Here is a 72,089-nt window from a genome sequence, read left to right on the forward strand (position 1 = left end):
CCCGACCCAGAAAAGATATCGGCCATTCGTGGGCTCGTGCCCCCCGCAACAAAGAGACAGCTACGGAGTCTGCTAGGCTTATGTGGTTACTACCGCGATTACGTTGAAGGATACGCCGAGGTGGCCGCACCACTCACTTCTTTGACGAGGCGATGTGTACCTGACACGATTCCGTGGAGCCAGGAAGCGCAAAACGCGCTCGACAGGCTCAAGTCAGCTCTGTGCGAAGCTGCATCGCTGAACACCCCCGACATTAAAAGGCCATATTGGCTGTTCACCGACGCGTCCGACGTTGCAGCGGGGGTTTGTTTGGCGCAGATGGGAGATGAGGGACGGGAAAGGCCGATAGCGTTTGCCAGCCACCGATTCACGCCAACGCAGACCCGCTGGTCTACGATCGAGCGGGAAGCATCCGCCATTATCTGGGCACTAAAGAAATTTGATCATTGGGTATATGGGGCAGAAATTAACGAGGTGTCTGACCACAACCCCCTCTCCTATCTCACTACTAGTACGCCTCATGGGGCAAAACTCGCGCGATGGGCGCTGGCCCTACAGCGCTACAATGTGACGTGACCCACAGGAAGGGGTCAAGCAATGGTAACGCCGACGCGTTAACCCGTGTCCCCAATGTGACTTGGGGCGTAGAGCAAGCACACGCTTGAGCCATGGCCTTTCGGCTGCGCGTGAATGTTCCCGCGTACCCGGTGCAATGTGTGATGTGAACGGTGGAGTGCGCGTGAACTTGGCGTGAGGACATCCAATTGCTCGCGCGCGGGACTTTCACGAACACTGTCCGGTCCGCCGATGCGAATGTGTGATTTCCTTTGTGTTATACCCAGCTTGCTTCGCGAAATTCATTTGGTGTTCCATTCACGTGCGAAGTGTCTTACATGTTTTGTTTTCTTCGCGGGTTGTTGCGGCCTTTGTTGTATTAGGCTGAAATGACCTGATTCCAAGCTCATTTACCCTCTTAGGAGGGACGTGTAAGGCCGCATTGAAAAGCGACTCGCACGTGGAGTCGAGCTGGCGGTCGAACACCCCACGCGCCGAGGCCAAGGAGCGAGCGCTGTTGTTGTTTTTTCTCCTTTTCTCCCCTTTTCTTGGGCGCGGGCTCGCGGGGCGCGCGGGAGGCCTGGTTTGTTTCGTCCTTTCGCCCTGAGGCGTCGCCAAGACGCGAACGACAGACGCATGCAATTATCAGCCGGGAACAACAGTGGCACGCTTCTGCGAACCACTTTATGGCCAGCTCGTCCAGCAATCTCAGCGATCTCCCGCCGTGGCGCCAAGCATGGGGGCAGGGAGACGCCGTTAATGAAGCCTTTTGCACTGCCACAAGCGCTCACTAAATGTCCTGCAGAAGGCGACAATAGGCGCGGCACTTAGCCCCCACGCAGCGGCTCATCGGGTGCGAGCAACGACGATGCTACACTGCTCTGGGACAGTGTCTCCCCCCCCCCCCTTTTTCCTCGAACGGGACGGCTGGATGGCCTAGTCTCCAGAGCCCCGCGGCGTTTCTTTCACAAAGGCGCTAGCTGCAAGGTCGCGTCGCAAACACGCTGAGGAGGGGAGGCAAAGACAGGCGCCGTGTGAGAGGGTTTGGGGACCAGCGAGTGGAAAGAGTGTGTGTTTTGAATGTTGTATATTTATTTGAAGTAATTAAGGATCTGTGTCCGAGATTATTCCCAACCCACTGGGGTTGTGGCAAGTTTTTAAATAATTTGATTGGCTGCTTCGTTTTCGGGGCGGATCACCTAAGGTGACCGCCCTTGGGTCTTTGTTGATGTCTGGTATCAAAAAGCGGTCCTCGGACCATGTTCGACAGTCAAAATTGAGGCTCCGTGTTTAGCAGGTATTTACACCCCCTAGGCTTTAACCGAAATGCTCGGTAGAAAAGTAAGGGCTTGTAGAGTGACTTTGTGTGAGAGTCTATTTTGTCTTAAGTTGCAGTTGTCTGTGTGTCTCTTGTTACTGTAACTGTTTGCCAATGTATAATATTTTGCTTCTGTAAATATATATCTCCTCCTGACCATCATCAGATCATCGTCTACTGTTTCCTCACTGCTTCTGTACCTGCCGAACACGAACTTAACATCACTCTGCAGATGCCTTGCACGATGGATTTCGACATGACCATCGTGTATAAGTCTGGACGTCAGCACAACGACGCCGACTGGTTGTCCCGTTCACCTGTAAAGTCTGCGCGGGAAGACGAAAAACCAGACTTTCCCCTTATCGCAGCCGTCGACGCGCTCACTGTTTCGCAGCAGCAACGTGACGACCCGGCTCTCGCACCACTTATCGATTTTCTGGAAATGGGTACTAAAGAGGTTCCCCGTCTCTTCGCCAGAGCGTAGTCATCGTTTTGCATGTGAAACAATGTTTTATACAAGATCAACTTCGCTCCGACGGGAGGAGAGTATCTCCTCGTCGTACCAGAGTCTCTTTGCGAAGAAATCTTGCAGGCATGTCATGACGAGCCCACCGCGGGTCACCTGGGGTGTGCTCGAACTCTGGCCGGATTTACGAAGAGCTATTACTGGCCAAACCTTGCGTCTGAAATACCACATTACGTGCGAACATGCCATGATTGCCAGCGATGGAAAACAAACCGGCAGGGTTACTGCATCCTGTTTAAGTGCCAAGATACTCATTTGAACAAGTTGGCATGGATCTTTTTGGTACTTTTCCAAATTTTGATTCTGGCAACAGGTGAGTAATTGTCGCTACAGATTACCTCACGTGTTACGCTGTTAAAAAGGCCCTCCAGCACGACACGGCAATCGAGGCGGCGAAATTTTTAATCGAAAGCATCGTCCTGAGGCACGTCGCACCGACAGTTATAATAACGGACCGAGGAACTGCTTTCACCACCAAGCTACTAGAATCGGTCAAGCAGCTGAGCGGCACTACCCATCGCACGTCAACCGCCTACCATCCACAAATGAACAAAACTCTCGCCGACATGATGCCCATGTACGTGGATGTTGAAACACGGAGCCGCAGAACACAATGCAAATGACGCCGTATTGTATGGCCCCGAAGTTTTGACAGTGCTGGAAGCCATATTGCCCATGACGGCCGTGGCCTCGAAGTTGGCGCCGAGGAGTTTACTCAACGCGGAGAAGAAGCGCGACAGCTGGCGAGGGCACGCATCGGGAACCAGCAAAGTCGAGACGCCCAGCGTTATGATCACCGCCACCGTGTAGCGACTTTCGAGCCGGGACTCAGATTGGAAGTCGTGGACTATCCGAGAAGCTTCTAAAACAGTACTTTGGCCCATGCAAAGTGCTCCTTCAGCTGAATGACGTCTCGTACAAAGTGCTTCCGGATGGCTTTTCTACTACTCGTCGCCAGCAGAAACCCGGACTTGTTCACGTCCTGCGCATGAAGCCGTACTTTTCGTGAGAAAATAAGCGCACAGCTTACCGCATGTTTCTTCCTTTATTTATGTTCCTCTATTTCTTTCGAATTCATCAAGTTGAGGTTTATTTTTTTAGAGGGGTAAAATGGTAGCGTGTACATTAAAAGCCGCTAGGCGACTGCTCATCGCGAGTCTCGTGCGAGGACTTGAAGAAGTGGCCCCGTGCCGTTCGATTAGAAGAGGCTGAAGTTGGCTGCTGTCTCTCGGTGGTCTGGACCTGCTCTCTTGTGCCTGTTAGACCAATCCCCCATTAAAAACCGACCTTTTGGTTACGGGCCTAAACGGCTACGTGACAATATCTTCTTCTTCCTTGTCGTCCGTAACAATATTTAACGCCCTATGAAGAAAGGAAGGAAGGAAAAATGTTTATTTCAAGTATGTGTACATAATTGAGGGGCAAAAAGGGCAGGGCGAAAGGCATGCAAGCCTGACGAGACCCATCCCCCTTGGTGCACCTGGCGCAGCCACACAGCGTAATATGTGCAACAGTAATAGAACATGTGAAATGAACATACACGAATTACAAAGGCAAATTACCATAGGGACATCAAAGATATGTTGACAGAAGTTCAAAAGACACTTTCAACATTTATTAGACACGCTTTTATTAGTATAAGTTTATAAGGGTTCTCCTGAAAGCATGTCTGCTACTTTTTTCCTGCATAAGCGCTCGTTTCTGCATTTATGAATGAGATCTCTTATTTCTTTGCTAGAATTGAGATAAGTTTTTATCTGGTGCAATGTAGCTTGAGAGCCATAATTTGTTCTTATTCTTGGTGGCCTGACAGAATAATTTCCTAGTTCGTAGTTCTGGTGTTCGACAGTGTGCATGATGTGTGCAAGTGTCCCCATGTAAAACAAGTGGTGAGCATGACTGGCCAGCAGCAGTGTGATTAGTTTATAAATATTAATTATCTTTAAGTTACCCCAATGTGGAACTGTGGTCTCTAGATATGGAATATCAGAGATGATTCTAATTGCTCTTTTTTGTAAGAGAGTGATTTCCAATTTGTGTCAGATGTGCTACCCCAAACCAGAAGGCAGTAATGAAGATGAGATTGTACAAGAGCAAAATAAAGTTGTTTCTTTAACCAGATTGGGAGAACAGACCTAAATGTATTGATTATACCAATGGAGCGTGCGACTTTCAACCGCACAGAGTTTACGTGCTAATTCCACAACTTTTCAATAAATACGACTCCGAGGAAACACACAGACTCAGCACGTTGTATGACATTATTTCGGAACATAATACTTTTTTACGTCTGTGACTTTGGTTTTGGTTTTAAAGGTTCCAAACTTTGTTTTGTTTACATTTATTTCTAGTCTATTAACGTTTAACCAAACAGAGAGCTCGTCCAGCCAAAGACTGCATTTGTAAACTATTTTGCTCCAATAATATTTATTGAGCAAAATAATGAGAAACTAAACCAGCTTTGCCTGATCGAGTCCACCGTCTTGTGCAACGTCCTGGTGACGGCCCCTTCATCAATGCTTCTCTTCCTTCGGCAGGGTCTTCTCCTTGGCTGCCTCCTTCTCTCTGGTGCCCTTGTCTCTTGTTGTGCTCTTCTTCTGTGACTTTGTTTCGACATCCTTGGTGGTAACCTCGGATCTCTTACTTCCCGTTGCATTTCCACCACTTTGCTTAGCGATATCGAGGTCTTGTCGCATTCGAGCCGTGTCAGGCGTGGGCGATTTTGGGCTGGGCGCTAGATGCTCACGACCGGCAACGCCTCCTACATTGTTCCGATTGCCCGTGTGCAGTAGTGCCTCGTCCATGGCGCTTGTGATGTGGCTCACATCGGGAGAGCTCACCACCGAGGCCATGGATCCCCTCTCGGCGCGTTCTGCGGCGGCCTTGTCGTACACGTCTTTGATGATCGCCACCATACACTGCAAGTTAGCGGTACGGGGCGAACTGGGTGTCAGTCAACAGCTGTGATTTTAACACTTCAAAATGCATCACGCGGGACAATTGCTATATCGAGCATTTGATATAATACTTAGCTGGCCCGCAATATCATGTGTATAATTTTTGCGTAACATACACACTGTGACAGGTATGCCGATTCACTATTTCTACTGCTCTTTTTGTCCGTTACCGCTGGATAACACTATTGCTGCAAATATAAGGAAGATGTTGCCAATCTGCAAACTCATCTAGTGAATAGTATACTGCCAATATTACTTCATTTCTCAGCAGCGACCGCAAAATCAATGTATGTGGTTAATATTGTCCCGCAAAATCTTTTTTTAACTGAAGACACTAAATCTGCCCGTTACACAACAACTGCCTTTTTGTGAAACGATCTACAACGTCACATAAGTACTGAGGACTAAAACAAAACAATATCCGAAGTCGACTGCAATTCACACGCCCTCTGCCCTCCCTTACCAAATATCAGAGCAGGATTGATGTCAAAATATCCAAGATGAACACATATGAATTATATTTTCATTAACTCTGACAAGGTTACATGAGTAACAAAGGAGAGAGGACGCAATTCAAAAAGCTGCATTGTTGCAGCTTGAGAGCCACCCTGCGCCCTCTACTGGCGTATATAGTCCAGCAGCTGATCACAACAGAAGTGCAAGAGCGCACTCGCACGCACAAAAGAAATACATCCACAGAATATATACACTAAGATTTGCATAAAGTTATGCCTCTATTATCATTCGACATAATTTGACAAACTAAACTACTCAACATTTTTATGTACAAGAAACGCATTTATAATCAACCGAGATACAAATCAAGTAGAATGAAGATATAGAAAGCAGTACATATATGTTTTAATTACGATGTGAAAACTATGCACATTCGAACAAAGGAATAAGTGTTACTAATTAATGCCGTGAAGTCTTTTCAAGTATGATGTTGTTCTTGTGCAGAATGTTGAGGAAATGGGGTCGATTGTATGTCCGTGACTGCTTACCGTATGTAGTGCAGCAGAAAGGTACGGACCATGACATTTTGTTCCGTGTATTGTAAGATGGAATCGAACGAGTCAAGTTGAGACTTGATAGGAAGAACTCATTCTTAGTTGAAACAGTGTTTTTATACATAGAAATTAACTTGAACGGGAATAACTCTGAGATTTTCATGTCAGTGGAAGTGTCTATTTTCATGGAAGTGTCTATTTATGCTTGTTGACTGTTGATCCGTTCTACTAATTCTCAAGTGCAGGGACGTTGAGGCCGACCCCGGTCCGTCGCAAAAGGAGCAACTGGAGACTATTCTGGCTGAGCTCAAAGAGATGAAAGAAACTAATAAGTCTCGTGATTCAACACTCTCCGCGATAAACTCAAAACTATCAAAACTGGACGAGGTTCTGTAATTGTGCAAAGTTAACGAAGAAAGCATAAGGCAACTTGAAGAATCTGTGAAATGTTTGGAAAAGGCCCTGGCTGCGCAAGAGAAAAAAAAAATGACAGAGTACGAGGATCGCGCACGCCGGAACAACGTCATAGTGTTCGGTGTAAAAGAAAGTCCAAACGAATCAAGAGCTGATTTAGAAGAAAAGATAATCCAGGAAATATGCCATGAAAAACTCGGCGTGTCAGTTAGCTCGGTCGAACGTATACATCGAATTGGCAAGCCTCGCAAGAATCGACCTCGGCCAGTCATTATTCGCTTGTTTAATTACAACGAAAAACTTGCAATTTTCCAAAACTGTTCCAAACTGAAGGATTCTGGGGTGTCCGTGTCTCATGATTACTCATACGCCACACTGCAAAAAAGAAAAAAGCTATGGCAATCCGTTGAAGCCGATGGCCAACCTGGCGATAAAGGAAAGTTAGTCCATGACAAACTACTGATAAGCGACGAACTGTATGCCTGAGACGATGCTAAGAACTGCAGAGTGCTGTTGCGCAGGACGAAACAGCAGAAGGAACCATGACGCCGTTACGCAGAAGGGGCCGTCGGCGAAAAAGTTTTTGGATTAATTTGTTTAAATGCGCGAAGTGTGTGCAATAAACAGGAACAGAATGAGCATGTTTTACTTTCCAACCATCTTCACGTGGTGGTACTCTCTGAAACATGGCTACAGCCTGATATACCTGACTTTTGTATCTTTCCCACCTTAATACACTTGCTACCGCAAGGACCGCTTGTCGAAGGGAGGCGGTGTTGCGATTTTAGTTAAAAGCGGATTGTCATCTCACATACTCCCATCAATCGACAGTGATCATGAAAGCGTGTTGTGCCGAATCGACTTTTATGGTAACACTATCGTTATAGTTGGTGTCTGCAGGCCTCCTGGAGTTCCCCATGGCTTTATGTTAAAGCAGTACGATGAGCTAGAAAGATACAGAAGGCATAAAATGATAATAGCTGGCGATTTTAATCTACCAGATATCAATTGGAAATCGCTGACTTCAGGCGGACGTGAAGTACAGAGTGCAGAAACCCTGCTCGACATCTTACAAGCGTATAATCTAAAACAGGTCGTTTTACTCCCCACTCGTGTAACCGAATCAACGGCGTCAGTGTTAGACTTAATCCTTTGTTCAAGTGGCATAACACATTATGCCACTGAAGTTCATCATGGAATATCTGACCATAAACTAGTAGTTTTCAGTTTTTCCCTCCCGCGCAGCGCTGAGAAGATTGCTTCCAAGTTTGTAACAGTAAAAAATTTTGCCTTAGCGGATCATCCAAGTATTGTTTCCTATTTAGGATACTCGCTACAGCCATTTGGCATCAGGGATGTTAACACATTTTGGGCAAAGATTAAGCCTCTATGCCAATGTTGCCTTCACAGCTTCGTTCCAGACAAGAAAAAGAGGGTAGACAGAATGAACCCGTGTATAACAAGAGAAATAATCCACATCAAACGTAAACTTAAACGTTGCAGAAAAAAAATGCAGCCCACCACTTCCACCATTAGCAGCCTAAAAGCTACACCTTCAGCAAAAATACGTGCATCTAGAGAGCGCTACTTTAACCAGACACCCATTTTGTTACCGAACATCCCAGTAAATTTTGGCAGTTTCTCTCGAACAAAGCAGATCGAAAATTTGACAAAATAGTAGTAAACGACACCCCTGTTACAGACAAAAAGCTGATCACAGATGCTTTCAATACGTATTTCCAAAGTGTCTTTACTAAACCTAATGAGGCGTTCGACCACCGATCCCCCACTGACTCTCACACGGCTATAACTATTAGCAGGGAAGGAATCCTAGAACTGCTATTGCGCTTAGACCCGAAGAAATCAGCCGGTCCCGGTAACATTCCCACTGCTTTTCTCAAAACTTACGCTCAAATAATAGCGCAGTTATAATATTTAACAAGTCTTTTGAATCTGGTATTGTGCCAGATGAATGGAAAATATCCCGTGTGGTTCCGATTCTTAAAAGTGGTAGTCGAATGCAAGTCAGTAATTACCACCCAATTCCATTAATTTTTTCTTGCTGCAAATTTCTCGAACACGTACTTACGACCTACCTGAACAATTTCTTAGAGCAATCAGGGATTCTAACTAATGCTCAACATGGCTTCCGACGAGGATTTTTGCCTACAACCCAACTTGTGGTCACTGTAGATGAACTTGCTAAAGTACTTGATAGTGAGGGTCAGGTGGACATGATTTTTTTAGACTATTCGAAGGTTTTCGATAGAGTTCCCCATAATAAGCTGATAACTAAAATGAAAACAATAGGCGTCCCGCCCCAAATATTTAACTGGATTACATCATACTTAGCAAACCGGAAGCAATTTGTTGACATCAATGGGGCCAATTCTCGCTTCTTAGAGGTCTACTCAGGTGTGCGTCAGGGATCGGTCTTGGGCCCAGTACTGTTCAATATTTATATAAATAATCTCGTTAAAGCTCTAGCACCGTCTGTGCGTGTTAAGTTGTTTGCTGATGACTGTATTTTCTTTAAGTCAATCAAAACAGTTGATGATCAGTTCGTTTTGAACTCTAACCTACAGCTGTTAGCAAGAATAGTGCGACAAATGGGAAATGGTTATCAACTTCCATAAAACTGTTGCTATCAATGTGAGTAAAAAAATTAACCAATTAAAGTTTGAATACTATATCAATAATAATGCAATCAAAGAGGTAAATGAGTATAAGTATCTAGGTGTCAAAATATCCTCCTGCATGAAATGGGCAAATAACTTAGACAATATATGTTATTCCGCCCGTAGGAAGCTTTGTTTTCTCAAGTCTCGTATGGCCAGCTGTACTAGTGCACTGAGGTTGAAAGCATACAAATTTATAGTAAGGCCAAGCCTCGAATATGCTTGCATCGCATGGGACCCCTATACAACAGACGACGTCCCAAAACTCGAAAAAATATGCCTTGCGGCTCGCTTTATCTTCAATCGGTATAGGCGCCTCGACTCTCCGTCCGCTATGTTGCAGCTTGCACAATTGGAACTACTGGTAGATAGAAGAAAGAAAGCCCGTCTCAGATTCTTGCAGTCACTATATTTCTCTCGACTAGGTATCCGACCCGAAAACTATATCGCCAAAGATTCCACCCAACCCTCACGCCATAAGCACAGCTTCTGTCTAGCTTCCATTTTTTGCGTGCACCGACACATATACATACTCTTTTTTCCACGAACAGTGTTTGAATGGAATGCTCTACACCCAAGTTCTGAATTCTTTCACCCTCTTTGATTGATGTACTGTAGCTGTTTGGTGCAGTGCATTTTGTTATTTTGTCTCATTGCATCATGTACTTGCTATGTTATTCAAAAATAATGCATAGATTGTATAACTGCTTTCTCTTGCTAGCCTTTTTGCGCTTTCTGATGTCTGAAATACTGTCACTTATGTACCCTCCCTCTCCTGCTTGGACATGCGACATGTCTGCAGTATTTCATAGATAAATAAAATTAATACATAAAATATTGAACCTTGCAAAGTAGGAACCCGTATGAGTACGCCACGGCACGTTAGCTATACATCTAATTGCTCGTGTTTGCGCCGTTAGAATTGTCGTTTGGTTTTGCTTGGTGGTTGTCCCCCAGACCACGAGACAATAAATTATATGTGGAAATATAATTGCATTGTAAAGTAATATTTTCACTCTAGGCGGAAGTATGTGCCTCAGGCGGCATAGGATGCCATTAATTCTGTTCATTTTAGCGCAGATATTCTCAGTATATTTATCCCAATTAATTCCGTTCAAACACCACCAAGACATTTTACATCTGGCACGACCTCAATTTTTTTGTTTGCTAACCAAAATACAAAATTTGCACCTGCCATTTTGTTCTTGGATCGACGTATTAGTGCTTTGGTCTTCGTGATGTTTACCCTTAGGTAGTTCGTAAAGGATCATTGACGCAGGAATTCTAAAAACTGATTACCGTGTTCTAGTAGGTCTGTTTCGGTGTTACCTGAGGAAAGCACTGCAAGGTGGTCTGCATACGCTATTATGTTTACTGGAAGGGGAGCAGAAAATATATCAATAATGTAAATATTAAATAATAGGGGGCCCAGAATGCTGCCTTGTGGTACACCAGAGAGGATAGCTTGCGGGGTTGATATAGTGTGATTAAGGGAGACCATTTGTTTACGATATTTTAGGTATGATTCAATTAAAGATAAGCTGTTACCTCTAATTCCATAGTTATTGAGTTTATGTACTATTAAATCATTATTAAGCAGGTCAAATGCCTTTGAAAATTAAACATATATTCCTAGTACAAGGAGTTTTTTCTCAAACGCATTTATTATTATTTCTTTTTGCTTAATTAGTGCCATTTCTGTGGATCTTTGTTTTCTGCAACCAAACTCACTATCTGACAGAACTGAATGTTTCTCTAGAAAATTATTGATTTTCACATAAATAATATTTTCGAGACCTTTGGATAATATCGGAAGAATGAAAATAGGCCCGCAGTTAGCCATATCTGAGGTAGCACCACCTTTGTGAATGACAGCCACTTTTGCTACCTGCATTCCTTTTGGAAACACGCCAGATTCAATAGATAGATTATAAATATGCATTAGTATTGGAGCTAGTATGTCTACAAACTTGAAGGGATTGACCTGAAAGCCATCTTTATCTTCGGCTCTCCTGTTTCTTAGATTTCTAAACACTGTCACAATTTCACCTTCATCAGTGGGATACATGATCAGGGATTCCGGAAGGCATGGTGTATTATACACGTAACCCACAGGTGTGTCAGTAGGACAGCATAATGTTTTGTTTATGTTCACAAAGTAATTATTAAATTCATTACACAGTTCCTCCCCACTTATTGGTATACCATCTTTCATTATTGACGTAATAGTAGTTTTTGAGGTGCGATTTAGTAATTTGTTTAATTGGTCCCAGTAGTTGTGAACACTTCTATTGGACCCCTCTGAAAACGCATTACTAAAATAGCTTAGCTTAGCAGTTCGCAATTCTCTATTCAGTTGGTTTCGGTATTTCTTATATTTCTCAAGCTTGCAAGGCTCCCGTGATTTCATGAATTACGCAAACATATGACCTTCAATACCTCAAAAATAATCTGTAGCTACGGCATATTTGTGCGCATGTTGGTGGATCTAGAGTCGCTTTCTATGTAAATTTTTCTACACATACACAGCCAGGGTACTTAATGGTGAATGTTTTTCTGCTAAAGCATATAGTTGGGCTATTTCTGCAGGTTTTTGTCATTTCAAATGCTTGGTATCTACGGTAGAGCGGCGCCTCGAGCAGACGCAGTGTCTTTTTTTCTTCATCCTGTATGGCAAGTTATGCATCTGGCGTGATTTTCTAAACGTATAAATACAAGGGCGTACATTTTAAAATAAGTGCACTAGCGGTAGGCAGTTCCTTTCTTCTGCGCAGCGTCCGGCAGGACCATGCATTGAACCGAGTGGCCGGCCATGTCATGCACGATGGTCCCTCTCGGCGTGTGCCACGTTGGCTCGATGTGCGACCGGACGCGTCGACACTTGCTCGAGAGTGGCTTTCAGCCCGCGTGTTTGCCCAAGGGTGAGCGATTGTTTTTAATGCCGTCTGACTGACTCTAGCGTCAGCCCTGTTCATATGCGTTCATTCTTCTTGTGTGTTAAAGAAGCGCTAGCAAATATGATTTCAGATGCTTTCCAACAGGCCCAAGTTTAAACCCTATATGTGACGAGAGCCCGACACCAGTCATCATATTTATTCATATTATTTATTTATTAATAATATTTTTATATTATTATTATTATTATTGTTTATTAGTCATCATCATTTCACTCAGACCTCGTAAATGGCACTGCGTCACAGCCGAGACCACTGAGTAGAGCATTCTTAGGATTTTCAGATATTTCAGTCAGTGAGATTATCTACAGATATTTGCAGAGAGGAAGATAGGCTCAGAATAAGCAGGTTCCAAAAGTTTCCTCTACTATTGAAAGAACATGATCTGAAATCTGTAGGAGATTTCGAAACGTTGTACAAAACGAGATTCACGCTAAATGAAACACATGCATCGGCAATAGTTGCTAACTTGTGCTCGAATAGTGGTAATAACTGGAGGTGCCTGCAGCGACGCGTACGACCTAGAGTGGGCAATGAATGAAGCTTAAATTTGCGCACCTTTATAAGGTATGCACTCCCATTTCGGAAGCGGCCGAAGAATGGGAAAAGATTTACTAAAGATGCATGGGGAACAGGCAATTCTGGCGCTGACGCTGCGACAAAAACGTGAACTCGGAATGTTTACGTATTCATCATTGTCATTATCAAACTGACCTGACCCACACTCTGCGACAAAAAAAGACTCTGGTTTCGCTGATGTAACCCAACCGTATGCCAGCTATAGCGATGTTATGCACGCAGACGGCCTCCTCATTTTCAGCCGCCTCCCGTTTCACATGCCTCCTCTTGAGTTAGTCGTTTGCCCTGCATCGCCGACACATATGTTGCCTGCCCTAAACCATTTAACATAACTAAACAGGTCATACAGATAGGCCATATAGAAAATTGCGGGCGACATCGGCGAGCGTGGCGTGGAACGTCTGAGAATTCGCAATGCTTTCGTAGTTCTGCAAGTAAAAAGCAAATGAACCGCGTATTTTAAAAATATTAGATCTTATGATAACTTTGGTAGGACGTTGTGGTGAAATGTTTAGTATTTCGGTTTTAATAATAGAGACAATACACCTATCAACAAAGCTCTATCGTTCTGAGTCATGTCAACCACGATGCGGCATGGGCACAGTTGTGCGCAGCGTTGCATATACGGACGCCTGTATAACACTCGCAAAAAACTTGCAGCGGTTTTTGAGCTCTTGCAGCGTCGGCCCCTGTCTGGTTCCATTATCAAAAAAGGCAAGCTGATCCATGGAGTGAAGAGCTGTGCACACGGCGAAATCACGTACGAGACTTCCCTAGTACTGGCGATTAAGAAACCGCTAAACTTCGCATCACCTTCAGCTAACACAAAGAAAAAAAAAAACAAACTAAAACGTATGCTTAAAATCCGAGCACTACGAAATTTCACAGGGCAGAGCTGTTGAGGCTGAACTGTACGGTGTGAAATTCTATAGTCGCCTAGATGCCAATGCACGATTTCACCTAAATCCGCAAGGTGACGCCACTTCAAAGATATTATTTATTGCGCGTGGCTACCGGAAATGGACGGAATGGCGAGAGCGGGGACTTCCGAAAGCGTGAAATAGATTAGTTCTTTCATTTATTAACTTTATTTCGTTTTCAGCTAGTTAGGTTAAGTGCAGCCTAAAGAATAGATTTTAGCTCTTTGTCCTAGCTACCTCATTTTTTGTGCGGGCAGCTAGGTTTTCTCGGCGTTCATTCTGTAACTATTTTGTTTAGATAAATATTCTTTTTTCTAGGCTATTGGCAGTCGCAGAATTTATTTTAAAGCGTGTTTGCTACTCGTTTTTGTGTCTGCCTTTTGCTGTTTGTATACTCTGAGAATTCGTAGTAGAAATAGTTCAGTTAATACGTGCTTAAGATGTGCAATCAAAAGAAGGTAAAGTGTACTCAGTGTGAGGCGCAGGTGAATCTCAAGGAAACGCGTTTTGACTATGTAGAGGAAGCGGAAGGCAATGACTTTTTGTGTCGGTGTTGCGTGATGAGTGCACGCCTAGATAGATCTGAACGAGAAAAGCGCAGTTTAGTGTCTCGTGTGGATAATTTAGAAAATCAAGTAGGTTTGTTAAGGGCAGAAAATCACAAACTGCTAGGAAAGCTTACTTAAACGGAAAAAAATGGCTGACTTCGTTTTTGGAATCAACGAGGATGGACATTCCGGTGCAGGCCACATGGCTGAGACCAGCACTGGCAGGGAAGGCATCAGCAAAGTAGGCCAGGAGGATCCGAACCAACATAGCTATTTAGAAGCAGCTACTAAGAAGTCGGAAAAAAAAAGAAAAATGAAAAATGAAAATCCCAGAGAGAAGGACACAGATAACCGAAACCAGGAGCCAACAGTTGGGAGAGGGAGTGAGAATGCACAGGTGCTTATCTCCGGATAACATGAGCAGGTGCAAGCGAGTTACCTTGGAATGTGTAAAGGGTGATAAGCGAGTGTCAGTTGGAACCTTCCCAGGAATTACAATGAGGGCAGTGCTGACAGAGAGTAAAACTAGGCTGTTGAAAAATTCCGCAGAGCGCAATATGGTGATAGAAGCCGGGCCGCGGGGCAAACCATGTCCTAAATGGTGACGATGCAGGAGTGGGGGAACGTTGTGCTAAGGGAGTTGACGATATAGTTGTATGCACTGTACCGGAGGCGCTAGGATCAAACGGAAAGCTGGAAAAGGACGTGGTGACAGTTAACCAGGACATAAAAAAGTTAAGCCTGGAGAAGCGTTTCGAAGTGGTTGAGGCAAACAGGGAGGTGGATAAAGCAGGTTTTGGTAGGGCTTTTCAGCGAGATGGCATTCATTTTAACAGAAGGGTGGGAGCAGAGATCGGCTGGCGCCTGGCAGGTAGGGCTGTAGCTCTTTTAGGGGGTCCTCGAGGACTCCGTGCTCAGAGAAGTGAAGCAGAAGAAAGTGTAATAACGGAGGCTGAGCCCCAAAAAATGGCAAGGAGGAGGTCGAGGAAGAGCAAAATGGTTAGAGATAGAACAGCAGTTGAAGGATGACAGAATAGGTGTGTACGCTCTATGCGAGACTCATCTCAGGGATCTAGAAGATCCGCCGTTTATAGAAGGCTACGTCTAGGAAGGCTACAACGGAACGAGAACGGAAAAAAAAGGGTTGATGGGTAGTTATGTTGATACAGTTCAGTTCAGTTCAGTCGTGTCCGACTCTTCGTGACCCTATGGACCATGTCACGCCACGCTTTCCGGTCTCTCACTATCTTCCTAACATCATATAACTTCATCTGCAGTGCCTCGAGGATGCCATCTAATCAACGCGTTCGCTGCCTACCCCTTCTCCGGCGACCCTCAACCTTTCCCAACATCAAATCTTTCTCCAGCGACTCCTCTCTTCTCATCAGATGACCAAAGTATCTGAGCTTTAACTTTAGCTTTAACTTTAGAATTTGACCCTCCAATGAGCAGTCAGGGTTTATGGTCGACAATATCGACTGATTTGATCTTCTGGCAGTCCAAGGAACTCTTAAGATATGTTGATACACCAGGGAACAAATTGACAAAAAATAGAATTATCTTGTAAAGAACATATATGAGTATCAGGAACAATTTCCGGCATAAGGACATGGCTAGGGGTAGTTAGAAACAGGCCACCAATGCAGGCAAGACAACAAGGATCTTGTTGCATGTCTCAGTGACGATATAAGCCAGTATGGAGACGGGGCCGATATTATTCTACTGGGGGACATGAACGGCCACATCGACGATCTGGATTGATACACGGATTGTAACGGGAAGCTAATGCTAGATTTCTGTTAGCGACACGACCTAGTTCTAGTAAATAGAGAAACAAAATGCGAAGGACAAATCACGTGGGAATTCCGCAACAGCCAGACGAACATTGACTACTGTCTAATGTAGCAGGGACTTTATAGCAAGGTCACAAAAATGTAAATAGACGAAGAATAGAATTGTAGTCTGGGAAGTGATCATAAACGTATTAGTCTGCAGATGGGGCCCTTGATGAAAAGAGAACTGGAACTTAGACAAAACGTAAACGCAAAATTAAACGACGATCAAATAGCACAGATAGCAGCAGAAATAGAGGAAGCAATAGAGAAAAGCGCCATGGAAGGCTGGCATTATGAAAAGGTAGACCTACTCATAAGGAGGAAATTGCAGGACGTTAATGTAGCAAACCGCTGGAATGGAAATAGGAAGCCACGGAGCTCGTGGAATAAGGACATCAGAAAAGCAGTTGAAAAACGACGGGCTGCTTCAAGGGTACACCGAGAGGTGAAGAAAGCACAAGTATCTCCGGAGGAAATCGACCAAAGATAGAAATCATATTGACAAACGAAACTTGATGTACAGGCCTTCGTCCTAAACAAAATAAAGCAGTCCACCGATCTATGGGTGGCAGACATACACGATGCCACTAGAGGCGGAGCACGAAAATTCTGGAACCATATAAGCTGGCTACGTAAAAAGAATGAAAGCAAGCAGGACCGGATTCAAGATAACGAGAGAAATTGTTTAGAGGGAGACAACGCAGTGAACTACATTACATCAATTATAGACTAGTCATTTATGAGCGACGATAGGGTAATCTTCGCAAATCAGGAGGCAACACAAGATAGCAGAAACAAAGCAGCTTAAAACTGGCCAATCTAAACTGGAAAAAAAGGCAGAAATAATATTCCTAAAAACGCATCTACAGGAATAGATGGAATTCCGATCAAGCTGATTAATGAACTCTGTCCAAAAAGTAAGAAAACGTTGTTAAAAGCTCTGGAAACAGTCATAACGAATAAGCAAATTCCGGATAGCTGGCGGCAGAGTAAAATAATTTGATTTATAAAGGGAAAGGAGAAAGGATGCACATAAAATCCTAAGGCTGATTACCATAAAATATGTTATGTACAGGCTGGCCATGCAGGCGGTGAAATTAAAGTGCAAGCATGGGTATAAAGTAACAAGATACTCGGAGAACTTCAGAACGGCTTTAGAAATGGTAGGCGCTTAGATGATAGCATATTTGTGCTTACCCATTGTCACGAAATCGGCGCACGTTTTTATTGAGCCGGCGCGGTGCGAGGCCCGAGCGGCGCCGCATCGAAATTTCCACAAAGTTCTAGAAAAGGCCTCCTTACCCGCACGAGAGCGCGCGTAGCTTTGTAGGTGTGGTCGTCCCCCTCTTATCTACCGGCGATTACGGTGATTCATCAGTTCGGAAGAGGCCAGATGTCTTCAGAACCTTCTATGGGTCCTAGCCAATGACGACGCGGGGCTCGATGGGAGGAAAAGAGCGCTCCAACCAGCGAAGCTAAGTGTGTCTGCGCGCTAGCCTTGGCGCGGCGTAACAGACAGACGCGGCGCGCCCTATTTATTGAGGCCGCGCCGCTTGTGTAGTCAGTCAATCAATCAGTTAGTGGTTGCTGCGTGTTCGCAAGTGCGACAACTGGACTCCCGGGATCACCCGCTGCTGGCAAGCCCACGGACCTGCGAGGGAGCGGCGCTAGTCTTGCATGGCGGCCACGTTTTGACTCTCGAGGCGTCGGACTGCAACAGTGCCCGGTAAACAATTTGGTGTTTGTTTATGTGACTCGTGTTTTATCTGTGTTGTAAAGCCTATGTGTTATTGAATACCTCTGTAGCTGCATGCTGAGCGTTTGTTTTTCTCTGAACCTCTCTTTTGTGCAGTTTTAGTGTTTGTGCATTCTTCTGTATCGTCTCTTGCTGTGTATAAAGTTCGTTTTGTTTGTTACGTCTGACTTCGACAATTACTCTGAATTCAGCAGGACTTCTTGACGGGTTAGTTGGTGCATGATCTTGATTTTTTGGACGCTGAAGAAACACCACAGGAAGAAAGACACAAAAGGACAGAAGAGCAACTTCCAAATTTAATGAGCAGAAAAGGAACCCAGGCACTCTTTTATAATATCTGGTCTGCATGAATGTGCGATAACCACCACATTAAATCAGAAAAAAAAAAACTAGACGGGATTGAACCAGCTCAATCATGGCAAACGACATGGGTTAACGACAGGTCGCATGGATAAAGACAAGAAAATGATAAGGGCGAGCAACCACAAGAGCTTAAAAAACCAAAGAAGACATGAGAGAGAAGTCAAAGATAAAAGCATAAAATTCAAAAGGTGGACGGCAGCGTGTAAAAGGCGCCTAAAATCATTGAAAGAAAAAAAACACGTATGAAAAAACGGTGAAAAGAACTACACATATCCTTTCAAAAAGGAGAGTTCGTCTTTTGAAAGGAGTATAGAAGGCGTGCTAACGCACTTATCTTTTCTTTGATGAATGTAAAAAGCCTGAATGTCTTCTCTTTCTGTCTTGTCCTGTGCCTTGGCTAGAAACTTGGTTTCCTGAAACTTGGGAGGGCAATTTTCACAGCAGGTACAGTGTATAGCAAGGTTACCTCCTGTCGTGTTCTTTATAGTCTCATTGTGCTTTCGAGCCCGCTCATTAAAACATTTCCCCGTCTGTCCCACATAAACCTTGCCACAGGTCAACGGAATCTCGTACACCACTTTGGCGGTGCACTGGCTGAACATGTTTTGATGCTTTACAGCACAGGCCTCTTTGACACGCTTTCCTGACACCATCGGGCAAATATTGCCAGCTTGCAGGGAGCTGAAAAGGTTAGCTGGACACCGTGGCTGGGTGCCACTTTTATCAAATAGTGCGAGAGATTGTGCAGATAGGGAATACCCTGCACAGGTTTCTTTTCGGCCTCTCATTTGTTGCCTGGCTTCTTGATTCTGTCCGAAAGCCTTCTTCAAGGAATCAAGAAGAATCAAGGCCTTCCTGGACATAAACGGGGCGTACGACAACGTAAACAGGGAACTCCTGTGAAACATATTAAAATAGAAGGTATCGGTTATGAGATAACACAGTTCTTACAGGAAATATACCGGGATAACAAAATAAAAATTACATGGGAAGGGATAAGAAGTACGGAAGCTGTCAAGGTATGAAAATGATTAAGACAAGGTTGTCCTCTATCACCGCTGCTGTTCATTCTTTATATGATAAACCTGGAACGGAGGATTTTCACCTGCCGTATAGATTAGGGGGAAAGGTGGTAGGGTAGCGCCTCCCCAGTTTGATGTATCCAGACGATATTATGCTGCTAGCTGAGAGTCTGGAAGAATTGCACACTCTAGTTAACTATTGCGAAGACGAAAGGGACGCTCTAGGCTGCAGTTTTAGCGCAGATAAGTCGGGTCTGATTATTTTTCACGGCTCACCAGATCAGGGTCTTAAAATACAAGGCCATGAAGTACTCAGAGTAGCAGAATATAAATATCTCGGGGTATGGGTAAACAAAGGATTGGCATACATTGGAAAGCATGAGCAATCACTTAAGGCCAAAGGGCGAAGAAATGCCGAGATAATGAAGCATATGGCGTTATGGGGATACAACTTGTGTGAGGTTTTGAGGGGTATTTGGAAAGGAATTATGGTGTCCGGGCTTACTTTAGGAAATGCGGTTTTGTGCCTAAAATTAGAGGTACATTCGACATTAGAAATAAATCAGAAAGCCGTTGGACGATTAGCAGTAGGAGCCGACGGCAAAACCACAAATGAGGCGGTACGGTGAGATATGGGCAGGGCATCTTTCGAAGTACCGGAAGCTCAGAGTAAAATATTATATGAGCAACGCCTGAGGAAATTGGACAGTAACAGATGGGCAGCTAAAGTATTTAAGGACCTATACCTAAAAAGCGTTGACTCAAAATGGAGGAAAGGAACTAGGTAACTAACCAGTTGGTATACTGGTCACAAGGACGATGAAATAAAGAGCGTTAAGCAACAGGTGAAAAACACAGGAGGTAAATATAGAATACATTCGATGGAAAAGAAACAGAGTGCGGAATTATACCGAACGTGGAAAAGGCAGACCAGGAAGGAAGCTTTCTTTGATAACTCAAGAGGCAGTGCCCTACTTTTTGAAGCTAGATCAGGGTGCCTTAGAAGACGCATCTACAAAGCGAAATTTAACAATGAAGATACTCATGTGATGTATGTGGCACTCCAGTGAAACAATTGACCGTATTATACTCAAATATTATGGTATCCATCCGGAAGCCGATGCAGGCGCTGTCACTGTTCCTGAAGCTCTGGGGTTTAGAGATACCAGTGGCCGGGTGAATAAACCGGCGGTGGAAGCTAGCAAAAAACTACGGGAAGATTGGTGGCTTGAAAGCAGAAAAGTGTATACTGTTAGTAATGTGGAAACCGAAATTCAATAAATCGAATGATGGTATAGTTAACCAATCTAAAACAATAATTAATATATAGGGAGAAAAATGACTATGATAGCTACTGCCACCATCCCGTTTCAAAGGGGACGCTCCTATATTCCATCCATTCACCCATCCATATTAGATGGCAAGACCCTCCACAGTACGTCACAGCACAGCACACAGCGCAGACCGCTGCTAACCATTCGGGCACTGAGCAACGCGCCATACGCATACACACTTCCTCAGCCTCATCTTCAATGACACGACCCGAACGTAGCATGCATGGCCTCCGGACACAGAAGTGCTGTCGCGGTGCTGCTTAGCGAGTGTCAGAATAACGATAAGTTAGTTTGTAGGGCTTAAGGCAGAAGACGTGGACAATATTGGAGTGTATGGTATGGGAAGTGCACTCAGGGAAATCAGGTTCAGTCACGTAGGGGACGGCTGTGACTTGGCGCAGCACACGATGCGTGTCAACACAGCGAGAAAGTAGCTCTTCCGAGAACCCCATACGGCGAGAAAGCACTGTTGTAGTGCTGTTGCGGTGAAGCTTGGGAAGCTTGCAAGCAGGAATGGTCAACTTTCGGGGATAGTCGGCATGGGCAATGACTTAACAGACGTAATCACAATATGGGGGACATGATGTTCGAAACTATGCGCCAAGCAGCAATATAGGCTCACGAGCGTAGAGGAAGTAAAACGAAGAGTATCCGGCAGTGCCATGACGGGAGGAATTATATGCCAATGTAACGAATGGGAGAGAGACGCTCCAGTCAGGGTGATCAAAGAAGACATACATGGCATGGCGGAAACTTCTTTTGCTTGCTACATTATTCCAATACGTGCCTGCCTGTCGTAGGGGCAATGAGAAAGCAAACGGTTCTGGCAAGCTGATTCTGATATCCCCCCCCCATATGACAGCTCCTGCCCGTGGCATAGGGTAACGTGAAGTCAAACGCCATGAGTGACCATGGACACGTACACGTACACGGACACGGCACACAGCAATGAGTAGTTAGACATGGCATAGTATTGCTTTCGCAATATTAGCGTGATTCAGCCGCTCAATGAGGCCGTTCGTTTGTGGGTGGTAAGTTGTGGTCAACTTGTGCTTAGTGGAGCGCGCGTGAAGAAAGTCGTCCACAACTTCTGAAAGGAAGGTGCGGCCACAGTCATTGAGCAGTTTGGGGTGAGGGGGGGGGGATGAAGAATGAGGTCATGAAGAAGAAAGTCGGCGTCATCAGCAACAGTAATCGTGGAGAGCGTGCGCGTTATCGCGTACCGGGCGGCATAATCTGTGGCTACTGCAACCCATCAATGCCACAAGTGGACTCGGGAAAGGTTACGAGGAGGTCCAAGCCGACATGTTAGAACGGCTACGGAGGGATGTCGATGGGCTGAAGAAAGCCGGCGGGAGGAGACACAGGTCCCTTTCGACGCTGACACTCATCGTAAGCACCAACGTAACGGCGCTGTGAGCGGTAGAGGCCAGGCTTGAAGAAATGACGGATACGGTCGCATTTGTGAGTAACGCCTATCTGGCCAGCAGTCAGGTAATCGCGAAGTTCGTGAGAACGACTGTTCGTATGTGCTTGGGGACGACCAGGAAATGTTCAGTACCACTAGGCTGAAGATTGGGATGGTATAAAATACCGTCAATGAGAGCAGAGAGATTCAAAAAATGTTCGGCTTGGGTGGACGTTCGGTGATCAATGATGGAGAGGAGCTCCACATCCCGACGCTGTTCTTCGCTAAAATTTCAAACGGTAATACAGCACAGCTCAATGACGCATGCGCTCATGAGTGTATCAGTCTGGGCAACAACGTAATAAGAGGCATTCGGCATCTGCGCAGTAATACCTTGGAGTCGCAATACAACCGTCCGAGACGATGAATTCGATCCTTTAGAGGAGCCAGAATAGTGTATGGTGATCTGTGACTAGTATTAATGGCCTGCCTTACAGGTAGGGCTGAAATTTTGCAACAGCCCTGACGAGGGCCAAGCACTCTGTTTCGGTATTGTAGTAGGTTTGCTCTGAAGGCGATAGGAGGCGGCTGGCATATGCTGCCACTCTGACACGATTAGTGCCAGATTGGCAGTTGGAAAGGTTGACTACGATGCCATGCCCACTGTAGAAGCTGTAGGAGCTGACATGCCAAAGTGTGCCAAGACCGGTGCGTTGGTGAGGTTTCTTATAAGCAGCGCAAAATCTTCATCTTGGGAGGAACTCTTAAAAAACACATTGTTTTTAAGATCTGTCAGCGGATGAGAAATGTGGCCAAAATCCTAAATGAGCGTACGCAACTACGAACAAAGACATCATTGCTCGAACAGAGCAAGGAAGTGCTTCACTGTTCGGATCATGTCTGGATGGGGACGAACCCCTGTAGTATCGACGACATGGACTAGTATATTGAGCTGATGACGGGCGAAAAGGCATTTTGAAGAGTGGGGCTGTAGCTCGGCATGAGGGAAGAGTAAATGAACTTTAGAGAGGTCTGCCATGTGGGATGCAAACTTGGGTGAAAACCTAATTACACTGTCTAAATAGCATTACCTAGTGGCACGGGCAGGGGCACAATATTTTGTTTTTTGGGGGTAGCCTCACCATAATATATGTCTAAATAGCATAGCCAAGAGGACCATTTAAATCCTTGCGGCATGGAGTCCATCATATTTTCGAATGTGGGTGGGGCGTTGCATAAGCCGGAAGGCATAACCAAACCATCCGAGCAGTCTTCTGATAGATAGAAAAAATTCTAGATTGCACATTGGACCACTAAAATGCTATAAGACTAAAGCCATTATAGCGCGGTAGACCGTAGCCCTTAACTACGGCACCTCTATTTCCCTCTATTCTTTCACTCCCACCTTCATCCCTTCCTTGACGGCGTCGTACATGTGTCCGCAGAGAATTGTGAGAGATACTGCACCTTTTCTATTCTGAAAATCAATTTCAAACGCCACTGGTGCCTACTGTTTTAACGCCTTGTAGACACCTGGGTCTGTTTCGGCTTGATATGTGGTGCGGCGTTCGAGGTAGCACCAAATGAAAGGCGCCGCAAGGATCCTTCATCGGACGCTCGGCTGGGTCAGTATCGCATATGCATGATTGATTGATTGAATAAAAGTTCATTTTCTACCGATTTAGGAGGCCCCCTACTCCCCGTTCCTTGCACGCAGGCCTGAGGAACAGAGGCTGAACCTTCCAGGACCAAGGACTGGCGAATATATATTGGTGTTTTGCAGGCCTCAGCCACCAGGCGGACGGCTTTTTGCTGGTCAGCGTGGAAGTCGCTTCACAGGAGGGTCTACTCAGGCTTCTCTACTTTTAATGTTGTCCCTAATGCTCGGAGACTTAGGGAATTCCCAAAATATATGGTCGAGGGTCCCTCTCGCTTCGCAGGATCTACATTTATCATTTTATTGCGAAAGCAATGCTACGCCAGGTCTAACCGCTCGTCGCGGTGTGCCGTGTCTGTTTTCGTGCACGTGTCCGTGTCCATGATCCCCTGGCAAGAGCTGCCAACTTGGGTCTCTAGTTTCACATGGGACGGTTACGTCGAAATCAGCCTGCCATGACCTGGCATTTACGTTACCCCCATAGACCGCTAAGGCATGTTCACACGGCTTGGTTAAAGCTTGGCGTTATATTTGGGCTGGGGAAAAAGAGCAAGGAGAAGAAGAACAACAACAACGTTCGGCCTCACGCAGCTAATGCTTTTGCCACATATTCGGTTCAGCAGTGTTTAACCCTTCTATTTTTTTCTCTCAATTATCTGCGTGTGAAAAACCCAGAGAGAGTTTAGAAGTTTCCGGCTTGTAATCGCCGCCATGCTATGACCTTTATTTATTAAGCTTGGATCCGATGCCGGCATCAGACGTCATCCTAATCTATAGATTTCGACGATTTCTTTATAGGTTTGCAAACGTTCGCCTATCTCCTGGCATTTAGGCGGCTCCGCGTTTGCCCGGAAGAAGAAATCTCGGGGCCAAATCATGGGCCGCCTCGCAGCCGGAGACGAATATGTGTGCTGGGACCCAAATTAGGGTGATTTTGCGCTAGAGTTTAGTTGCACCTGATAGAATGCAGGCTGTTTTTTGCAATATCCTACCTTTTAAAAAAATCCAGACAACAGGTTTACTGTCGCTAAAGATCAAGCTAGCCTTTGTTCCGGCAAAAGCGAGCGCTATTGAGACCTCTTAAGCCTTGTCTATGTTTCTGCTCCGGATGGCGGTGGAGACGACTGATGGGCCGTTACCATCGCTAACCGCGGCGACTGCCACCCCCGATCGGCCGCTTGCAGCGTCTACGTAGGCGACTTCTTTTACTCTGCATTCTTGTGCTATTTTAACCAATGCAATTCTACTCTCTTTTCTCTTTTCTCCTTGTGGTATTCTGGGTACATGCTGTGGGGAGAGGAGGGACGATGATATTCTCGCTACTGTGTGGCGGCAGGGCGCTTGTTGGCTCTGCCCCCATCTGTTTTTCGACCCACCCATTTTAGGATGATTCGACCCGTGCTTGTCCTACTTAATCTCTCATGTTGGGTGATTCTCACCGCTTCATGAAGTTATGCACTCCCATTTCTAGCAAGTGGTACGTGGAGAAGGAGATCTGTAGGCCCAGCACCGTCTTTACGCAATGCCTGATGAGCGCGTCTATCTTATCTTTTTATTGGTCGTGATGTTGAGCAACAGTGTGGCACAGCATATTCGGCTTATGTACGCCTGCGTCAGTCTTAAGATGCTCGTCTCTTCGAGGCCCCTGCCTATAAGTGCAATCCTCCTAAATATTCCTTCTTGTGCGTCACGTATGTAGTGAGATTTTTATAGTTCCTTCTTCTTGAGCAAAAAGTCCGAGGTTTCTGATTTGCTTAACTTTTGGTACGGTTTTGCCGTCGACTTTAATTTCGAAGTTAAAGTCGTGCTTGCACCTCATTCATTTTCGGTTATTTTTTAAATGTTCGAATTTTTGCGGGGAGCACGCGAGACCCCTGTCGGCCCCGTAGGACCGAGGGTGTCCGCCACTGTAGGCGTTCCTGTATGCTACCGTTGCTTCCAGAGATTAACGTCGTCTGCATACAAACTGAACTTCAAATTTTTTTAACCTTAAGAGCGGCGAGAAGGCTTCTCATCACCCCTCTAAAGAGGAAGGGGGAGAGCATCGAGCCTTGCGGCGTGTCTTTACTTCCCAGGTGGAGAGTGGGGGATTCTAGGTCCTGAAACTAGTTTCAATGTTGTTTGTCAGGAAATTCTTTACGCAATTATATTCCTGCAGTCCCTCGAAATTGCCTGGTGTTTTGCGTTGTCAAATGCTTGTGTTAGATCCAGTGCTAAAGTTACCTTCGCGAATCTGGTTTTCGAGTCAATGATGTTTTGTTGTAAACGAAGCATCACGTCCTGCGTAGACAGGCCCGGCCGGAACACGACCATCACGTGCGACCAAAGGTCGTTTTGCTCAATAAATTTTGTTAGCCTTATTTGGATTACGCGCTCCATGAGATTTCCAATGCATGATGTTAGAGAAATGGGTCTGAGGTTTTCCAATTTCGGTGGTTTGCCGGGTTTTGGAATTACCACAACGTTTGTAGATTTGGACTGCTGAGCGAGACGAGCGCTACTTCATACTTCTTGCATGTAGTTGGTTAGTGCGGTTATGAAGGCGTAGTTTTCGTTTCTTAGCATTTTGTTTGTTTTCCCATCGGGGCCGGGGGCTGATAGCGTCTTTAAGATCATAATGGCGGCTCTAACTTCCGCATCTGTGATGGGCGCGTTAGTATATGCATGAATCGTCTGGTGACGTGATGACCTGTTGGGACGGTACATCGTGCGCCTCTTGTCGAACACAACCAGCATTTCTACTGACCGCATCGAAGTTCCTCGGCATTCAATAATTGGTCCTTGTTTTAGCGCTATCTTCAAAATGTTCTACAATTCGTTTACAGGAACGAAAGGCGCGGTATCTGTCACTCGCGGAATCCCGCTATCATCCTCACGGTAGGCAAGCGGAATTATGGAGAGCGTTCTCACAATCCGAGGCGTGGCACCCCAAAACGGACTGCAAAATTTCGTGAGCAGCACAGTCAAATCCTTTTTCGAAGTCTATTTGGAGCATGGGTATACGCGACCCATGCTCCAATAGCGCATTTGGCAAGCACTCGCAGATTAAGACTAGCAGCTTACCGGTATCGCTCAAGAGGAAAGTATACAACAGTTGCATCTTCAATACAGCGAAGCGCTCAAAATCACAAGGACGAGGAGGGAACAGGACAATAGCGCACTTTCAACAAATGTTTATTGCGGTTGCGGAGCATATATATATACACTTCAGAATCACAAAGAAAGAAGGAAAAACATCTGCACGTGCCGCCTAAGCTAAGAAATCCAGCTCAGTTTTTGATAGAGCCACCGACGGTTTGCTGACGCAATCATCCCCTGAACGTGCTATCTGCGATGCTTCCACAATCTCCCTAGTTAGGCTGGTACGGTGGCGATACAAAGCAATAGTTTTGTCGAACAAAGGCTGGCAAGGTGTCTCGCTGTCACACTTTTTGCAATGGGCAGCTAGCTGTCTGTCTATGGCAATATTTCGGACCTTTTTACAGTGCTCTTGGAGCCGAACGTTCAGACATCTTCCAGTTTGGCCGATGTAGTGTCTACCACACGAAAGCGGGATCTTATACACAACATCCTTCTGGCAAGATACCAAGGGATCCCTATGTTTGACATTGCATGCTGTTTTTTGCGTTCGTGTGGGACAACTTAACCTACAAAGGCTCATCAGCTTCTTTGGTGCCGAAAACAAAACTCTTACTCCGGATCGCTGCCCAACTTTCTTCAGATTGTGCGAAAAACCATGCACGTACGGAATGACAGCTACCTTCTCTTTATCCTGTCTTTCTTTTCTATTTCCTGCTGTCTGCACGTTACGCAGGCTCGCCTCTGATTTCCGATTGCGATTCAGGTCCTCCGCTACAGAAACTATCACGTGCCTGGGGTAACCTGCCGCCTCCAATCGAGCCACCTGTGAGCTAAGACCCTCATCAACGGTGTGATGGCATGACTTTCTAATAGCACTCGACAAGAAGGAGAGCACGATATTCCTCTTGACCAGCTTGGAATGCGACGAACTATACGGTAGGGGAGGCTTGTTGGCCCTTGGCTCATACACCCAACACGCGTGATCGTTAAAAACAATCATAAATCCAAAAACCTAATGCTGTTCTGCTCAGGCAATTCGGTGGTGAATGTGAGTGGTTTAAAACATGCATGAAAAGATGCTAAAATCCGCGAGACAATAGGGTCTCCGAAAGCAATAAACTCTTCCGAATAACTGCTGTCAAACGGGTCAATAAAAACAGAAGTATCCAACAAAATTAAAAAATCATCAACATAACGAAACACTTTTAAAATCTTAAGATCATCAAGCCGCTCAAAAAGAGCCTTGTCACAACGAGCCAAAAATAAATCACTTAAAATCGGTGCGATACAAGAACCAATGCAAACACCCTGCTTTTGCAGGTAAATGCTTTTGTCAAAGGTAACAAAAGTAGACGTCAGGTAACAAGATAAAAGCTCTAAAAAACCACTCACACTTACACCACAGTCGTTCTGAAAGTCTACCGCGCCGTACTCGTCAATTACTGCCTCGACGCAAGACAACAGACCATCGTGTGGCAATGAATAAAACAAATCTTTTATATCTACTGAAAAAGCTGTTAGAGAGTTGTGGTCGCATGACCTAAGGTAATCTATTAATACAGCAGAGTCCCTCGCCGCAAACAGGTCGTCCACGTCTTAAAAGGCTGGACGTGGACGACCCGTTTGCGGCGAGGGACTCTGCTGTATTAATAGATTACCTTAGGTCATGCGACCACAACTCTCTAACAGCTTTTTCAGTAGATATAAAAGATTTGTTTTATTCATTGCCACACGATGGTCTGTTGTCCTGCGTCGAGGCAGTAATTGACGAGTACGGCGCGGTAGACTTTCAGAACGACTGTGGTGTAAGTGTGAGTGGTTTTTTAGAGCTTTTATCTTGTTACCTGACGTCTACTTTTGTTACCTTTGACAAAAGCATTTACCTGCAAAAGCAGGGTGTTTGCATCGGTTCTTGTATCGCACCGATATTAAGTGATTTATTTTTGGCTCGTTGTGACAAGGCTCTTTTTGAGCGGCTTGATGATCTTAAGATTTTAAAAGTGTTTCATTATGTTGATGATTTTTTATTTTGTTGGATACTTCTGTTTTTATTGACCCGTTTGACAGCAGTTATTCGGAAGAGTTTATTGCTCTCGGAGACCCTATTGTCTCGCGGATTTTAGCATCTTTTCATGCATGTTTTAAACCACTCACATTCACCACCGAATTGCCTGAGCAGAACAGCATTAGGTTTTTGGATTTACGATTGTTTTTTAACGATCACGCGTGTTGGGTGTATGAGCCAAGGGCCAACAAGCCTCCCCTACCGTATAGTTCGTCGCATTCCAAGCTGGTCAAGAGGAATATCGTGCTCTCCTTCTTGTCCAGTGCTATTAGAAAGTCATGCCATCACACCGTTGATGAGGGTCTTAGCTCACAGGTGGCTCGATTGGAGGCGGCAGGTTACCCCAGGCACGTGATAGGTTCTGTAGCGGAGGCCCTGAATCGCAAACGGAAATCAGAGGCGAGCCTGCGTAACGTGCAGACAGCAGGAAATAGAAAAGAAAGACAGGATAAAGAGAAGGTAGCTGTCATTCCGTGCGTGCATGGTTTTTCGCACAATCTGAAGAAAGTTGGGCAGCGATCCGGAGTAAGAGTTTTGTTTTCGGCACCAAAGAAGCTGATGAGCCTTTGTAGGTTAAGTTGTCCCACACGAACGCAAAAACCAGCATGCAATGTCAAACATAGGGATCCCTTGGTATCTTGCCAGAAGGATGTTGTGTATAAGATCCCGCTTTCGTGTGGTAGACACTACATCGGCCAAACTGGAAGATGTCTGAACGTTCGGCTGCAAGAGCACTGTAAAAAGGTCCGAAATATTGCCATAGACGGACAGCTAGCTGCCCATTGCAAAAAGTGTGACAGCGAGACACCTTGCCAGCCTTTGTTCGACAAAACTATTGCTTTGTATCGCCACCGTACCAGCCTAACTAGGGAGATTGTGGAAGCATCGCAGATAGCACGTTCAGGAGATGATTGCGTCAGCAAACCGTCGGAGGCTCTATCAAAAACTGAGCTGGATTTCTTAGCTTAGGCGGCACGTGCAGATGTTTTTCCTTCTTTCTTTGTGATTCTGAAGTGTATATATATATGCTCCGCAACCGCAATAAACATTTGTTGAAAGTGCGCTATTGTCCTGTTCCCTCCTCGTCCTTGTGATTTTGAGCGCTTCGCTGTATTGACGATGAACCAACACGCCCAAACATTTTCCCTTCTGAGTTGCATCTTGCCTGTACTCACCTATAGGGCTGAAACGTGGAGGCTAACCAAGAGAGTTCTACTTAAGTTGAGGACAACCCAAAGGGCTATGGAACGAAAAATGGTAGGGGTAACATTAAGAGATAGGAAGTGTGCGAAGTGGGTCAGAGAAATAACTCAGGTCACCGACATTCTAGTGGAAATTAAGAAGAAGAAATGGGCATGGGCAGGACATGTAGTGCGAAGAGAGGATAAACGATGGTCGCTTAGGGTAAGAAACTGGATTCCAAGGGAAGGAAAGCGTAGCAGGGGGTGGCAGAAAGTTAGTTGGGCGGATGAGGTTAAGAAGGTCGTAGGGTTCAAGTGGATGCAGCTAGCACACAACTGGGTTAAGTGGAGAAATTTGGGAGAGGCCTTCACCCTGCAGTGGGTATAATCAGGCTGATGATGATGATGATGATACACGACCACTTCATCCCCCCCCCCCCATCGCAACACTCAAGAACACTTCGCGCGTTGGAAAGAATCATCCATTTTGGATCATCACTTAAGCGCGGTGAACTTTCACTGGAGACGATTCACTAACACAAGACAAGACTGGTTAAAGTTCAGCGCACCTAGGTGATAATAGAAAACCTACTAGCCGCCATTACAGCATTGCTTGTATTTTGGATCGTGTGAACGTTGGTTCTGTTATCTGTAAGGGCGTGGCCCTGGCTTACCAAAACTGCATGACAAGATTGATCTTAAATAAACGTCTGGGGGCCTCCATGGCCCCCATAAGCATGCAGCGTTCGGTACGACAGGGCTGTCCCCTCACCCCCTTTTCGTTTTGCATTTACATTGAGACCTTTTGTATGAAAATAATGAAAAGCGGCACCATTAATGGAGTTTAGTTACAAGCAGCCGAGGTGAAGTTGGCGTACGCGGATGATGTTGCTGTTTTCACGGTTCACAGGAAAGAGTACTTGAGGTTGTCAAATGCGTCCGTGAGTTTTCCTTTGTTACCAGTAGTGGGGTGAACTGGGCCAAGTACCTTGAGTTATGGCGTGGACAGTGACCGTCGAAGCCTGAACACTTTGCCAATGTCACGTGAGCAAAGACCCCGACCAAGTACTTAGGTATCGAGCTGGGTATTGAATAATTCTGTGATTTGGTAGCAGAGGTTATTGCTGCTGCCGGACGGCGCCCTACAAGCCCAATTGCGGCTTTGGCGCGTCCGCGTCCTGTATTGTTTCATTGAAGTGAATAAAGTATTATTATTATTATTATTGTTATGTTACCGCCAAAGCGAGCAACATCGGAAAGGGAAGACACAAGAACTACGGGAGAAAGCAGAGAGCTACAGTATGTGATATTTTTTTTCATCAGCAAGCTACGGCACGGGTTGCAAGTGTCGCATTGTGTGCAGGTAAACTTACAAAAGTTTCACAGCAATTTTGCCGTTTTCATTTGGGCGGCGGAATTGGAACGCTGTAGCAGGACCACTCTTTTAAGGCGGGTTAAATATTAGGGTTTGGGGCTCGCGCATCTCTTCTCACGCCAGGTGATCAATCGATTTTTGTATTTTCGCGACGTTTCCGACTTATTCTTGCGCACCGTCTGTCAGGTTAGGCTGGGGCGCCTGTTGCCTGAGTTTGTTGTCTCCACTAAAGAAGTAACGTGGGGGATTTATGGATATTACAGAGAGGTCATCGAGAGTATTAGATTTCTATTAACGCGTTTCTCTCTGGAATACTTGTTTGGTGTAAAGGCGAAAAAATTGTACCGCGATCTGTGTGATATTGTCTTCCCAGAACCCTTCTACAGAGCCATATGCAGTGGAGGCCCTGATACAGATGTATTAGTGAAAATGTAGGTTTCGCCAGGAGCTAAGACTCTATTTTTTAATTACATACTGGAACAGCACCAATAAAGACGTTTTTAGACAAAAAGGTTTTTTTCGTGAAAGGCCCATTGTTTAATCTGTAAGCAGCCGGCAACAATACATCACGTTTTTTTACATTGCTGGGAAGGGGCATATTTTTGGGATGTTTTAGAACGCACCGTAAAGACGGATGTTCCACTAGACTCGCAAGGCATTCGATATTTAAGCATAGAGAATGAGAATGGGGTTCCCTTTGACGTAATTATGCTTATGGGCCTCCACTGTACATCTATGGCGCTCCAGAATGGGAGGCTATCACTGTGATAGGGATGCCAGACCTGCTGGAATTTATTTTCGAGAGAGTATGGGGCGGTTTATTGCCATTCATAAAGTGGCTGCAGAACCTCCCAAATGGCTCTCAATGGTAGAGCCTTCGTTGTCGCAGCGAGAGTTTTAAAGCGACGAGGCCAGTCTAACACTGGCTGATCATGACATTCATTGATGTACGTTGCCTTGTGTGTCCTTTTTCATGATTTGATAAATTTTCATTTTGTATTATGTCGTGTGTTAAAGCCAGGCAATAAAGAGAAAACAAAATCTGGGGCGCAGTGGTAAAGCGCTCGGGTGGGGATTCAATGAATGGAGGTTCGATGGAGTTTGTTAATTTATTTTTAACTCTCGCTCTCGAAAGCTTGACAACTCTGCTGCCAACCTTCTGTCCACAACTATGAGGTATTAGAGACTTTCGCCTAAAAATCGGGGCAGAGGATGAAGTCATGGGAACAAGGGTTCAAAACAGTGAACTGCACTGGGAGGTCACGGCCAGCAACATTAACGCGCATGGTGCGAAGTTCAGCACCAACCATTCCGCCGTCTGCGACACGCACCCGAGACTGAGCCGGCGTGAGAACGTAAACGACTACGAAGGCTTGCACTCATGACGGAGGCATCCGCTCCAGTGCCTACAAGAGCACTCACGGGAACACCATCAACACAAATGTCTAGTTGCTTCAAGCGGAAGGTCTATAGAGGATTTGTGGGCCTGGTCGTGGATGCAGCACCAGCTCCGGGAGCTATATCAGCTAGTTTTACAAATTCGAACCGCTGTATGAATCAGCAGCCTAGGATCGTGGGAGCTGCGGGGATCGATAATCACAAGTTCGTGGAGATGGGGAGCGGGAATTGTTGGCCCAATCTCACTGATCAGGCGGGGGTCGGGGCGGAAAACGACATAGCGTGTCTGGATAATAATGATAGAAAAACCCGGTGCAATGGGCCGGAGGCCATGTATTGCGGCAGGGCTGGAAAATGTGGCCGATACAGTAACAGTTGAAGCATGTAGGGCGATCGCCTTGTCCGCCAATCTGCCGCACTTCGGTAGTGACGAAAATACGGGGCCCCGAGATAAAAAAGGTTCGTGCTGGGTGGCCGAACGCTGGGGTTTGAGATAGAGCAGACAGCAGGCGAGATGTCCAAGTTGACATTTTATTCACGCATGACGACCTGAATGAGCGATACATCAAAAACGTTGTGGTCAAGAGGGATGTGTTGTGGTGAAGCAGGTGTGTAAGCCTCCAGTTCGTGGCGAACGATACGCTTTCTACATCGTTTGTGACGCAGCTTTTAGTGTAAGACTGCCCACGCGACTGAAGCTGCTTTTGGCCTCGAATTTCAAAGGATCTTGGGGTCCGAACACAGCTTGAAATTTTTATTTAAAAATGTTCCAACTCGCTAATTGGTCCTCATGGGTGGCGTACCATTGCGTCGCGGTGCCGGACAAATACATTATGAGTTGCAAGCATTATTTATTTATTTGATACCTCAAAGGCCCCTGGTATGGGGCATTACATGAGGGATGGGCATGAGAGTTAAACAACAATGGTCTTGATAGCGTTCTTAAAATGGATGGCGTTGATATGACGCACGGCGTCCTGTGGTAGATCATTCCAGTCCTGGGACGAAGTGACGAAAAAAAAAACGAGAAGGAGCGATAGTTCTTGCGGAGGGGGCGTAGACGGTCTTATGGTGATTAAGACGGCTTGAGAGGCGACAAGCAGGTGATATGACTGATTCTCCTTAAGATGAATGATAAAACATATGAAAAAGGCCCAATCGAAAAATATTCCGTCGGGTTTCAAGGCTAGGTAAATTGGCCCTAGATTTTAAAGCAGACACCCTAGTGTAGTATGAATAACCAGAATAAATCAAACGGATAGCACGATTTTGTAATTTTTCTAAGGTTAAAGAGAGCTTAGACTGGTGGGGATCCCATATTGACGAAGCATATTCTAGTTTAGCACGGACAAAAGTCAGGTATGCTTATAACTTGATGGATGGGGTGGCAAAACGTAGATTGCGCCGTATGAAACCAAGGGTACGATTAGCCTCGTTAGCGATGTTCATGACATGAGATGACCATGCTAGGCTTTGCGTAACAGTAATACCCAAGTACTTACAGGAAGAGACGGACTACACTTCAGAACCAAAAAGAGCGTATTTAGAAGGAGTATGCGTCTGCCGACGATGGAACGAAATCAAACATGTTTCGGAAATATTAAGAGACATTAGCCAACGTTTGCACCAAGCTTCGATTTGGTTAAGATCTTGTTGAAGAATGCCAACGTCCGTACTGTTAGTGATTGGGCGGTTAATTACACAACAATCAGCAAATAAGCGGATAGTAGAAGAAATCATAGAAGGAAGATTGTTAATATATATCAGGAAAAGCAAAGGAGTCCCACCTGTTGTGGGTGCTCACACATTCGTGCATGGAGATGCATATTTCTACGTTATTGTCCGAGGTGCCAGAAAACATGTCGAGGTCACAGCGACGGGTGATGACCAGGAATGAAGGGGTTGGGGGTTCGCGAGGTGCCGGGTTGGGTCATGATAGCCGTTGCGGTATGGCGACAGCTGAGAAGCACAGTGGTTCAATGCATCAGGATCGCTCAGTAGCCCTGGGAAATGTGAAGATTGGCAGTGGCGCGAGAGGAGCCATCAGACTATAGTCAGCAATGTTTCACCCTGTCCCCATGTTGTGCCATCTGCTCGTTTGCCGCTACATAACAATAAGCACCTTTGCAGAGCGTTTTGTCGCTACAACATTATAATTTTGGAATTGCATCAGTGCCGGAAGTCGCGAAAAACACTTAGCGGCATTGTCGCTGTTATACATCCTCAGCCTGACTATATCCACTGCAGTGCGAATGCCCCTCCCATATGTTTCCAATTAGCCCGTTTTTGTTCTAGCTGCATCCACGTGACCCCTGCGAACTTCTTAACCTCATCCACCCACCTAACTATCTGCCGCCGCTTGCTACGCATTCCTTCCCTTGGAATCCTGTTTGTTACCCTAAGCGACCATCGGTTATCCTCTCTTCGCACTACATGTCCTGCCCATGTCCATTTCTTCTTCTTAATTTCCACTAGAATGTCGGTAACTTGAGTTATTTCTCTCAACCACTCTGCACGCTTCCTATCTCTTAATGTTACCCCTACCATTTTTCGTTCCATAGCTCTCTGCGTTGTCCCCAACTTAAGTAGAACCCCCCTGGTTAGCCTCCACGTTTCAGCCCCATAGGTGAGTAGGTAAGATGCAACTGTTGTATACTTTCCTCTTGAGCGATACCTGTAAGCTGCTAGTCATATACTGCGAATGCTTGCCAAATGCGCTCCATCCCATTCTTATTCGCCTTATTTCCCTCTCTAGGTCGGGATCTGCGGTTACTACCTTTCCTAAGTAGACATATGCGCCTACTACTTCCAGTGCGTCGCTGCCTAACGTAAACTGCTGTTCCTTCCCGAGGCTGTTGAACATTAATTTTCAAGCCTACCTTTCTACGTTTCTTGTCTAGGTAATCAATCATTATTTGCAGTTCATCCACCGAGGTGCTTAGCAAGGCAATGGCATCAGCAAATCGCAAATTACCGATGCCGATTCTCCATCTACCCTTATCCCTAAATGCTCACATTCCAAGTCTCTGCATACTGCCTCTAAGCAAGCTGTGAATAGTACTGGGGAGATCGTGCCTCCTTGCCTAACAAATTTTGTTATGGGAATTTTGTTACTTTCTTTATGCAGAACTATGGTTGCTGTGCAGCCACTATATATATCTTCCAGCACTTTCACGTACGGTTCGTCTACCCCCTGATTTCTCAATGCCTGCATCACCGCCGAGGTTTCTACTGAGTCAAAGGATTTTTCGTAATCAATGAATGCTAGGTACAAGGATTGGTTATATTCAGAGCATTTTTCTATCACCTGGTTGATGGTATGGATATGATCGATAGTAGAGTACCGTTTCCCAAACCAGCTTGATCCTTTGTTTGTTTGCAGTCTAAGGTTGTCCTGATTCTATTAGCGATTACCTAAGTACATACCTTATGCGTGGCAGACAGTAAGTTAATTGGTCTGTAATTTTTAAGGTCCTTAACGTTCCCTTTCTTATGAATGAGGATAATTAGTCTGAGTTCTTCCAAGGTTCCGGTGCCGTCGATGACATCAGGCACTCCGTACACAGGGTGGCCAGTTTTTCTATAACGATATCCCCCCCCCCCCCCCCAAGTCTGTAGTTATTTGATCGTCTCCAGGTGCTTTCCCTCTTTTTATAGTTACTATTCCTTACTTGAACTCGCCCTTCGTCACTGGTGGAACGTCTGACTATTTTGCCCTACCGCCAATCTCATTACGGTCCTGACTACTTTGCCTACTTAGAGATCAGTATAGAACTCCTCGGCTACTTTGACTATCTTGTCCACATTCGCGTTGACGTTGCCCGCCTTGTCCTTTAGTGCATACATATCTGATTTTTGCCTATGCCCAATATCTTCTTCCCCGCTTTAAGGCTTCCTCCGTTCTTTACAGCATGATTGATTTTCTCCATGTTATACTTCCTTATATGGGCCACTTTGCGCTTATTGATTATCTTTGAGATCTCGGCCAATTCTATCCTGTCTGTTGGATTGGAAGCTTGCATACCCTGGCATTTCTTAATCAAATCTTTTGTATTTTTAGACAGCCTACCGGTATCCTCTCTAGCGATCCTACCGCCTACGTCTACAGCGCAATCAGTAATAACATCTCTGAAATTTTTGTTCATTGCCTAGGGTAATGTCGCCATCCTCGGTTATAGCTGAATATCTATTCTGTAGCGAGATCCTTAACTCTTCTGCCCTCCCCCTCACCGCTTATTCGTTCATGCATTTCTTTCGTACTAATCTGTTACGTTCCTTATTTAGGCTACTTCTGGACCTCACTATCCTGCAGTCACTGTATCTCCCTTTCCCGATTACCTCTACATCTTGCATAATGGCGGGTGTTGAACACAGTGTGAAGTCAATTTCATTTTTTTTTGTCTTCCCGTTAGGACTTTTCCATGTCCATTTCCGGTTCTTCCGTTTGCTGAGGAAGGTATTCATGATTCTTAAGCTATTGCGCTCTGCAAGCTCAATTAGAAACTCCCTCCTGCTATTCTTAGAACCAATTCCATAGTCACATACTGCCAGGTCTCCTGCCTACTTTTTCTCTACCTTAGCATTGAAGTCTCGCATTAGTACAGTATACTGCGCCTTTACTTTTCGCATTGCCGATTCTACATATTTGTAGAAGCTTTCAACTGCCTGGGCATCATAACTACGTGTAGGTACAACCTGTACAACCTTTATTTTACACCGTTTATTAGGCCTAATACAGTGGAGAGCTGGGCCAGTTGGCATAAATGCATAAATGCAGGCCGCTGCTTAATGGGGCAGTCATTCTGGGGCGGGGAAAAACAAAGAGCCAATGCGAAATTCTGAAGGCTTTTCATATTAAAAATGATAAGACTTGTGTCAGCGAAACTTCTGTTACCTTGTAGGATAAAGAATTTTAGTTTCTGAGCTCTTTACAGCGCACATGCGTGCTATGAAGGTAATTTTCCCCGTGATTGTCTTCTGATTATTTCTCTTGCCACGGGCGCATGTGTGGCTTCTTCGCTAAAGGGTATATATGAATGTCTGTCTTCTTAGCAATAAACTCAGTTGTTAGTCCAGCGTTGTGTTGTGTGCTTCTCTCTTTGTCTGGGTCTTTCCGCTGGTTTCAATCCTTACCATTATTAGGCCTAATTGCGATGCCTGCCATCCTCTCAATAATACTGTAGAATTCGCCTGTATTAGCTGCAGTATATTTATTGACGAGAAAACCTACTCCTAATTCTCACCTCTCCGGTAATCTCGATAACAAGTACATGCTCATACCTCAGTACAGTATATGCCTGATTCGGCCTCATAACTTCACTAAGCCCTATGACATCCCTTTTCATACACTCTAATTCCTCTAACAGCACTGCTAAGCTAGCTTCACTAGCTAGGGTTCTAGCAATAAAAGTTGCCAGGGTCAGTCTCCAATGGCTGTCTGTCCAGCGAAGCCAGGCTTTCTGAGCACCCCCTGCTGCGTCACAGGTCTGACCGCCGCCGTGGTCAGTTGTTCCGCAGCCGCTGGTGACTGAGGGCCGGGGTTTTATGGAGCTTATTATAGGAGGTTGGGGCCAATTACTGCACCAGGGTGGCCAACTCCTGTTTTGGTGAGGGAGTGCGTTGCCGGAGGTGTTCACCGGCATCAGGGCGCAGCCCAAACCTGTTTATGCAATTCCATCGAAACGCGGATTTCTTTTTTCGGTGGAGAACTGCGCGGCACCGGGATTTGAGCCCCGGTTCTCTTGCATGCTAGGCGGATGTTCTACCGCTACGCCACCGCTGCACCTCGATGTTATACAAAGAGCAACATAGATAACATTCTCGCGACGAGGTCTTCCAAGCAGGAGGAGGGTGAATGCCTAAAGGCCTTCCGTATGCAACGCGTTGAGGAGGGCTAGCTGGCGTAGTGGGCTAGTGATGTAGAGAGCACACACAGCAAGAATCAAAGTACCAGGACACAGCGCTGATAACTCGGTTGTTATTGACCCATCAGTCGTTTATATCCAGCAGCTGCTGATATAAAGAAAAAGGAATGACAGGAAGGAATGAAAACATGAGATAACCCAGCGTAGTACGACGTGAGGTGGTGAAGGCGTAAAACCAGTTCTATTAAACCGCGAGGTACGTCAGCTTTTTTTCGACAACAAAACTGAGCGGTTGCTGACACACAACTACTACACATTTCAATCTCAACAGCTTCGATAAATGTTCTGCCTAACTGCGTCACGCATGTACGCACCGCTACTGGATTAATAAGCCTCAGAACCCAATTACGGCATTTTTAATTTAGTCAGTGATTGCCCTGGCCTTATTATTTCTAACATCATTTTGTGCTCCCCTAACCTTTCGGTAAGTCCCCTCCCAATCAGGAGAGTATACCGCTTACCACAGGTCAGTGGTAATGGAATGTACGACGTTGTTCGAACGTCTTACGAAAAGCTTTTAGTGGCGCTTTAACCAGACGACGTGCAAGTCTGCCGCATTTACTCTGCTGCAAATTCTGGAGTCTTTAAAACCGGCCGTGGCCCTAATCTTAGGATTGTGCGAACTTCCGTGAAGGTTCCTTTTGTAGGGCCGCCTGCTAGTTGGTTCATTCGGCAGGTCTGCGGCTGCTGACGTGAGCAATTATGTCTGGTATCCAGCGCTGAAAGACGCCATCTTAAATGGGACTCTCACGACAACTTTGCTGCGTCATCAGTTCTAAAACGACTTTTTTCAGAGAAGTCTTTCACAGAAACAATCAAACGTTAGATTGATTTCTTTCAATACTTTCGCCAGACCTATATTTGAATATGCAGATGTAGCCTGGCTTTTATTTTCCGATACGCTAGTAAAGGAACTCGAGGTAGTCCAAAGAAATGGTGCGAGATTTATACACAACGATAACAGACAATCCCCCTAATTACAACTATATAAAAGAGCACACAATGCTCACAAACCCAAGAATACTCACGTTACAATGCTTAATCGTCATAATCGGCAGAAACTGCTTTAGAACTGATTTCTAACGTGATTATATAGATACTTCAAGGCATATCTCAAGATAGATCCAGAGTGACGAGACAAACATCTACCGTTACTAAAGCAATATCGATTCGATACAGATTGTTTAAAAGATTCTTTTTTATTATAAAAGGAACATTGCTAACACTATGAAACCTTTCAAATAATCCTATAATTATAGGAAACGAAACTACTGGATTAGCAGTATGAAGTCCTACACTATGGTATGGTAATTGTTCACTATCCTTTCTCGTAAAACTCATTGTCCTGAAATGTGTCATGCATGTTTTGATATTAAGGTTTTGTCCTAGCATTTTGAAGCTATTCGCTAACCTATTATTAAAAACCCTAATAACTAAACCACCGGTACCACATTCCTTTGCACCGATGTATGCTTTTTACTTTAGTTTGGAACGTGAAAAAGAGGATGGTTACACAACATGAAAGAGGCGCTAGACAAGGGTAGAGGGGGAGCCTCCGTAGTGCAGCCAGCATTTCGACAAGTGGACTTTTTTTTTTTTGGTAAGCGCGATCATCACTGGCAGGGATTCAAATGCGCTTTTGCTTCAGAAGAAGAAAGGATAGGGATGGGGAAGGAGGAAGCAGGTCAAAGATTGAAAACATAATTGTAGAAGCAGTGATATTGTGGCCTGAAACGAAAAATAAACACCACCGCAACAGGAAAAACTACAATGCGGTTGTAATTCAGTCGTATGTCAGGGTAGAACTGAACAATCTTTATCGATGCACAGCCGTTTTTAAAGCATGAAAAACAAGTGTTACGGCCACGATAACTTATGGCACAGGAAATGCAGTGGCATTTCCTGTGCCATACTACATTCCTGCACTACACTACATTCCTTTCCCTAAGATTATTAACACAATCAAGATGTTGGCTAATCATCGATGCCGTAAAGTACAACAGGTTGTCGAACAGCTGTTGATCTTCTCCGTTTGATTGATTACTGCGCAGCGACCTCAACGTGCTTCCGGTGTTGCTTCCACGGTGGCAGGTAATTTCTCTGGCCACCTGGCAGTAGGAGGGAGCCTGACGTGGTAGTCCTTCTGGCCTCATCCAGGCGCTCCTCAACACATTCCGGTGCCTGTGATGGTGCTCATCGATGTCCAGCAGAACCGTGTAAGACACAGGGCATCTCACAGCCACAACCTTGGAAGCTATCAACCTTGGACAAAAGCTTTTAACATAAACTGCGTCACCGACACGAAACCTGGGCGTGGCAGCTCAGGCACGTGTTGCCTATCGAGATGAAGCCTATCCAACGCTGTCCTCAGCCTACGCCCAAACATCAACTCTGCCGGAGAGTTACCCGTGATCGCATGCGGCGTCGTGTGCTGTTTAAACAGGAACCTCGAAACCTTGCACTGCGTCGATCCCTTCTGCTGCTTCTTTAAAGCTTCTTTAACTTCTCTTACCATCTCCTCTCCGCCCTTCCGTTGCTGGCTGGATGATAAGGTGCAGTGAAAATGGCACGCACACCATTGCACCTAAAAATGTTTGCATCCCCGAGCTTGAGAAGGCTGTGTCATTATTTGAAACGATAACATCTAAGACGCCATGAGTCGCGAACATCTTCCTTAAAATGGTGATGACATCCGTAGCCTTCATAGAAGGCATGATTGCGACCTCTGCTCAGTTGCTATATGCGTTCACTATTACTAAAAATACTTCTCCCTTGACGGGGCTCGCGAAGTCAATGTGCAGTCGACTCCAAGGTTGATCTGGCTTTATCCAAAAATGCACTGGAGCCTTCGGATCGCTTTGCCGCTTTGCCCAGTAAGTCACTGCACGATGATGCTGGTCGCAGTGTTCTTCTGCGTGGCTTTGAAAAGCCAATGTGCATTAGTTGGCTACATGACGGGCTTTTTCGGCACGGCATAGTATCTGGGCAACGGACGTGTTGGCGCTGGAGGAAATGGGCAGATGGGCCCAATTAAGTGGGAACGATGTTTGAAAGTTGTACTGGCTGATCATAGGTGAACTATTGGCATATATGATGGGGCAATTGTTGGAAAAAGTCTCGGATTGCCCAAATGCCACCGAAGGGCCTATATTCATGCCAGCTTTTGACACCGAAACGCCACCGAAGGATAATTGATTTTGTGCTACTTTGGAAGACATGTTCTTCCTTACTTGACGCCCAGCCGCCTGAAGCGGCTAGCCGCCTGCATTCTGGCGTCTTTGATCCGCTTCCTTCCACGTTTCTCTCAATGTGGCCGAGGTGCCCACAAACATTCGACGTTACAGCCACAACTGCGCATAAACCGAGAGCCTTCGCTCCTTGAGCAACCGCATATATGGCTGGCCTGAATTCACGTCTAATATTTGACAGTAGTGTATTGAAAAATAAAAGTGCCTTAAACGATGCGCTGAAAATTGGCTATCAGGTGCAATGCGTTCTCTTACAAAATCGTACTACTTGCACAGGAAGAGCCCAGACTAAGTAGGGGACCTCTGAATGTAGGAGACGTGGCAGGTATAGACGTAATTTTACATATTCAAGGCAGACCTCTGGCAAAGGCTTAGGGCCCTTGTATTTAACAATCGCTATGCAGCTCACTGCTTCATCTACAGCATCATAGGATGAAATTATATTGCGTCTACCTTTCACTATCCTCTACATTCTGATCATTTTAGCAGGGCAATATTTTCTTCTAGAAAAAAGGCTGTGATTTTTTTATCTTAACCGTGTTCTATTGCCTCTTTTTTCCTTTCCCGTCACGGACTTTGGCATAATTTTATTGCGATAGCAATACTGCGTCTTTTTTCGGTCCGTCGTGTCGTCCTGGGAAGCGCCAAGTTTGACTTTGAACAGCCGCGAAAAAGAAGACGAAGACGAAGAAGAAGAGAAACGCTCGGTCACCGGCAGCTAATGCTTTCGCTCCACATTCGGTTCAGTAGCATTGAACTCTACTCATTTTTATGTGGGCTGGTAGCATACGCTCTCGCGTCATACTTTTAAAGGGTGAGCTTAAATGTGCCCAATAATGTATCGCCTTACACTGATAGGGCGTGATAGGGGATAATAAAACAGGCAAAAGAAGCTTCCGTCGTTGCTATCGAAATTCAACTAGGGTTAACCGGAGTTAAACCACAACTAATTTTTTTATAAGAATAAATCGTCATTTTCTAAAAACTTGGGACTGGCAAGTGCCACGCAGAACATTAAGATACTCTCGAAGCATTGACGCGTGTGTCTCATTAGGTCTTCTTTTAAGCGCACAGGATGTTCTTGCCCTACAACGCGCAAGTAGCAAGCCACGAGAGCTGAAAATGATTCGGCAAGACGCGAAACTGAGCGCGATGTTTCGGTTCACCTGAATAAACTTTTGAAGCAAGAGCTTATAGCATATCTGTGTATAGAAAATGTTTTCCGACTCACCGTGAGAAACTTTCCCCAGGCCTCGATGGCAGCGGGTGTCATGTGGCGCTCGTCCTTCGCCTGCAGCACATCCACTAGACATTGGCCCATCACCTCGAAGTGGTGCGGCTTGACACCCCTTCGGCGCAGGTGTTCGGCGGCGTTGCGTCGTACCAGTACCTCGAAGGTTGGAGGGTCTGGCAGGCTCTCCACCATCGAGGTCAGGTGGTATCCTATGGAGCATCCATGCGCTCTGAATACCGGGTCGTCCTTGAGCGTCATGATGGCCTTGCCGCGGAAGTTCTTGAAGAGCTTCAGGTACTCAGGATGCTTGACAAACATGGAGATGAAAAGGAGGACGCCATACTCGCGGTTCTCCTTGCAGAAATTGCGCCATGTCTGCTGGACGAGCTTCACCTCGTTCTCTGTCATGCCCGTCTGCTGGTCCGGCAGCTCGCCAGCCTTGCGATTGGCATTGCCCATCGGTCCAGAAAGTGGTTTCCCCTCGAGGTAGTCGACCGCCGCTGCAGAAGTCAAATGAGGAGCAAGGATCAAACGCTTCAGTAGCAGCGGTCGCACTTCTTCTTCTTCCTCCCCTTCTTCTTCTGCCTTGATTTATGGCACATACCCACGAAGGTGGATTGGCCAGGGTTCAGTGTGAACTGCCAAATGGCCTACACAAACTGAATTATTGGATTAAACTAATTATCAACTAAACAAAAACATAAGATTTAAGATCACTAAATTGATTGAAAGAAAAAATACGAAGCAAAAATTTGGAAGTTTGTAAATTTGGATTACAATTAGCAAGGGAATCTGTCCGTAGCTGTGATGTGGTTATGTAAGTACTGAGAAATTTAAGGCAACGTAATTCTTTTCGCACTCGCACCGAAGGAGAGTAGAAGCGGGACCGACAACTTAAATCCCAAGCGTGTAATCGGAGTTTCTAAATGCACCCTCCTCTGATGTGAAAACCTTCGGCAAGCGAGAAGAAAGTGGTCAATATTTTAAATCTCACCGCAAGCCTCACAAAAGTTTGTGGGGCTAATCCCGCATCTAAATAAATAATGATTTAGGCGAGGAATCCTGCATCTCATGAGAGTCATCGTTACCTCACACTGCCGTGATATAGATGAACGAACTTTCCATGAGTATATCAGATGCTTGTATTTGGTTGTAGATAGCAAGGGATCATTGCATTCTTCTTCGTCTTGTTTGCACTGCGTACTACTTTTGAGTTTTGTTCTGACGAAAAAATGTCTGCTTATTTTGGAATCCGTTCGAGCTTTAAGCGCTATTGTGGAAGGTATTTGCTATTTTATTGGATGTAAGCAGTCAAAGCGGCTTTTTAATTGTGCGGATATCCGCGCAAGGAGGAGGCAATGAAGAATGGTTTGCTTATTTTGCGTATCTATCGGATTTTCCCAAAACATTCATCACAAATCCTCACTGAGGAGAACTCCTCGATGGGATAAAAAGCCGCGGGCTTTAACATTTTCCTTTGTATTATTAAACTCAAAATATTTATTGCAAGATTTCTTAATGTGCATTTAAACCCTTGTAAGCAAAGACTTCTATTGTTACCTTACCACAACTACTTTCTTTTAAAAATTACCTCTTCCAATTCGTCGTCTAACTGTACCAGGTGCGAGCCCTGCAATAAATATGCACATATTGATACTGAAGTCGGCGTTTTAGCACGGCTAGGCAAAGGCTAAGAAGCAATAACCGTGCAAGTTTCAGTTTATAGACACAAATATATAATATTGTAGCAATCCTGAAGAAGATAAAAACACATATAAAAAGAAAGGGAAAAGGACGTTGAGAAAGGCGGATCCCTAATTGCTTCGATCGCACGATCGAAGGCTAAAGCAGAAAACGTGAATTGGCTAAGTATTGGGCAGCCGGTTCTCTTTTTCTGTTTTCCCCTGCGCATTTGCGCCTTTCACCGTGTTGATAAGACTCGCGGAGAGATTGTAGCTGTAAAGTGATGTCTACGCAGTCTCCCGGCCGGGCGAGCTTCCCGTGGTTGGCTTTCATAGTGTCTCATGATCTACTTCTGGAAACGTTCCAACGATCCGGCGTTGCAAACATTCCTCTGGCGCTGGTGCCCAAGGATGGCGGATTTATCAAAATGACTAACCCTGGAACTGTTGAAGCTGCTCTCCAGGCAGCCTCTTCCCTGTATGACTCGATTACAAAAGTGAGGCAGTTTGGACGTGGCGTGATACTGTGCCGATCTCCAGACCTCACTTGCGTTAAAGACCTGCTTAAATGCAATTTATTTGGATCGCTTCAGGTGATCAGCTTTATTCTTCCTCATCTTGCATGCACAAAAGTATTGGTCCGAGGAGTAGACTCTTCTTTAACTCCAGCTGAGGCTCTGGACCTTCTTTCGGCGGCTGGTGTGGTAGCGGTGTATCGTTGCAGCCGGGAGGTTAATAATACGCGGGTACCAACAAAGTCCTCCGTGCGGTGTTGCAAACGTGGCGATGGTCATCATTCGTCCTCATGTATACCACAAAACGACAAATGCTGCCTTTGCGGTGGAGCCTACGCTGCAAACTCCTTGGAGTGTTCATCTAGAAAACAGGAGCCTAAAATTCTAGACGTAATAGACAGAAAACGCTGTTCGCGTCGTGATGCTGCAACAGAAGTTATAGAGCGATAGCACGGTTATGCAGGTGTGTCAGCCCGATCAGGTGTGCCTCTGGATGCATCAATCTCAAAGCTGATAATGACTTCAGTTCAAGCCTCAATGACTGCAATTCTCGGCCGAATAGTTACTACTGTCACAGAGTGTTTTTCTAACGTTCTGGCAGTTCAGCTAACGCAAGCCCTGCAATCAGGAACAGCCCCTGTCATAGCAAATATGCCTTCGGAAAGGTCTCATCTCCTTGAAAGCACTAGGGTTGTTTTAGCTCACAGGACTACTTCTCCAGATGAGGATGGAGTCATTAATGACGCAGAGATGGTGAATCAGATGTAAGAATTCTAAAACGGTGTGGGTCTCCCATGTTCAACCATTCTTCTCCGCGGCCCCAGCCAAAATCAAAGAAACATCAGCATGGAAAAGGGAGAATATTTTGGGGCAGCTAGTTGCGGCTCCCCAGATTTCGCAATCATATAGTCACTAAAAGTTATCCACCGGAACTGTCGTTCAATTCTAACAGCTTCAACATATTTAGTTTACATTCCTTCTCAGTATAATTCGCAAACAATTATTTTGCAAGAAACATGGCTAACAGCCGAGAAGCATTTCTATTTACAAAACTATTATTCATTCCGACAAGATCGCCAATCAAAAGGAGGAAGTTAAATTATATTTGTCTCTACAAACTTCTGTGACAGGGCTAAGATGTCTTTCCAGCTATCTTCTATAGATTGTGAGTTATTGGCCATAGACTATGAAATTCCAGGGCACTGTTCGTTTTCCTTAGTGAATGCTTATTTGCCTAGCGGTGTACAAGATACAAAACCTCTAGATCTGCTATTAGTTAATTGTCGAAACTCAGTTCTTCTGGCTGGCGATTTTAATTCGCATCATGTGTCAAGGGGCTACAAGACAGATAGTTGCGGCAAGCGTTTTTGTGATTATATAACACATATTAACTTTTCCTGTAGAAATTCAGGTTCGGCCACTTTCATAAGAAAACACACTCAATATGTGTTAGATTTAACTTTTACCACTCTCAGCCTTTTTGGTACTAATTGGTCGACACTTGATTGTGGCACCTCTAGTGACCACATATTGATTGCGTTTGATGTTAATCGCCCTGTAACTAAGCGACGTTTCAGTTGAAGTCATTTATAAACTATAATAATTTTCAGTTAACGTTACGCTCAAATCTTGAGTCAGTGACTAACACGGATGAAGAACAAAAAAGCAAAACGCTTATGCTCGGTGATTGAGGATTACCATAAGAAGTCTGAGATCTTGGTACGGAGCTTCACCTGTAGGTGCAATGCTGATTGTTCCCGAGATTACAGACGTAGAAAGGCTGCATAAAAAGCTTCTTCACAACCAGTGCCCGAAAAACTGGCATGATTATAAGTTCATTGCAGCTACTTTTAAACGCACAGTTGCAAAAGCGAAGGACGAGAATGATGTTAAGAATTTTGATTTCCTGTCTGAATCTGGCAACCGAACTACTCTTGTCGGTTTTTTTACGCTCGCGGAAAACGATTCCGCTATCACAAAATCTACATTCCCTCATTTTGACTCCCCATGAAACAATAGACACAATTGAAACAGTTGGCAAAGGACAGGAGAAGCGTTTCTCGTCTACACTTCCTTCATGCTCGATATCTGTAATGCCAATGGATCCAGGTAATTATGATTTTCAAATTTCCGTTTCTGAACTTTCTCCTACAGTTGTAAGATTACCAGCCGCTGCGCCCGGTCCTGATAACGTAACTTCAAAAATGTTAAGAATTCTTTGTGAGGAGTCACCTGAGACGTTATTAGAGCGAGTAAATTATGCCATCAAACATGCTTGGATACACCCAGAATGGAAACTTGCCAAAATAATTTATTTAAGAACACTTGGAAAAAAAGGCGGCGTCTTTTCTATGGATACTATTCGACCAACCGGATTAACGTGAAACATTGTAAAATATTGAAAAAGCGTCATACTTATACGTATTTCGGACTTCTTGAATCAAGAAAATATCCTCAGCCCTTGTCAAATTGGTTTCCGTCAAAAGTGCTCCATCTGGAATGCGCATGCTGACCTCGAGAGTCGAGTTCTTTTACCGCGGCGCCAACAAATGCACGCTGCCTTGATAACGCTAGATATAGCCATAACCTAGGATAGTTTGAACATTGCATTCTATTGTAAAAATTAAAAGCTCTTCTCTTTCCACATTATTTAGTAAAATGGATATCTGAATTCCTCCAAAACCGAGAGTTTTACTGTGTATTAAATGGCGTTTATTCTGCCAGATATAAGCAAGCCAGGGGTGTGCCGCAAGGAGCAGTCCTCTCACCAGTCCTTTTCAACATACTACTCAGCTCAATTCCAGTTAATCCTGACGTTCGTACTTACGTATATGCAGATGATATTGCGGTTTTTGCACTGCATCAGATATTCAATCCCTTTATCTCCGCTTGCAAACATACCTAAACTCTATTGAGAATTGGTTGTGTGGATTGCCTCTCACATGAAATGTGAACAAAAGCGCGGTCCTTCTATTCAATGTAAAAGATCTTGTAAATGTGTCTGTAATGTATCAGTGGCAAATAATACCACAGGTTAAATCATTAAAGTATTTAGAGGTAACTTATGATGGTAATCTTTCATGGAAGCCCCACATTAACAATATATTGCTACGAAAGAGGCTCGGGCCGTGAGCATGTTTTCATTTCATTTCATTTCATTTATTTTTTCCCTTAAAGGCCCGAGGGCATTACATAAGGGGGGAGCAAACTCAATATACAATGCGAACAAGAACAGGAAAACATAAAAATAACAAGAAAAGAAAACAGAAACAAGAGAAATAATGCAAGGGTTAGACGAAATAATTTTTTAAAAAAGAAAAAGAACAAAATACCGTAAGTAAATGGCGCCGAATATGTTATACAAGAGAAAAACGCTTTCACGAAACTGGTGAAACTTGAGCCGGTTGGTACGTCATCGATGGCAACGTCAGCACAACTACACACACACGTAAAAAAAGTAAAGACAAGGTAAGCGCTGCCTCCCCCGCGCGCCCACAATTCAGCCGACGTCATCAGCGATTTCTTTACGAAAGATGGTCGTTTAATTTTATCCTGAATGATTTGCGATCAGTGCATGATACGATGTTGTTTGGCAGGGCGTTCCACAGTACTATTGCGTCCGGAAAAAATGAAGAATTTAATGCTAAGGTGCGACAGTTGATACGTGCAATGCTATGATTATGGTTTAGGCGGCTAGATGTCCTGTGGGGGGGCTGTAGCTTTGCATGTATCGTACGGGGATGATAATAGAAGTGATGTAGAAGACATAGGCGAGATATGATACGGCGTGACATGAGCGATGGAATGGCGATGGATTGTCTCAGTGCTGTGATACTGGTTTTCTTTGAATAGCAAGATGTTATAAATCGGATGGTGCGATTCTGTACGGCTTCAAGGTCGGTGGCGAGATACGCTTGTGATGGATGCCAAATGGAGGACGCATATTCTAGTTTGGGGCGAATGAAAGTTATATAGGCTAGTTGCTTTATTTCTGGGGATGCGGCCTTCAAGTTACGTCGCAGATAACCGAGTGTGCGTGAGGCTTCTGCGCAAATGTTTTGAATGTGGGTTACCCATGATAGTGATGGTGTTAGGTGGAGGCCACGATATCTGTAGGATAATGCGGGGGTAATTAAAAGCGAGCCAATACTATATTGATGCTGATTCACAGTGTGTTTCCTCGTGAAAGTCATGGATTTACACTTGCTAATGTTTAAAGGAAGGAGGAATTTATTAGACCAAGAGGCGAGTGTATTGAGATCAGATTGAAGCAAACATGAGTCGTTGGTCGTCCTAATCTCTCTGTATATGACGCAGTCATCCGCAAAAAGACGTAATTTTGATTTTATATTACAAGGGAGATCGTTAATATAAATTAGGAATAGTAGCGGTGACAGTCCGGCGCCTTGTGGGACTCCCGATGTTACATTGGTGAGAGGTGAGTGGCTATCATTTGCGGAAGTGAACTGCTTGCGTCCTGAAAGAAAATTTTTAATCCAGCGGATTAGGTTGGCGGGAATTCCTAGGGATGAGAGTTTCCGAAGTAAATGACTGTGGGGAACGCGATCAAATGCTTTGGAGTAATCGAGGAATATAGCATCTATTTGAAGGTTGTTGTCCATGGATTCTAGTAAGTCATGTATGAACTCAGCAAGCTGTGTTTCACATGAGAGATGTTTTCTAAAACCATGCTGTTGAGGATAAAAGAAGCCGTTAGATTCGAGGTGTGCCATTAGGTTCGTGGATATAATGTGTTCGAGAAGTTTGGATGGGACACTGGTTAGAGAGATAGGACGGTAGTTGGATGCTGATTTGCGGTCACCTGTTTTGAAGACTGGAATGATTTGAGCGATTTTCCAATCGTCCGGTATTTCCTCCGATTGGAAAGACTGGATGAAGAATAAGTCGTCCCCGGTCTGGAATGCGGAGAGATGTGCTTTTAATGGTTTATGTTATGTATGTGCGTCCAATTTTAGAGTTCGGTTCAGTCTTATTTTCTGATTCAGCAGCATATAAAATTCAACCGCTTGTTCTCTTGGAGCGAGAAGCGCTTCGGTTGTGTCTCGGACTTCCAAAATTTGTTGCTAACAATGTGCTCTACCTTGAAGCCCGGATTCCTCCTTTCAGACGTATCTAAGGATATATGAATCAAAGTTTCACCGATCAATGTCTATTTTTTGCTGTCAACCGACCTCCTTTTTCCATGTCCATTGGCCTACATTTCACACCCCGCAGGTAGTTATGGTCAAACATTTGCTGGGCGCTTTGAATGTTTTCCTTCCTAGAATTCTACCCATATAAACCAGCGGATCGTCTGTTGAAATTGTCTTTGACGACATATTCCCGAATAATGCTAAATACTTATACTCCGTTATTCCAAACGGATTATTACAAGATTATTTAAGAAGCCTTTCTGCTAGTTTAGTAGTAGCTACTGACGCATCTGAATGTAATGAAAAGGTTGGTATGGGTATATATTGTCCGCATAAGGACTGGTCTGGTCTTTTTCTGTGCGGCTTCCGGACTTCACCCCAATTTTTGAAGCGGAGTTTCTTGCGGTGGTACTCGCTTTACGGAAATTAGACTCCTCTTTTTCTAAAGTGGGTGTAATTTCTGACTCTCTATCCTTGTGCTCATCCCTCTCTTCGTCAGTGGAGTCTTCAATAGCAAAAACCTTTCTCTCCCTGATCTCTAGACATTTGAGACTTGTACATATGGTATGGGTACCAGGCCACAGCAATGTGACTTGAATTTGCTGATAGTTTGGCAAAACAGTCCCTCAATGGCCCCGGATTATCCTTTCTTCCGGCGACAGCGTACATCACCGCAGCGAGGTTCCAGAGAAACGTTCTATTAAATATTAAAAATTGACATTTTTTAAGATCTGATGACTACCTGCATCTAAATTATTCTTGGAATAGAAAATTATGTCATTCACGGCAACTTGCGATTTCTCTAACAATGCCGCGATGCCGTATCCGACCTATAAATTTCTAACTTTACAGGTCTGGTATGGCACTTTCTCCAGTCTGCGCATTTTGCGGTGAACAGGAATCATTAAATCACTTTTTATTCTTTTGCCGCCGCTACACTACGTTGAGAAGACAATTGATGGAAAGGCTATTGCAACAGCTTGGCCTCAGTTTAAGTAGCCCGATATTGTTATCATTTGGTGCCACCATCTTTGGACACAATCGCAGGACCTCTTTTCACCGCCATGAAATTTTTTTACTGGAATCAAATCGTTTGCCTTGCTAAATATTTAAACATCACTTGTTCTACAATAGCAGTGTCAACCCCCAGTGTGCGTTCCCACTTTTCATTTTATATTTCACTTATTTTCCGTTTTGTCTCCTTTCCTCTACCCCTTCAATCACTTTTTTTTTTTTTCATGCAAGTATACTTTAAAAATGGTCTTTGCTACCCAATTCTTGGCCGATTCCCCTCTGTGGGTATGCCATAAGGTATTTGGTCAACAACAACAACAACGACTCTCGTGCCCCTGCCGGACTCGCAGCCGTTCACCAGCTGAGTTCTCTGCCTCCTCGACCTGTGCAGCGCTCCGACGCCAAACCCCCGTCGAAACAACTTGGTGGCAGGCGCTGGGTACGAATACCCTCGCGACGCATCGTCAACCGCTGGAGCCTCGCCGGAGCCGTCGCCTTGCTGGTCTTGTTCCCATTTCTCTGAGAATGCAGCAGACAACAGAGCAGTCTCGAACATCAGCGCGAAGCATTCTGTCCCCGTCTGGTGATGTACCACCCACTGCCTCAGACCCGGCGCTACCGCTTCGAGAGCCTTGTTCTTTTGCAGGTAAAGCAGGTGAAGATGTTGATAGGTGGCTCACTCATTTTGAACGTGTGAGCCGCTTTAACCGCTGGGATTAGGTAGCGAAACTAGCAAATTTGGTATTCTTCTTGACGCAGACCGCCTTGGTGTGGTTTGAAAATAACGAAGACTCTGATCCCTTGGGAGGGCTTTGTTGAAGGTATCAAAAAATTTTTTCGCGATCTGACTGCAAGGAGGAGGCTGGCTGAGCAGAAACTTGCTCAGAGAGCTCAGACAGCAGGTGAGACTTGCACCACATACGTCGAGGCAGTACTGAAATTACGCAAGACCGTCGACAGTCGGAAGACCGAGGAAGACAAGGTAGGCCATCTGCTCAGGGGGGCATTGCGGAAGACGTCTACCACTTCCTCATTGGCCAAAGACAACTTGGGTTCGGTCACCGACGTTATTCGACACTGCTGGACATTCGAGGCCCTTAAGACAACGCCGCATTACACAGAAGTTTGGGCGACTGGCACATGTCACTACCGTTACCAGTGTCGAAGAATCTCCATCCCCAAGTCTCCTGTGCGCCATTCGTGAAATCGTTAGGGATGAAATTTCATGACGTGAGCTGCTTTCCCGGCCGCCCTCTGGCTTCGTGGAAGGAGCATACGCGTGAAGCACGAAGCAAGAGTGCCTCGCTGTAGTTTTCACTGTTGAGCAGTTTCGTTGCTACCTATATGGACGCCATTTCACAGTGGTGACGAACCATCATGCACTGTGTTGGCTCGTCAACCTTCGTGATTCATCTGGTCGTCTGGTACGCTGGGCCCTTCGTTTTCAGGAATACGACTTCACTGTCTCGTACAAGAGTGGCCGCAAATTTGCCGATGGAGACTGTCTATCATGTCTCCCCCTTCTCACGACCGAATGTGGCTCGGCTGACTTCGATCACTACATCTCCTCTGTTGTAACCCAGTTTCCTGATGTCTTGCCACTGCGGACTGCGCAAGAGACCGACATGGGCATCGAGCCACTGCTAGCGGCGGCGCGGGATTCCACAGCTCCTTGCGCATTCTGTCTCCGTGACAGCCTTCTGTACAAAAAGGCTTATTCCAGCACCCGCACGAATTTTCTGCTTGTGGTTCCCGAGGGTTACCGCTCGTGCATATGCGTGCCATGCAAGACGACCCCACTTCCGGTCACCTGGGCTATGCACGAACCCTCCACCGTGCCCGCGCCAGGTTTTATTGGTTGAAGATGCGCCAGGCGACTGAGCGATATGTGGCGAGCGGCAGTGAGTGCCAACGGCACAAACGTCCTACGTCCACGCCACAGGGCCTGCTGCATCCTATAACTTCACCACATGGTGCATTTGAGAAAGTTGGAATCGACCTTACGGGTCCCTTCGCGAAATCGTCCGATGAAAATCGCTGGATAGTGGTTTGTGCCGACTATCTCATCCGCTGCTGCGAATCGGCCGCTCTTCTCTCAGCCACCGCTCACCACGTGTCCATGTTCTTGCTCCGTTCTGTCCTGTGCCATGGACCTCCGCGAGTGATAATCAGTGATACAGAGCTGTTGTGGAATTGCCTCTCCGTTTGTGCTCGTCACATTGTCGACACTTCACACCACACAACCCTCAAACCGTTGGTTTGACGGAGCGCACCAACCGTACACTCGTCAACATGCTCTCTATGCATGTACATTGCATCAGACCACAAGACCTGGGATACAATACGGCCGCTTATAACGTTTGCCTTCAATACTGCAACACATGAGACGACCGGCTACAGCCCGTTGTTTCGTCTCTATGCTCGTGATCTTTCGTATTCCCTCGACACCATTCTTCCCTATTCTGTCCATGACGGGACTTTGCATCGCCGAAACTCTTTGTTGGGCCGAAGAAGCTCGCCATCTCGCCCGTTTGCGGATTCTGGCTTCGCAAGAGCGCTCCAAAGCTCGCAACGACCGACAGCATTGCCATGTGTCTTACGCACTTGGAGACTTATTGTGGCTTTGGCGACCTCTACGGAAACGTGGTTAGCCCAGAAAATGCTGGCGCATTACGCTGACCCTTACGTTGTTTTCGACCGCGTCAGTGACCTGAATTACGAAATCGCACGCATGACCGCAACTGGTCGTCGCTCAGCTACAACGGAACTCACTCATGTCACCCGGATGAAGCCGTGCCATATAAGAAAGGAAAAAGGACGTTGAGAAATACGAGGAGACATCTCGTGCCCGTGCCGGACTCGCAGCCGTTCACAAGCTGAGTTATCTGCCTCCTCGACCTGTGCAACGCTTCGACGTCAAACCCCCGTCGTAAAAATTGTATATATTGCTACGAAGATGACGAAGCGGGAAGTGGTGCGGGGCGGAGCACTCGCGCAAGGCCCGCTGGCCATTAAAGAATATTTCATCGTCATGTCATCACGTCGTTCTGTTTCTGTTGTGTCGCCGTGTTACATCGCTTGTCATGTCGCCACGTAACATTTGATTGGAGGTGCGGTTGATCCCCATCCTCGCCTTGCACCGTCGAAGCCAACCGTACGCCGGGTCCATCTGCCGAAAGCCCGTGGAGATTGCCGCCCAGCTCTGCCCCAGCCCTTTTTGCTCAGACCCGACCAGTCGCTGTCCCCAGCCCTCACCACAACACACGACGACCAGGAAGAGCCCAAAGCCGACCCTACGAAGCGACCTCACGACCACTCGAGCGAAGACAGCACCCCCGCCCAAGCCGTTCGGCGTGTCCATGAGCCTTGGCCTTCGGCAAACGGTGAAGATTGGACTTGATGCTCCGGTGCAAGCATTCTTCCCATCTTCGCATTCATTGTGGTGTCCAGCATTTCATGTCCCAATTCTGTGTCTGTGTTCATCGTCACGTCATGCATTGGATTTCTAGCAATCGATCGGGACGATCGCTCGGTGGCCCCGAGTAATGCTACGAAGATGGCGAGGCGGGCAGTGGCGCGGGGCGGAGCGCTCGCGCCAAGCCCGCTGGCCATTAAAGCATATTTCATCGTCATGCCATCACGTCATTCTGTTTCTTTTGTGTCGCCGTGTTACATCGCTTGTCATGTCGCCTCGTAACAATTTATATACCTATATATATATATATATATATATATATATATATATATATATATATAGTCTACCTGTCTAAGGCAAACGTTGGGAATGATTTTTTTTATTGTTGATATCTGACAAGAATTAGTCTTATGGTGATTATCGGGATAAAGAATATTACGCGACAAGCGGAAAGAAAAACAACATATCTATGTAGGGAGTCAGTCATCCATGACCTCCGAATGTCGCGTCCAGTGCTCTTCCAACTGAGATATCATATATATATATATATATATATATATATATATATATATATATATATATATATAAGAAGGTTTAATTTACACGTCGAGCACAGTGTCGAGGTCGGCGAGGAAGCGGGGCGATGAAGACCAGCACGATCCGCGCGATAGTAATACCACACGCTGCTTTTTCTTCGTGAGCGTCCAGCGAAGCATTTCATAATCTACTTCACAATGCCCCCCTCCTCCCAGAGCTGTGACTGCCTTCTAGAAGCATACTACCATTATGCAACCAAGGAGTTGTTTGGGTTGTGCTCAAACTTTGGACGTTTTACACGAAACATTGTTTCCATTGTCGGCCCGATGACGCAGCTCTTGGGCAATACTGAGATTTCTCGATATGGTCCCCAGCATGTGAGGACGCCTAAAACACATGCCGCCGCCTCCTCAAAACCCACCCATCCCGCGCATGTGGACCCTCAGGCGCCCGCCGAAGTGCACACAGACGCCAGTGGTGTCGGCCTCGGCGCTGTACTTGCTCAGCGCCCCTCTGGCTTCAGTGAATACGTAATCGCTTACGCTAGCCGTACTCACGAAATTTAAGCTAGCTACTCCGTAACGGAAAAGGAGTGCTCGGCCATTATCTGGGCACTAACAAATTGTCGCCCTTACCTTTACGACCGTTCCTTTGATGTAGACACTGCCCATAAAGCCCTCTGCTGGCTTTCACTGCTCAAGGACCCCTACGGCCGCTTGACGAAATGAGATCTTCGTCTTCACGAATACGATATCTGTGTTATTTACCGGCCTAGTCGCAAACATAGACACGGCGACGCATTGTTTCGCTGCCATACTCTCCATCTTGGACTCCATGGCGTCTTCTCTCGACGTCAGCGACATGCTCGCCGAACAACGAAAAGTTCCACGGATCGCATTTCTTACTGACTACCTTTCCATCAATTCGGCGAATACACCTTCATGCGCCCTTCGCCGCCAAGCTTCCCACTACGTGATTAGGGACAACTACAAATCAGTGGACGGAAATGGCTCCTCGTGATTTCGCGCCATCTACGGGATCCGCAGTGCAATCACGCCAGAGGTTTCAAGGTGTACACTGGAATCTGCCTTCACTACTAATGGCGCGGTATGTACAACTCGGTTCTTAGGTACGTTCGATCGTGTATGGCCGCAGACCTGCCTCTAACCATTCGGCTGGTGAGTTACATCCTCTCATATGTCCGCTCAGACCATTCGACCAGACTGCATTGACCTCTATGGCCCTCTTCCGTACACAGCTGATGGCAGTCGCTGGGTCGTTGTAGCTGTAGACCATCTTGACGGGATATGCCGGAACCGCCGAGCTCCCAGCTGCAACAGCCTGAGATGCGGCCGGTTTCCTACTGAAGAACTTTATTCTTTCTCACGGTGCTCCTCGTGAATTGTTCAGCGACAGGGGCCGTGCTTTCTTATCTGACGTCGTTCTAGCCAAGCTCGCTCAGTGCAAAATTATTCACCAGGCATGCACCGCCTACCAACCGCAAACAAACGGTCTTACTGAAAGATTTAGTCGCACCCTCGGTGACATATGCTTTCGAAGTACGTGGTATCCAACAACACCAACTAGGAGATTGTCCTTACATATATCACCTACGCCTACAACGCTGCTACGCAATCCAGCACGGGTTTCTCTCCGTTCTTTTTACTTTATGGTCGGCATCCATTTGCTCCCATTGATACTGTCCTCCCCTACAAACCTGACGCATCTCAATGTACAACCGTGACCAAAGCTGCACAGCACGCCGAAGAATGCCGCCAGATTGCCAGGTCGTTCACACCCCCCTCCCAGTGACGTCAAAAACATCGCTATGACACCGATTAGAAGAATGCACTACTCTTCAAGCCCGGCTCACTCTTGTGGCTATGGGTTCCATCCGGCAGCCCCGGCCTCTGAACAAAACTTATCTCCAAGTATAATGGACCCTACGTGTCGTCGAGTGCACTTCACCAATGAACTACATTGTTGAGCCGCTGACGCCATTTTCGATTTCTGCCGCCGTGGTCGCGAAACTTACCTGTGCAGCGCCTTAGGCCGTTCTATGATCCCATTGTATCTTCGTCCAATTAAGTTACCAGGATGACTCCTTTTTCTCTTGGGGGAGGGGAGGGGTGGAGGGGCATTTTTCAATTATTTATTTATTCAAAATACCTTACAGAGCCCTGAGGTGCATTAAGCAAGGGGGGCAAAATAACGAAGTGCAACATAAACAATTAGTTATATACAAGGCGCAATATCAGGCAAAGAGTAAAACGAATTATGATTATACAGGGCAAATATAATGACAAGGCATACATAGACGCGAGCAACAGTTTAGGAAAGGTTATATAAAAAGTGGCAAGTTTGCATCACATGTGCTCAATACACGTCTAAAGAAAGAGCAGTAGCTATAAAAAAGTGCAATTTTTTGAAACTGCACAAGAAACCAAACCATATTATATTAGTAACGAGAAGAAAAGGGACAAAAAACCTATAAAACGTGGAATGGTTGGTGATTTCTGATGGATGCGATACTGTCGGGAAGATCAATAAAACATTCTGTGGGGCGAGTTGGCTCATGTGTGAAAAGGGATACATTTAGCGCGAAACAAGTAGGAAACAGACAAGGACAGAGCACAAGACATAAAAGAGTGCTACTCTATACTCATTTTATTAGCAGAAAAAACAGTTTTTATACATTGATCCCATGTGCAAAAACCTGCGTACAATACAAGAAATCGTACATGCACACATGTCAAATAGGCAGTTGATCACACATGCTCTCCAGATAGTCCATCTAAAAACTTGTACTCGTTAGAGTACAGTTTCACCGAAGGGCTATTAAAACAATCAGACCCCTTCTTTCTGATTTGGAGCGCCTCAGTCAATAGCCGCGATAGCTCATCCTTGCTTTTTCCAATAACCGGTATCTGCTTTAGCAACGATGTCCCCAGTCGATCACAAGACTTACAATGAACATCCAAGTTTGCCCCAGTCCCCTTTACCTGTCCACTGAATAATTTAAAATCATCTGCGAAGATCAAGATTCTCCAGTTGTTGATATATAACGGCAAATTATTGAGAAACATAAAAAACAACAGCCACCCTAAGTTGGAACCATGGTAGAAAGAGTATGTGGTAGCGTAACTCCCATAGAAGCCTGCGTGTAGACTCTGAGCGAGGCTTTAGTTTCTCGCCTCCCCCTGTGAACTATGCGGCAACGCAAACACGTGACGTTGTGAAGTCAGAAAAGCTTGTGACGTCACAGTGACGTACCACTGGCGGTGAATATCGTTGTCTTTTTTACTTTTGGAAGAAAAACAAGGCCAACGACGACGGAGGCAGAACGACGCTCGGATAAGGCAGAAAAATGGACACCGTAACTGTTCAGCCAACTGTACTTGACATGGGTTTCTACTGTCAAGTTTTACGTGAACTGAAATGTAACGGCATCTTCGACTACCTCATCATAGCATCGTTCTGCCTCAGTCGTCGTTAGCCTAGTCTTTCGCCGCGCGTCATGTAAACGCAATCTGGGGCTTATTTCTTCGGGCACGTTTGTGAACATTAAGGGCTTTCAAGTGAATTCGGCAAGCACTTGGACAGAATCACATGGCTTGAGGCACTACACTAAGGGCATAAATGAGTGAAGCTGTGCTGCATCGAAAGCCAGGCTTTATTAATTCACGATTACTTACATAGACGCTTAACGACAATGCAAATCTTGAAGTGAAAGCGAATGCCGCTTATTCGTCATGGTCTTCATGAAATCCTCGTGATAACAAAATGACCTGAGCGTAGGCCTTCAAACGAGACGCGGTGAGATTATAAAAGGGTAAAAGATTTTGCCAGCAAGCAGAGTACATATAAGTGTCAAAGAACCAAGAAAAACGAACGGAATAACTAACGCTAGCGTTAGACCGCCCAGCTGTAAGAGCATAGGTAAGAAATTAAAATTGGATTTGCTAGTAGTTAGAAGTTAATGCGTCTGAGAAATGAAAATATCTGCGATATAGCATTGCTCTAATAAATCTCGCCCTGTTCACGTTTCCATTATTGTACTCTCGCTTTATTTGTCACTGCGAGGAGTCAATTGTGAGGCTACAAATTTACAAATTCAGCATTTGACATGTTCGTGAGAACGATCCCATTAAAAATAGGAACATGCCTGCGATACCAGCTAAAACACATTAAGCGAATATTGGTGCGGCAATGCGACGCAGTACGCAAAACATGCAGCAAAGGGAGCGGAACGGAAGGCTTTGCGCAATCCGACACGCATCATGGGGGCAATAAAATCTCACCTTCACCGTTCAATTAAAGCAGATGCAGCGATGCGCCGCTCATGCAGATGTGTATCCTTAAAACAAGCCACCACTTTTGAGACGTGCATGGCAGGCCGAGCCGCCGAGCTGTGACGCAGCCCGACGCATCATTCTCCCATCGTCCGGAAATGCGCACATGCAGCGGCAATCAGTTTCTCATCGAGCAAGCACAGAGCACAGTTTTCACCTTCCTGTAAAGCTGTACAACAACCAGCAAAACGAAATACCGACTATTTGACGCAGATAACCCACTCTGTACGCAGCACTCAACGTTGAACCGGAGCCTATGACGCACCCGTTACGCGGATGAGCCATATCGGAGCCTCTGAGCTTTGGGCAACTACGCCATTGAGAAAGGGATTGGTAAAGAGCGGACACTTCCTAGGGCCCAGCGGCCCAATTGACTGTAGCGTACCAAGCGGCGCGCAGTTTGAATGCTAGCAAGCGCTTGCCATACTGCCGCGCCATGTTGGCACATTATTTCTATTTTGTACGGTGTATTATTATATTTATATTTATTTTCAGCGATGAAATACAAAATTAGGTCACAATTACTGCTAACTGGTCATCGACGCAGCTGCGTCAAAGCCTTTGCCAAACAACAGTGTTGCAGGAAATATGCCAGGAGCTCTTTGAAATGAACATTTATTTGGTTCATACAAAAACGAAACAAATACAATTCTGTCACAGTTTGGTGCACGAAAGCAACTAGGAAGACAGACAAAACATAGCATACATCAACTTGCGTGTACATAAAAAAGTGAAAAAAACACAAGCCAAGAAGCAATACATAGGTAGATAAATGTAGCATCACATGCAGATATACAAAGTATGGAAAATGATAGACAAGAAAATAGACATACACTATGCTCAAAATACATTCGCGGCTCCCTCACAATACCTTCTATTTTATTTTAAACACAAATTTCAAATAAATAGACTTCAAGTATTCTTGGGTATTATGCCACAGACACATTGACATTAACCTAAATGCGCACCCTTCCCCATACAATCATGTGTTTTTGGACACGACCTTAGCAGCAAAATTCCAGCAGACGGTCACTTTTTTCATCCTCAGCATTGCCTTTTTCAGAAGGTTTCAAGGGTTCCTAATCACAAATATTCTGTAAGCCCGAAATAAGCTGGAAAGCATTGACTCATGCTACACAGAGCCTTGTATTCATTTTACAATGGCAATGTAAATAGCACTCGTTAAATGCATAGCCAGAATTCTCAACAGAGTCAATATGAGAATGGTTCGTCTATCATGCGCTTCTCTATAGCCTGGGTTTCTTGGGAATGGTAAATAGAAAGCAATCAAGCTTAGCTTGCAGCATTCTAAGATGGTCAATTTGTTGGAATGCAAAAATATGTGCTGATATTAATAATTCAAGAAACAATTGGCACATTTATTTCGCGCCTATTAACACATTTTTCATTTTAAATAACGATTATATCTTTGTAGAAATACCTAATGTCCAGATTAAATCACGTGAAATGGCAAGCCGAAAGTGAAAGCTCAAACCTATCGACTCGAGGAATGCGGGAGATTGGTCCGGGCCTCTTGTACGTATGATTCAATTGTCTCACCAGGGCACACAGCAGAGACACCAATTACTGACACTGAGTAAAAAGATTAAATGCGAGAAATCTGTAAAGGAATAAAGTTACGAATATTGGTCAATGATTTATCCAACCTCGCGTGCATACCCACGTAAAATACATCAAATCAAGCTATATGGCGAAGAATCCTACCACTAATTTCCAAGCATTGCTCAATTTCCCGATGCTAGTACTTGGTTTTAAAAGCTGCATTGACAGCCGACTACGCGTTTTATTCGATAAAAATATCTGATACGCGGGCGACAACAACACAGGGGCTATCAGACAGACGTACACAGTGCGCGTTAGGAGCACTGAAAATAAATTCGCGGATGGAATGCGTGTTTTAAAAAACGCAGAGGACGCAATTATCGGCGCGCCGCTTTATTAGTATAAAGCGGTTTAGAAGCACCTCGCTGTTTTCTTTTCTATTGCCTTATTTTTTAAAGCGCATTCCCCGCGGGTTTTTCGTTGCGGAGAGCGATCCTCGACACACAAGCATAGAGAGAGAGATTGGTAAAGAGCGGTCACTCGGCGAAAACTGGCCCCAGGAAATGACGCGCGACTTTTTGCGCTGCCGCCGATTGATGGATGGAGGCACCAACGTGCGCATGCGCAGACGCGCGCTACGGCACTCGCTGCAGCGGTAGCCCCGTAGAGAAAGAGATTGGTAAAGAGCGGACACTCGGCGAAAACTGGCCCCAGAAAATGACGCGCGACTTGTTGCGCTGCCGCCGATTGATGGATGACGGCACCAGCGCGGACATGCGCGGACGGGCACGCGACGGCACTCGCTTCAGAGGTAGCCCGCCGGAGCAGACGACAAAAAGCTGTCGAAGAAAGCGAGCAGTTGTCTGCTCATGTCTCGCCGCCCCTGTGCGGCACAGACCGCATAATTTTATCTCTCGTGGGCTGCTACGCGGAACGACTGCGGTTTGGAACGACGTCAAGATGAGCAACGTTTTTTGCTTAACTACGCTGCATTTGAAGCAGTTTACCATGACCACGCTGGCCGGTGCCAATTAAGTTTCGCAGCTCGTGAGCAGGCGCGCCGGCTGTTCAGGCGCACTTCGGGACGCTCCGGCAGTTTCCAACCGCGGCGAGGTTTAATATGGTTGGTTGGTTTGTGGGGTTTAACGTCCCAAAGCAACTCAGGCTATGAGAGACGCCGTAGTGGAGGACTCCGGTAATTTCGACCACCTGGGGTTCTTTAACGTGCACTGACATCGCACAGCACACGGGCGCCTTGCCTTTCGCCTCCATCGAAAAGCTGCCGCCGAGGCCGGGATTCGATCCCGCGTCTTTGGGAACAGTAGTCGAGCGCCGTAACCACTGCGCCACCCCGGCGGGGTGAGGTTTAATATGTTGTGTTCCTGCGAAACTGAGCTGCCTTTCGAACAGTTTATCTCACCACGTTGGACAAAGTGGCATGTGAAGGCACCAAAGGCACGCCGTTGCGCCAACATGGAGTATTAGCCGGCCGGTGCGGCAGGCCTGACGCGATTTGACGAACGGCTAGTTTTCCTAAGTGCCGCGTTTAACAGGGCGACGGTAAGGTGAGAATTGTTGGATTCTTGACTTTCTTGTCAAACTGCGCAGTATTTCAGGCAGTTTAGCTCAGTACGGCGGCGACTGCGCTTCACAAAGTCACGCGTGAAGGGCAAGATAATAGGCAAGACAAGGCGTGCTGGCCGCCGCGGTGACGTGACATGGCATGAGGCGGTTTTGCGAACGGCTAGTTTTGCGTGGTGTCGCGTTTAATAGGGCAACCGAAAGGTGAGAAATGCTTCATTCTTGTCAAACTGCGAGGCCATTAGGACAGTTTAGCTCAGCACGGCAGTCTGCGCTTCACAGTCGCGTATGAAGGGCAAGCCGACATGGCGTGCTCTCCGGCCGCGCTTTTGCGAACAGCTAGTTTTACGTGGTGTCGCGTTGCATTTAACGGGACAAATTTAAATTGAGAAATGTTTTATTATGCTGCAAGCTTCATTGCTCCAGCTGTTCAGTGCTTTTGAGGAATATTGTTAGTTTTGTGGCTGTTATTTCATTCACTGTAGAAATGCATTTTCAGATAGGTTCGGTTAGCCTGCATTTCCTGACCTCTACGTTGCTAGAGTAGCTTTTGTATCAATTTTACGAATGACAGCTTTTCTGTTCTGGACCATAACCGCTGCAAGTCTTCAGTACGCACCCACATGCACAGATGTGTGCGCGGTGCAGTGGCCTTACATTTCATTGCAACTTTCTGCATCATGTTCATTCCTTTTCCAACAGCACTGCATGGACCCACGGACTGCAGCCGAAGCACGGCAGATGCGACAAGTGAACGGTGTGGCCTTCCCCCATGCGTCAGTATTTTTATCTGTCCTGAACAATGCAAGTTACCCTTGCTAAAGTAGCCGCTACTGGGACTGTGTAGTTTATGTATAATGCCTGTTTTGTTACATATCATTTGCCATAATTCGGAAATCAACGTTATGCTATTTTTGTATCAACCTAAGTGCTGTTTCTCGCCTCGTGTATTTTTATTTTTCTGTACTGTAGCACATCGCCTAATGTGGGCCAAGTTTCGTCAATGCATCTGTCTACATCTGTTGCATCTCGTGTATTTTATAGGCAGCAAATTAAATGCCCATTTCACAAAGCACTTAGCGTCTTTTCTTCAATACTGTTTTGCAAAGGCTGTGGCGCAGCTGCGTTGATGGCCAGTTTAGAGAACTGGGAATCTATTTTTGATGTTGTTATGAATGCTGAAAATAAATAGAAACACTAGCAGACCATGTAAAACCAAAATAATGCGCCAAAAGGGCAGGTAAGGGCGCAGCGCATGCTAGCATTCACATCGCGCGCCTTTCACCAAGACCGCAAGTAGTTGCCGCCGGCCGCTTGGTGCGCTACAGTCAAATGGCCGCTGAGTCGATGAGTGCCTAAGATGTGTAATCAAAAGAAGGTAAAGTGTACTCAGTCTGAGGCGCAGGTTAATCTCAAGGAAACGCGTTTTGACTCTGTAGATGAAGCGGAAGGCAGCGGCTTTTTTGTCTGTGTTGCGTACTGAGTGCGCGTATAGATAGATTTGATCAAGAAAGGGGCAGTTTAGTGTCTCGTGTGGATGATTTAGAAAATGAAGCACGTTTGTTAAGGGCGGAAAATCAAACTGCTTGGACAGCTTCCTCAAATTGAAAAAAAAAAAATAGGACGACTTTATCCTTGGAACCAACGAGGACGAACATTCCAGTGCGGGCACGGGGCTGGGGCCAGCACTGGCATGGAAGGCATAAGCAAAGTAGGTCAGGCGGATCCGAACCGTCAGTTATTTAGAAGCAGCTAAGAAGCCGGGAAAAAAGGAAGAAGTAAGGAAGAATGAAAATCCCAGAGATAAGGGCACAGATAACCGAAAGCAGGAGCCAACAGTTGGGAGAGGGAGAGAGAAGGCCCAGGTGCTTATCGCCGGAGATTCTAACATAAACAGGTGCAAGCGAGATACCTTGGAACGTGTAAAGGGTGATAAGAGAGTGTTAGTTGGAGCCTTCCCACAGAGAACAAGGAGGGCAGTGCTGAAAGAGAGTAAAAATAGGCTGTTGAATTCCGCAGAGCGCAGTATGGTAATAGTAGCCGCGGGGATATAAGATGTCCTAAATGGTGACGCTGCAGGAGTGGTGGAAAGTATAGCTAAGGGAGTTGACGAGATCAGGGAGATAGCACAGCAAACGCACAGTACAAGAGATGCTAGGATTGAACGGAAAGCTGGAAAAGGACGTGGTGACAGTTAATCACGACATAAAGTTAAGCCTGGAGAAGCGTTTCGAAGTGGTTGAGGTAAACAGGGAGGTACATAAAGCAGGTTTTGGTAGGGCTTTTCAGCGAGATGGCATTCATTTTAACAGGAGGGTGGGAGCAGAGATCGGCTGGCGCCTGGCAGGCAGGGCTGTAGCTTTTTTATGGGGTACGCGGGGACTCCATGCACAGAGGTAGTTAGAAGTGAAGCAGAAGAAAGTGTAATAATGGAGGCTGAGCCCACAAAAATGGCAGAGTAGGTCGAGAAAGAAAAGTACAAAAAAGAAATTTAACACTAGGATCAGCTACATAAACATGCAAGGAGGTAGAAAAAGAGCGAAATGGCTAGAGATAGAACAGCAGTTGAAGGATGACAAAATAGTGTGTACGCTCTTTGCGAGACTCATCTCAGGGATCTAGAAGATCCGCCGTTTATAGAAGGCTACGTCTGGGAAGGGTTCAACAGAACGAGAACGGAAAGAAAGGGTGGAGGCGTAGGTATGTTGATACACCAGGGAACAAATTGGCAAAGAATTAAATCATCTTGTAAAGAACATATCTGGGTTTCAGGAACCATTGCCGGCATAAGGACATGGCTAGGGGTAGTTTATTTAGGAACAGGACATCAATGCAGGCAAGAGAACAGGGATCTTGTTGAATGTCTCAGTGACGATATAAGCCAGTTTGAAAACGGGGCCAATATTGTTCTGCTCGGGGACATGAACGGCCACATCGACGATCTGATGGATACACGGATTGTAACGGGAAGCTAATGCTAGGTTTCTGCGAGCGACACGATCTAGTTATAGTAAATAGAGAAACAAAATGTGAAGGCCAAATCACGTGGGAATTCCGCAACAGGCAGACGACCATTGACTATTGTCTAATGTCGCAGGAAATTTATAGCAAGGTCACAAAAATGAAAATAGACGAAGAAGGGGAGTGTAGTCTGGGAAGTGATCATAAACGTATTAGTCTGCAGATGGGGCCCTTGATGAAAAGAGAAATGGAACTTAGACAAAACGTAAACGCAAAATTAAACGACGTTCAAATAGGGTAGACGGCAGCAGACATAGAGGAAGCAATAAATAAAAGCCCCATGGAAGACTGGGATTATGATTATGGGAGGATTCCTTGGCCTTCGAAGCGGAACTACTGCAATTTCTCAGGACGGCAAGGTGAGGAACGTTATTCTGGCTTAAAACGTTGCATTTCGAGTAGTTTATGTTGACCGCGCCGGCCGGTTTCTTCAATTGCGCAGCTCGTGAACGGACGCCGGTGCGCACGTCATGGGTCGGCTAGTTCGTGACACCCCGGCAGCTTCCAGCAAAGGCAAGGTGAGGAATTGTTTCTGTTTGCAAACTACGCTGCATTTCTAGCAGTATAGCTCAGCACTCTGGCTGGCGCGGTTGTGAAGAGAAGGCCTATATGTGCTCGGTAATGGCGCAAAAAGGGCTCGCCGCTTATTGCGCAGTTAGATAAGAGCGAACCCACGCCTGACGTTCTTTGCTTGGTTTGTCAAGTGGTTACTTTTGCGTGGTTTCTCGTTGAGTTTTACGCGTTGAGGTGTTTTTCATTGCCTTCACCAATGCGCAATCTCTTTTAGGCGATGTACTGACCGGGTGAAATCAAGGCCCGCTTGTACGATACAGTCCGAGCTAAGTCGAGACTTAAGCAGTGTCTTCAGTAAGACCAGGGTCCGCTTGCACGATAAAGTCCGAGCTAAGTCTAGACTTAAACAGTGTCTTTAGTAAGACCAGACTTTTTCAAGACCGGAGTTAATCAGGGCTGTCTTAACATACTCATAGAGACAGTGGGTACCTAGTTTGAGGACAGCGGGTACCTATACATGGGAAATCTTGGCCCCTGCTTAGGGAACGCGCCGTGGCACCTGGCGGTGCTTTCATTCTGTCACGGCGTGGTGAGGGTGAAAAACTTTATTGAAGAAAAAAAAAAGAAAGAGTGCAGGTCAAGGGTTCTTTGCATGAGGAATGCCTAGTATGGGCGGCAACTGGACAAAGCTATCATCATTGCCCGTTGGCCAGGGCCAGTTGGGACTCTAGCGATGAGCAGCTAAGCAAGGCGCCGCCTTCAAAGTCGAATTTTCATGCATGTCTAATTTCTTAGGGGGCATGATGCGAGCGCACGTTAAAGCGTGCTGCAGTCGTTGCTGCCTAAAACAGAGCTCAACTTCGCATGCATATGACGCGACGTTCACGTCTTAAGCAGCAGAAACCGTAGCCGTCGTGCGTGCTTCATTGGCAATCAGAATGTTCATTCTAGCAATGACAAATAAAATGTTAAGCCGGTAGTTTTTCTCAAGCATTTGGCTCATATTGTTGAAATAATTACCACGTCTTTGCTTGGATAATTTGTTTTTCCTCTCATAAAATGCCTACAGGAACGCGCTACGCCCTTCCACAACACGTTTTCGGGATGACTTCGAAAAGCCTCCTAGGGAAGCGGTTATATGCATTTGGGTAAGCAGCGTAAGTACGTGCGCGTACTGGTGCTGGTATGTGAGGGGGGGGGGGGGGGGAGGGGGCAGACAGGTTGCGGATATCAGACTTGTACGTAGCAGTGCTGTTAGGGAGCTTTAATTAACTGCAGTCTTCAAAAGCAAGTATTGTGCTGACGTCAGTGCCGGTTGAATCGATACTGAGGCATATTATAGGAATCGACCAGTTACATTTAGACGTTGTCCTAACAGCTATCAAAAGCTGAGAGTTGTCCCCCACAATTTTAGAGCACTCTACGCACTGCAGCTACAATTGAGGTTATGTGCGCCGCAAATGTGACCTAAAATCAGGAAGTGACAAAAGATGCCGTTTTGGAAGGCTCACAGAATTTCGACCTCTTCTGTAAAGGTCGCTCATTCACGAATCGTGAGTTTTATCTCGACGCAAGATTCACCAATCATGCATTTTATCTTGACGCGAGACTGTCGGGTCGCTCATTCACCAATATCATTCCAATATTCAATATCATTTCGTTTTTAGAAAACACCTCACTTGCTGCCACGCTCACACATTCCAATTTTTGGAGCCGTCACCACATCCTTTCTTCGACACGGTTTCTTTGCCCACTGCTGGCACAGGCTCGTCGCTCGGAACGTTGTCTGTAAACCTATTTACCAGCGGTATACAAAACGGACCGCAATAGCACTAAAAGAATAACTTGCACTTAGCAGCGGCACAGGTTGGAACACATGCCTGCAACACCACTGAATAGAAAACGGGGACGTGTTGACGAACTTCAAGATATGCGGTTTTCGTTTTAGAGGGGCTTCGCGAAAAAATCTATACGATTGAAATATGCTTGTTAATCTATCCGTCTTCCGTAAAGCTGCTTTGAATTTGTGACTAGTGTAAAAATACCAAATATACCGGTGATTTGTCAATCACCTTACTTTGAATGCTTCCACGCTTAACCGTGATCGCGTGGACCATGCAGTGAAGTATTCTCAAAACGCTACGGGGCCGTTTTGTCGTTTTGTAAAGAGCGCCTTTGCGATGGTGTGCCCAATAAAGCGCTTTACGAAAACCGATAATAACGTCGTTCTCGATACACTTTCATTTAAAAAGCAGACAAAATCGCGCAAGTGCACGTCAGGTACAAATAGTTTCTGTCAATTAATTCAGGCCCCTTAATTAAATAATGCTTTCTTATAAAGCGCAGATTTTTCTGGATCCTTAAAGGCTGATATAGGTATAAGTTTACTGCATTCTGCCACGATATGACAGCTCCCACTAGTTTTATGCAGGGCCTTATTGAAAAAAAAATCCTATGTCCAAAGCTGTGCAACATTTGTAATGTACTTTTAGTTCTGGTGTATGCCTATGCACAATATCAGTCATGGGCAAATGTTAGGCAGAAATGACAAAATTGTATTTTATTAATTTTTATTACTTTTGAACCAGTTTGTAGAATATTTATTATAATGCATTCTTCCCCACAAATGTACTCGATTTGTATATCAAAATGTCAGTACTCCACCCCCCAATTTCTGAAACACAAACGAACACAAATATGTTACAGTATTGTTGACAAATACAGCTGTTCATATGACTACAGCAGTTGCCCCCATGACAGTAATGTGGTATACTTGTGCAACCACAGCATTTGCTCTCACCATTTTTTCCTGCAGATAAACAAAAACGAGCAGGTACTTTTCTTCCAGTCATATAATTCTTCTGGCCTCTTCTGGGTGTTGGATGTGCACAGGTTACGAGTGGTATTGCAACCATATAAAGATATGCAAGCATGCAAGCAGATATGCAAGCATGTGACCAGCACTAGCACGACATTGAGCAAAATCATTTGCACATACTGTTCTCGCAGCATACAATTGAGGAAATGGTGGCCCACATTGGCAAGAAATATTATCATACAAGCTAAACAACATATACTTCAGAAAAGTACAAAATGACAGTTGCAGATGCCTTACACACACACCAGACATGCTGATATTTGTTCTGCAGGTCACGCTACATAGTGAGCAGCAGATAATAAATAACAAACAACAGTTTGTAAGGGTTACAGGTAAGGTTACAGGGTTACAAAGGGTGGAATTAATAATTTTGAAGCACTTGCAAGAGTATAATGCAGAAAAGCTTAGTTGACATAAAAACCTGACACAACAAAACATGCACATGATTTGAATCACGGTGGGTGAATAGTGCTACAAAAGGCTATAAAAATTCTAATACAAGGTTAACCGAAATGCTGTTGAATATTGTACCTGCAAATAATAAGACAGTTTTCTCTGGCCCTATATATACTCTTCAGTTGTCGCAACTGTAATTGCAATGTAAGCACTGCCAATAATACAGGTGTGATCATTGAAAGTTGATGGCAAAATTACTCGTTACACTTTGAGCAGGTAGTTCGCATTTTATTTTTATGCCACATGGCTCGTCCGAGCATTGCTGCCATTGATGCCATAGGAGACAATTCACTAGCGTTTATGAGAAAGTCGCCGGTAGCAAAAACTTCAACGCCAGAAGCACCAGGCAGTATGAAGTTAACGCATGACTGCGATGAGTCGGGCTCGATTAACGGATGCTGACATTGCCGAAGCGAGATCGTTGCTGCAGCTCCTACTCGCAGGGATATTTCCTGTCATTGAGAGCCCGTTCACGACACAAGTGGATATCTGCAACGGGCAGCACGCGATACTGACGCTCCGCAGGCATTCGACGAACGAGAAAACGTGAGCGAACGCACACCACGCCGATCAACACACAACGAGTGACCATCTGTTTTGTTTTCATCATCATCAGCCTGATTATACCCACTGCAGGGCGAAGGCCTCTCCCATATTTCTCCACTTAACCCGGTCTGTTTTGTTTTACGGCCTCCGAAAACATGACGACGTGATATAGTGCAGTTTCAGTTATTTTGTAAAGCCGCCGAGAAGCGGCGCGCACATCTTTATTTGACAAAACAACGCAATAAAGGCAAGGGGTTAAAACAAAACCAAAAACGCGTATATGAGCGTCAAGCCAAGCCGCTACTTCTATGGCGTTGCCATCTCTCGGTGAAATATTGCGGCAAACGTCGTGACTGTCCAGCTCGTTCATAGGCTTTGGGAAGGCATCAAGCCTATCTCGGTTGGCTCTGTATGTCCCTATGGCCAGCGTTCTTAGCTTATATTTCCCTACGGCTTAAGTCGCTTGCACAAAACGTTCAGTGCGCGTTTAAGACTGAGGTTAAGACGGAGCTGAAAGACAGCGTTCGGGCAGTCTTAACTGCGAACTTTATTAAGATTAAAAATGGCTGCAGTGCGACTGCTACGGCTGGATGCACATGATAGACCCCTTCGAGCGTGGAAAACATGCAACTAAGTTTTTCTGTACCCATTCGTGTTGATGCAGAGGTGAAAGGCGTCCTCTCGGAGTTGTTTAGTGACTGGGAACTTGTGTCGACGTTCTTCCGTTGCTCTTTGGACTGCCATGCGAGTTGCGCTGGCTTCGTCGGCTTGAGGTGAGCTTGAACATTTTCGCCATTCTTTTGCGCGGGTGCTTTGCTATGATACGTCTCTCGTGTATTAAACGGTGAATGCACTAAAAAAAATAATAATAATAGTACGCGGAACGTAGTGATGCTCTTCATCACTGTTTTGTTTGTGCTATTATACCGGGCGATGCAGAATAATTGATGGTGTGTTTCCGAAGCCATTTCTTGGTTGCCGTATTTGTCGTCATACTTGTTGCGACGCACATATTTTTTTTTTGTTTTCCCTGTTGTGTGTACTGGCACCGTATATCCCACGGGGGCCTTTAGTGGTGTGACTACGTCTACACGCGGCACGAGCTGCCGATTTCAAACCTCGCATGAGTCTCGCTTGCTAATCGCCTCTTTCTTTCCGCTCAGTGTGTAAAATGGGGCGTGCAGCTCAAACGTGCGTTCGTACCGCTACATGTAGGTTCCAAATCAAGAGCAATTGAAACGTGTGTCACAAGTGAAACACGTACATCTGGTTTCCAGCCGTCATTCTCCGGAAGATGGGCCTGGCGTGAATACATCAAAGATTTGGGAGGCTTCCCACGCGTCGTGGGCGCCATCCATTGCACTCTCTTCAAGATCCTAGTGCTGGGCTGCATCTGAGAGCGTGCACAAACCAACTGATCGTCTTCGCATTAGTGCTTCAGTGATTTTTCGCTGTTCAAACAGCGCTTGTTCTGCCATCTCAGGTAGCAGCTCGCAAGTAGCCCGTTGATGGTTGGATGTTTA

General features: G+C 45.6%; 1 protein-coding gene across 1 annotated transcript; it reads right to left on the minus strand.

Moving 5' to 3' along the window:
- Positions 1-4,054: 4,054 nt before the first annotated feature.
- LOC146175205 (cytoglobin-1-like) lies at positions 4,055-43,799 on the minus strand. Its single transcript, XM_084583704.1, has 2 exons — positions 43,338-43,799; positions 4,055-5,317 (listed from the first exon to the last, which is right to left on the minus strand). Exons 1-2 carry the CDS (start codon positions 43,797-43,799, stop codon positions 4,913-4,915), a joined length of 867 nt encoding a protein of 288 aa, XP_084439830.1. The 3' UTR covers positions 4,055-4,912.
- Positions 43,800-72,089: the final 28,290 nt, after the last annotated feature.

The sequence above is a fragment of the Amblyomma maculatum genome, chromosome 11, assembly GCF_055883805.1.
Source record: "Amblyomma maculatum isolate TAMU_Amacu chromosome 11, ASM5588380v1, whole genome shotgun sequence".
Lineage (NCBI taxonomy): Eukaryota > Metazoa > Arthropoda > Arachnida > Ixodida > Ixodidae > Amblyomma > Amblyomma maculatum.

What these genes read in the sequence shown, in the direction of transcription:
- LOC146175205 (XM_084583704.1), bottom strand. Translation starts at nt 43,799, where the DNA reads ATGGGCAATGCCAATCGCAAGGCTGGCGAGCTGCCGGACCAGCAGACG. An exon ending in CCTGGGGAAAGTTTCTCACG is followed by an intron (nt 5,318 to 43,337) that starts GTGAGTCGGAAA and finishes GCTAACTTGCAG; the next exon opens with TGTATGGTGGCGATCATCAA.